Below are 59592 nucleotides of genomic sequence, written 5' to 3'. Positions count from 1 at the left end.
TGTCCGAGGAATGGGCTAACAGGGGGAGAGGCAGGGGGAAAGGGGGGTTGCTACCATCTAGCCAGTTCGCATGGGTTTATGCTTTTGGCCTTTTATGCATGCAATCACACACGCACACACGCACACACGACACACATACTTGTATGCATAAGTATCTGAAAGATACACACACTGTACAGTTAGCTAGAACAGTTATCCGCCCGACTGGGCCATTCGTAGCCTGGCTAAGTAGCCTGTCAACTTTGGCCTGTGTTCGCAACTCATGCAATAGTTCTGTGTATCTATCGAATGGCTTTTGACTTGGCTTTCGGATTTAGGCGGGCTTTACGCACTAATTACTGCTGGTTTTTCCATTTGCCATCTGCACATTGGGTCACACAAATGTCAAATTCTGTGCAATTAAAGGCTTTCATAAGCAGCCTAGAGAAAGTCAAAATGTTGCCACAAAATCTTCCTACATGTATGCCATATCTATTACAGTCCTAGAATAACCCAAATTACGGGCAACTCTTAACTCGATTCTTGATAATTCCTTGATGATAGTTTGTCAAGGTGTCAACCCAAAAGAAAACCCAAGCAGGCCAATCGACACGTGGGAAAATTCTTTCTCTGTAGTTGAATAAAGCACAAATAACTTGTGCTCGACTTTTTCTTTCACTTTCTATTTTGCAATGAATCGAAAATGTTGAAATAAATTTCGATTTTCTATGTGTGCGTGTTTTGGGTGCAAAGAAAAAAAACAACGTATAAACGCTATCGGATACCCTGTAAAATAACAATAGCTTGGCTTAAGATTAGCGTTGGGAAGGTTCTGCTTTAAAGTTATATTTTTATTATAAAAGAAAGGTTTAAGTAGACCTGAATTTAAGATCTTTGATCAATTGAAAATAATGTAAATTCTTTTAAAATTCTAGTTACCTTTTTCTTCGCGTAAATACATATGTCCCTGCATTTATCTAGATACCGTATATCCCCACACCCATTAAACCCTTTTGCAATGCTGGATATAGAATTGGAGCGGAAACCCGTGCCAAAGGCAAACAACCAAAAAGGGCAACAACAAAAGGCAACTTTATTAGTTTTATTTTCTGTTAGTTCCAGCATAGATCCCAACATCAGGCCCAGGTACCCTCCCTTCAGTCCCCCTCAACACGTCGTCCCCCTGACGGACAGCGCCGCCAGCTTGTCTTGGCTCCGCTTTCAAGCACTTGGCTACATTTTCATTACATGTCCGCGCTCTCCCCTCTCCCCCTCCTCTTCTCTCTCAGCTGCTGCCAAAAGAAAAGTAATTTTCAGCTTGAAAAACTGGAGCGCAATATTTGCAAAGGTTTGAAAATTGGGCACCCGTTTTGGCAGGTGCGATACTTCAGATTCAGATTCCATACATATAGACATTGCAAATTGTCGGTCGATCGATTTAAGCCCAAGAAAACGCACGCGAAACGCGTGCGTTTAAAGCAGCGCGCGTTCACAACTTGCCCCAAATGGGAAGGGCGTGGAACGAAACGGAATGGAATAACGCCTTGCTTCGATTTTAACATGAAGCCCATTAAATGACGAATCGACAAAATGCACAAAGAGCAGAAGTAGAAGAGCGCAGAAAAAATGGAGTGCGCGAATGGAGAGCGGAAAAGCGAGATAATTTAAGGTGAATGCCATTGATTGAAGCTGATTGGCATGATTGAACGCCAATCAGCGCTTTAACGGCAAAGAGAAGGGGAAAATCAAGAGTACATACATTATAATAATTAAATATGTATGTACATTTATTTTTAATACAGATTTAAATTTGCATTGATACTCTTTAAATGCATTAAATGCAAAATGACAACGTTCGATGGCGCCCCTCTCTCTCTCTCTCTCTCTCTATCTCTAACAAGACCATAGATAGAACAGCGTATGCGAAGGGTTGCCACCTGACAAAAAATATCTATTGTACCAAATAAAATGTTAAAAATTGCATTTACATTTTATGAATACTTTCGAAAATACGTATAAACTGTTTCAAGAATCAAAAGCAAAATCTTATAAAAATGTTACTCCTTTTTACGAATTATACAACATTTGTCCCTGTCGTCCTAGATATTGTGATTGATATGTGTAACAGATTATAACTATGAGATGGTAGCTCATTTAACTACAATGTGGAACTATTTAACATGATTGTTGATCAAAATGAAATTTAGTAGACATGGTCTACAACTTTTCTATTTATTGCATCTAATGCTACCTAAACTCAGGCACAAATTTGCATTCGCGTTTAACTGTACAATTGTAAATGTCTGGCAACTTTCCGTAAACTTCATTTGATGTCTGGTCGCTGCTATCTTCTCTTTCCTTCCCCAACCCCGCCCCCCACCCCTTCCCCATCCGCAGTTACTATTTTGTTTCTTTTTTCTGTCTTCCTTTTACATTTTTGAGCTTGCAGCTACTATCGCTCTCGCTCTCTTGACCTCTCGCTTACTCTCTCTTTCTCTCTCTCGAGCTGCTTATTTTTAACGGCATTTTTTTTTGCTTTGCTTTCATTTATTTCTTTATAACAATAATACAACAACAATACGTTTCAGACTTGTTGATGTTGTTGTTGTTTTTGTTTTTGCTGCGAGTTCATTCAACTGTCAAAATAAAGCAATACAAACAATTAAAAAGAGCCACACACACACACACACACACACACTCAATGTGCATAGAAAATGAAATAAAATGAAAAGTAGCTGCTGCAACAACAATCATAAATATATATATGTGTGTGTATTTACACACACACACACACACACACACATGTATTTATATCAGTGAGCTTTGCCTTTTGAATGGCTTTGCTATTGTTTCTCGCATTCCCTCTGCTTTTGGTCTCTTCTCTTTTCGTTTCGTTTTCGACTTTTTCGTTTGGTCTTCTCACGCTCGCCCGCCCGCCCGCCCGCTGTCAACCATGCTTTATGCATTGCATCTAAATTTAACTTTAAATTCTAAACAGTCAACAACATTTTGCAGCAGGCAGAGATTTGACCTGCCCCCCGCCCTCCCTCTATTCGGCATATGCAGCTTTCGTTGTTTTTTGGTCTTTTACATTTTGCTTTCTATTTTCGTTGCATATATATGGTATATATATGTATATATTACGGCATTGTTGCCTGCTTTTGAGTTCACGTTAGACCTCCAAAATGCTTAAGAGATACAGCAAAACTATTTTTGTATCCCATAGATACTTTAATGGCCAGATAGTATCTCGAAAGCAACAAAAGATACTCGCACATGGCGCAGTATTTTATATTTTTGGGGCGTGTAAACATTGATATAAATGAATACATTTTGGAAAGGAATAAGATAATCTAAGAATGAAATGCATTTAAACTTTTACTAAACGAAATTCGCTTTGAGTATTTTTCTTTTAATGTTAATATTTCCGTTGACCAACACTGCACACGCCCTTTGAGTATGATGGCAACGCTGTGGGAAAAATCAGCTGTTTTTGTTTACGTTTTAATTTGAATTGATATTTAAAGGGTGTGAGGCCTCTGATTTTTATATTTATAGAATTCTATTTAATAAAATTCGACCTTATTCTTCTTGAACCAAACTATAAACTGAGCAACGATCCAAATACTATGAAATACAAATAAATATATATATTTTTTACACAGTTTTACACTGTTCAACAAATTTTAGTAGGCGAACATCTCCATCCAAAGTTTAGTTAAAGTTCTCTAGGTTTTTATGGTTTACAGGGTATCGGCAAAACGGTACTTTGCACATGTGCGTTTCTAGCTAATGTCTAGCGTATGCTCGTTGCTGCTGATGAGTCGCTGAAGCAAATGCAGCGAAGCGCGCAGAGACCGCGCTGCATCACAAAAGCAAAGCAACATAACAACAAACAACAACCACAAGAGGAGCATGCAACAAAGACAACGATTGCCGCAAGCGCAAGCACACAAACACACCCACAAGCACAAGCACAAGCGCAAGCACAAACACAAACGCAAGCACACAAAGAAGGAGACAGAATGGAGGCAGCGAGCGCAACTGAAGTCGCTGTCGCTGCCGCTGCTTCTGCTGCTGACGCTGACTGAGGCCGTTGTCTGTTTTTGGTATGTATCCAACGCTGCATCGACAGCAGCAGCGGCAGCAGCGGTGGCAGCAGCAGCGGCAGCAGCAGCAGTAACAACAACAAAACAGAGCAACTTATTTTTGTTTAGCTGCCACGTTTTTTACGCTCTCTTTTGTTGTTTTTCGTATTTTTTCTTTTTCATATATGTATATATATATATTTTTTTTGTTTGCCTGCTTCTTTGGAGTTTGCTTTTGTGCTTTGTACGCTTTTTTTTTGTGGATTTCTCTTTCGGCATGGAATTTTGCAGCCGCAGCAACAAAGCAAAAGCCACCTAAAACGGAAAGAGAAATGAATTAAGCTGAAGGCTTTTTAGAAGCAATCGCCGCCAACTGCTGCTGCGTGGGCCGCATAAGCAGAGCGAAGAGACAAACCAAGAAAATACAAAGCAAACAAAAAAAGTCATAGATACAAAAATCAACGAATTGCAAGCGCAGTTTAATTGGCAGGCGGCGACTGCAGACGGCGGCGGTCAAGCAGCATAAATGGAATGGCCAATTGCCACGCATGTGTGTGTGTGTGTGTGTGCGTGTGTGTGTGTGTGCTGTGAGCAAGTCTAACTAGTTGGCATAATTGTTTTGTTTTGTTTGTTTTTTGTTTTGTTACTTGTTTTGTGCTTTAATTGGATTTCTTGTATGATTGACAGCATAACAGAACTTTTTTGATGTTGCAATCTTACTTTTGCCTTTTTTGCATCAAATCAAATGCGGTCACATTGCAGCGAAATATATATATATATATATATACAGTGTTGAGCAATTACACCTCGTCAAGGTCTGATCCGCTTCCGCCTATTATCCCCCGTTGCTCTTATATCAATCACAACCACAACAAAGTGAGAAGAAAAAAAAAAACAACTACAAAAAGAACAAGTAGGCTTATTTCCGCTCCACTGTGATCGACAGTTAGCAACTACACACATACATACATACATATGTATATACATGTAATGCATAGGCAATGCAGAAAAAAAAAAGCCGCTCGCTGATACGTCGCATACGAAAAAAATAAACATACATATGTAAAACAGAGAGAGAGAGCGAGAGCACATACGCTCTTCGCTGGGTGGTGGTACTCACATTTCACGCCGCCCTCGACCGATCACCGTTAACTGCCTATCTACTGGGCGCTCTCTTCGTCTCCAATATGTTTGTTACTTGATCAAAGTCTTTAGTGCTTCTTCCATTCGTTGTTACTGTTATGTGACATTTTAGGCGCGCTAAATACGCCGTGTTGTTGTTGTTGTTGTAGTTAAGGAAGACAAAAATACAAATCGGCGAAACCTCAGTTTGTTTTGGTGTTTGTGGCCCACTGTTTGGGTCTTAAATTATATTTGCTTCGTTGTTGTCGTTGTGTTTGATATTTAGCATGCGCTGCAAAAAATACACATTATTGAACAACTTTGTATTTGAGAAACGAATAATTACAGATATTCTTCGCGATAAAACACTTTTCAGCTGCTGCTTTTGTAAATACATATATACGCACTCACACATGCATGTATACGCACACAAGACCCGCGCACTCACGTACACAACGAGGACGGCGGCAACCGCTTCTTCTTCTTCTTCTACTTCTTGCTCTTTATTTCATGCACTTATTGAACAACAGACGTAGCAGCCTCTTATTTATTTTCTAGCTGCATATATTTGATAAACTTTTTGTGTAATTTCTATTTTAATTTGTTGTAAATTTCATTTTGAACTCGAAACACACAGCCACATAACAGACAAACACACACATAACACACACACACACACACACACACACGCGTGCCGACTCCGAATATTTTTCTTTCTTTAAGCCATTTTCGTCGTCACATTTACAGCAAGAAGCACAAGCAATTTAGATGCTCCGCTTCTCTTTCACACGGCTACGCGGCTATATGGGCACTGATTTGCCGACTCGCTCTATCGCGTGCACTGCATACAAACACTCACGTAATTAAACTTATGTATTTTGCTTATTAAAGCATTCGCCTGCCATTCCGCACGTTGTGTATGTATGTCAAACCCACTGCACTTGTGTATTGAATGCAATTTGTTGCATAATTCAGAACAAAATACATGTGTAATGTATAATTAGGTATTTTTTTCTTAAGCCAAGTTAAATACACACACGCGCAGCGGCAGTACACGTCCGTACCGTTCAAGCGAGAGCGAGAAACAATACACAAAAGAAAATGTGAAAAAGAGACACGGCTTGCAGTGTGACCGTGCATGTCAAGACTTATATTGGCAAAATATGCACACATAAATACCAGTTTGTTATTGAACTAAACAAGTACGAAATTCTAATTCTGAGGTTATTGAAAATATAAATTCAAAAAAAAACTTCATTAGAATCGCCTAGATTTTTTAAACATTCTGTAATTTTTCTAAATTTGTTTTTATAAATATCTGTTTCATAGCAGCCAGGTTTTGTTGTGGTTACTCTAAAGATTTTACAACACTGACACTGTTTTGCACTAACAGCGTTGTATGTCGATTACTCATTTAACAACATCGATAGATTAACATAGTAATTAGTGTGTGTTGATTTTTAGTAGTGAGAGGAGCTCGCGTTGCGGACTGCATTGTTTAAATGCATAACTAATTTTGGCACTCAGTTAAAGTGCACCAACTAAACATAAAATAAAGATTAATAACCGACGCGCAGTGCCGCCAAGACTGTAGCGACCTGTAATTCAAAATTGTATGTGCCACTTACAATGGGAATCGTGCGGCAGATTTTGTGATGCGCACAGAGCGCAACTTGGAGCGCAAAGAAAACGGCCAAAAAAGGTTGCAAATGAAATTAAAGACGAAAATCTAATACACAAGTGAAAATTGAAAAAGGTGGCAATATATAATTGAGTGCATGTACAATATATGCATATATATTGTTCATATGTATACATATATAGCTGTACATGCGTGTATACACATACATGCATATGGATAATTTAGTTCTGTGCGTTTGAGTCTGTGTGTGTGTGTGTGCGTGTTCATGTGCCAAACAAAAAAGGGCGTCACAAAAGAAATTTGTTGCAACCAAAGCCAATTCAACACTAAAATCGAGACCCTAACGGACCGAAGGTGAGTGAGTGCCGAATATTGTTTATTGTCGCTTATTTTCGTGTTGTAGCTTAAATATACACACCTACACACGCACACGCAGCCAAACATGTTTTGTACCTTGCACGCAACGGTCTTATTCAAGTGCGTGTCTGTGTGTGTGTGTGTATTGGTTTATTTTTTATGTTCAGTGCATTTTTTATCGCTACCAGATCTCTGCTCTCGCGTCAAAAGTCTCGCTCTCCCTCTCTTTCATACACTCTGCAACGCTCGTACAATGGCTCGCAATTACAGTTAATAACAACTTCAATTTAATTCATTACAATAGAGAAATGCAACAGTCCGCGCTCTCAGTTTGGACAATCGGCTTCGTTGAGTGGCTCTCAGACCATCGTCAAATTCAATTAGCTGCACTTGCCACTCTCCATGTGAGTGAAACCGGTGCAGACATATGTGAAGCTGTTAGAGTAAATAGTGCACAGATATGTGAAGCTGACCGCCTGCTGTTCATCTCAAGTCGGTATTCTTTTGATTTCTCTTTCGCCGTTGTCGTCGTTGTGTTGTTGTTGTTGCTGCTGTTTTTGGAGCCAGGCACCGTTTGATCTACAACAATAACAACATCAACAATCGCAGGCTATGTCTGCAATTGAATTAAATTAAAAAAAAAAAAAAATAAGTGACAAGTGACGAGAATTATTTACTGTTTTGTATATTGTTGTAGCTGTCGCTATTTGCGGCTGCTATTTCTGTTCAATTTTCGTATACTTTTTTTAAATTAATTTATACATACATAGTACACACACACACACATGCATATGCTGCTTATCTCTTCATCTCAACTAATCCCATGCATTCATTTGTCGCTTCTCGCCTGACAACTGATGAAATTATTTATGATGCTCTACCTTCTCTCTCTCCTTAGCATTAAACATGATTCGTATGTTGTGCGTGTGGGTGTTGGTTTTTTTTTTTTTTATTGAACAAAATATGGTTTATTTTATATACATATGCGCTCCTCTGACATTTATTCGATTTGAATAATTTCGTTGCTAAGAGCTCTGCAGCTGATGTAGACTTGAATGTGGTATACACAGACACATACATGTATATGTGTATACATACATATGCGTCAGATTTTTAAGTACGTGACGTCACAAATGCGTATGAAGTAACTGAAATGAATATTCAATCCGCAGCCGTAAATACTCTTATAGAATATTTTTATGGCTTTTCCGAAAATCTACGCATTTTCAGGAAAAGTTTGACTAAATCTAGACCGACTGGCTGTTTCCCTATAAAAAGTTAATTTTCTCTTAAAACAACAACTTTAAAAAGGCACATTTTAAATCAAATTAAAAAAAAACTAGTACAGTTTAAAATTAGAAGCATAAACAGTTAATTAGCCGCTTTCTAAGCGATTAGTTCCTTATCCAATTTGGCTTGAATTTTCGACATGGTCAATAGCCATGTGAAGTGAATAACCCGCTTCGTGCAAATCTAATCGTTAGAGCTTATCTCTCGATGTGACCAGCTTAGTAACAACTATAAAATACCCTTTTCCTTTTTAGACTGTGGTGTGAACATGTTTAGCTTAAGAACCGAATGTGGCCAAAATCAATAAATGCAAATATTCCAATAAAAGTGCTCGACTAAAATTATAGATTTTGGTATTTTAATATGTTCTTTTTTTATCAAAGCCAATAATTTGTTAATAAAAAATCCAAAAAATAATACTTCTATGTTATCGACTACTGATACCCTCTACCATTCCAGAAAGAACAAGTTTGACAAATTTTAAATTTAATTTTATCAAAGGCAATTATTTGTTTTAAAAATTGCAAAAATAATACTTAAGTGTGCTCGACTAGCTGAAACTTTTTAAGTTTCCAACTATTTAAATATACAAATATTAATTAAAAATACTTGAATAAATACGTAACACTTAACTTGAACCGGCGCCTGGTTGCCAGGTCGCGTTTTAGTTGATATGTTTTTATTATGTTTTATTTGTTAGGTTGGGGCAGCTCTCTCTCTCGCTCTCTCTCTCTCTTTTGCTCTCTGTCTTTAAGTACCCCCCCATTCTGTTTTTGTTTTGGGCACACGCCCAACAACGTTGCGGAAAACATGGCCAATATGTGTGCGCTATAAAAATAAACAACCAAAAACAAACACAACAACAAAATCAACAACAACAACAACAACAACCAAATACAAATGCTAAAGACAAAACCAATTTAATGGTTCGAAAAGTTCAAGAACAAAAGCAGCAGAAAAAACATCGTCGCTTTATTTCATTTTTGGCAAACACAAAAGTTGCGCAAAAACACACAAAAAGAAAAAAGAGCAGAAAAAAAGTGAAGTTTAATTAATTAGGTATGCAAATATTTGCGTGATATTTGGTGCTTTGTTTGGTTTTATGCTCTGATTATATTGCATATTGCATGATATAATATGGTTAGCACGAGGCTTACAAATTAAATATGTGCCTATAAACTCAATCTGAGGGCGTAGCCCATATATAATTCGGCAAAATTTTTGTTTAAAGCCCAACTGAGTTTTCTAATAAGTTGACAATATCTTCAGTAAAGTTAAACATTTCAAATTAATATATATTATATATTCATGTACTTGCCCAATCGGTAGTCGAAATCAAACTGGAAAAAGTTATATGTAAAGGGCAAAATCTGGATCGATTATTTAAGCGTTTATGATTCAAGTGTAAATAATATGCGGGTACATTATTGTGTGCCTGCATATTTTTGTAAATTGAAAAAAGAAACATTACGTATGACTGAGTACAAATAATAAATTGTAATTAGTTGCTCTTTTGTAAAGTTGGTGAAGGAAATTTGAAGAAATTTGTATGGAAAAAGTCGCCTCATAATAGAAATAAGGAATCCAAGAGGAAATCCAAGATTTGGGCTAGCGAAATAAACATTGAAATAAGTATAACTTTACTATACTTAGATAAAGTTAAGGATTCCTAATATATTAATATATTATATATTATATATTAATAACAAGTAAGAGGCTCTAGTCGCAAGTTCCCGACAAATTTGATGACTCTAGCTAAGAGATTTGCTCCAAGAACTTATCGATTGGAAACGGATCATGTTATCGATTATCGATCTCTAGACTCTAGGACAAACTGACTGACGGACATGGCTAGAAATACTGGTTGATCAATAGTTACATACATTTGCAAAAATACATTATACAGGGTATAAATATATATAAATATATATATATATAGTTTTTAAGACTTCAAATTTCGTCCATAAGTCCATAAATGTTAATTGAATGTGCAAGTTAAAAAAAAATTGATGACTAATGCATATTATAATAAAAATCTTAATATATAGCAAAAATGTATATTATACATAAAATATTGAGCTCGGTTCTATATTTTGTTCCTGGAGACTTTTTAATGACTCCAATAGGTGTTTCCAGTTCCTGATATATATGATATGTATATGCATATATGTACGCGTAGTGTCTATAGTTGTTTCATGTTCCTGCTGTAAATATATTTATATTATCTACTGTCTTTGTGACTCATCAACGCACAAAATTCTCACATAGCTGGCGAGTAGAAAACGCGCAAATTGTACAAACGACGTTTGGCCGTCAACGTGTGGATGACCAAATCTGACACTGACCTTATAAGTAACAGCAACAACAAAAGCAACAACAACAACAACATAAACAACAACAGCAACAACAACGCGAACTGACAGCTGCTGTTCCACTCAACTTAAACAACTTCCGTTGCTTATTTGTGCACTCAAACAAATTGCAAAAATATTGTAAAAAATTGTAAAATTGTTTGAAGTAAAACACACACACACACACACACGAGCAACAACAGCTGCAATTACAACAACAACAGCAACAATAACAATTTTTCACTTTCACCCATCTGCAATAGACAAAGGGGTCGCCGCTGTTGGCAACTAAATTTGTTTTGAAGGGGAAGCGGCACACTCTGTCCGTCTGTCAGTTTGTCAATCAACAATTCAATCTTTTGATATTCGCACACAACACGCATTAGCATTAATTAAAAGCCAAATTAAAAGTAAAATGTATAAAATCAAACTTTAAATTCACCTTTGCTGTTATAACTAATGAAAATTGTCAATAAAATGCAAAATTAATAACAAGTGTAAATGTTTTTTGCAACATTATCGCTTTAATATCGCATTCGTATCTTCCACTGAATTGAACCGGCTCACTTTTTCAATATATCAGGCGGCGAGTAAGACTTTCGCCTGGGGGATACATTGACGATAAACATCTTGACTTATCTCTGGGCTGTCTGATTTTAAATAATATAATATATATGCCACAGTTTTTGTTAACATCTTTCATTTCATTTACAATTTGTAGCTTAATTTTAAGCATTTTGTTGTTCAAGATTAATTATTAAATTTTGCAAATTGCAATTCATACAGACGCAGGCACTTGAGATTAATGAATACACACAGTAATAAAATATGAAAAAATAAATTGGTTAAATGATATTCGCATTTAGATATGTAACTTTTTAGCATATAACTTTCACTGCGATCTTCGTAGATATTCGCCAAATCTTATCAACATGGGAATACACTTTATCTAATAGCATAAGAGCTTACGAGCTTAGCTCTTCTCACATATCTGCAAATGGAAAATATCTAATAGGGTATTAAATATTCGGTATGCCGAAGATATTGCAACTTACTCACGCTTTAAATTAAAGTAAAGGCAGCAGAAATGAATGCAAGAATATGAGAACAAAAAGGAGAACAGCAAGCAGAAATATTTAACCGCGGCGCCTTATTCACATGATTCGTCATAATTCAACAGCTTCCAATTTTTTTTTTTGGGGTCCAATGTTCACAAAGCGATTTTTGGTTTCGCTTTCGGAGCCCCCCATTGGAGGAGGCAGGCGAGATACGGCAATTGGCAGCAGCTCCAGCGTGTTGCTTTGCATTTGCTTTGTTTACGAATTGGTTTTGCCAAAACGAGCATAATAGCCATAATATGCATGCATGTTTATATAAATATAAATATTGATAAAAAGAATAAAGATTAACAGCAATGCGAAAAAGCCGCAAAACTTCGTCGTGTTGTTATTTTTTTTTTTTTTTTGATTTTCCGGTTTGTTTTTTATTATTTGTTTTTGTTTGTATTTCATGCACGTTGTCGTCAAAGTAGCTGAAAATATCGCTTTGCATTTATTTGTTTAGTTATTTATGTATATTTACATTTTAGTCATGCGACGGGGCGTCGCTGCGGCGTCACTCATTGAGCACATTGAGCATTCGTTGTAAATATGTAAAACAGGTTGATATTTGTGCGATGAATGCGCCTTTATATTTCTATATAGCATGCATATATAGATTGGTTGAATCAGCAAAAACGAAGCTGACACCGCGAATGGGGCGTCTTGTTTTCGGGGGAAATTTGATGATAATTTGCGAGATATTTATAAAATTATGCTTCAATTGTGTGCACAAATGACAAAATATTAACATGCCTACCAGATATACCGATATTTGTTGAACAGTTTTTCGCCGGAATTATGCATATGCAAAATATTTAAGCACTTTCCGAGAATATTTTAATGACTGTCTGTGATTAAAACTAATCACAATCTAATCTGTCCGCGCTATATATATGTTATTGTTTTTTTCGACTTTTATACAAATTAATAAACGCTATATCGAGCTTTGCGGAGTAACGTTTATTCATAAATATTTATTATATGTAAACAACATTTAAAACATTTTTAAAGAAAGTGATTACAAATATGTAAAAATTTGTATAACATTTTTGGGATTATCATAATTTAGTTACTTCGTGATATGTATATATTCTTGTTTATATATTTTTTTTTTCGATTTTTTTTTTTTTAGATATTTTTGCCAATGCCGGCATTTATTAGCATTATTCTGCTCTCTCTCTATATATGTATATATGAAAAAAGTGTTATTTATATGGAATGAATTGTTTATCAAGATATTTGAAACAAACTAAAATGTCACATCTACATTAAACACGAACACATCTATATAGTCAAAAATATTAAGGTATTTCAATATAAGTTTCTCAAAAACTGTGCAATTACAATACTAAAACTCTTTTTAAATATATGCAAGAGTCAAATAGCCTAATTCCACTGTCAACATTTCTTAAATTTGTTGCTAATGTGAAATAGGTTGCCTTTACGTTTTCCCACAAGAAACCACATTTTTTACATATGTAAAAAATGTTGGTATTCGCCTTGAGTAGTTCGTTATTTTTGCGAAAATTTGTCAATTTGTGAAAGTATCTTATTCACAAATATTTCAGATAACGAAGAAAATAAGCCTTAATTCTAAGTTGAAAATTTTAAATTATACTCTATTACCAAAGTTTTCAATATTTAAAGATTGCCAAAACTCGCAATTATGTTAGACATATTTTTGATTAAAAATGTGTCATTCAAAATGAAAGAGTAAAATAATAAACAATAGTTTTTTTTTTTTGCCACTTTGCGGTCTAATTGAATGTGTGTCAACAAGATGAATCATCATTTTTAGAAATGGTTCCTCAAACAGCCCAAGCCACGACCGGAGCTCGACTTGAGCTCAAAGTTCAGATTGAATTTCAATTGGTTGTTGTTGTTGTCGTGGACGTGGTCGTGTCAGTTGACAAATGTCGTGACACACAAAGTGTTTCAAAAAGTTATTGACCCGCCTGCCAAATGTCAATTAGGTGATCCGACAGTTGATGATGATGCAATGCGCCTCTTCCTCTTCCATTTAAGGGCGTTGCCGCCGTAATGTCTTATTATTATTATTATTATTATTATTATTATTATTATTATTATTATTATTATTATTATTGTTATTATTATTATTATTATTATTATTATATTATTATTATTATATTATTATTATTATTATTATTATTATTATTATTATTATTATTATTATTATTATTATTATTATTATTATTATTATTATTATTATTATTATTATTATTATTATGATTATTATTATTATTATTATTATTATTATTATTATTATGATTATTATTTTTATTATTATTATTATTATTATTATTGTTATTATTATTATTATTATGATTATTATTATTATTATTATTATTATTATTTATTCAGCTAGTCTGAAAATTGTGTAATTTATTGTGCATACAAACATCCAAAAATGCGACTCTTTGAGCATTGAAATAAACAAAGACAGGCAACGGACTTGACTTGTTGTTGGCCCGACTTTCAAGTGTCGCAAAAATTGTCATTGAGCGTGCTTTAAATCGCCAACAATTGTTTACATACTGGGCTCGGCATGCTTTCAAAACAATTAGCCATAAACGCTAAGCAAATGGGCAATTGGAGGCACCGTGCAGGATGTATCGGGCATAATTGGCACAGTCAAGGTAGCGAAAATCTAAGAGATGAGATGGAGAACAGAAACAGATAATATTAAGGAATGCAGGCTGGCTAAATATTTTTCCAATTTATTGTTTATATACAATTTGTTTACGCACTGAAAATGTGTATCTATGTTTTTTAAATTAATATTCAGCAGGCTTTTTGTTGCCCCTGTTTTCTGTGTTAGCGTTGCGAAGATTAAAATGATTCGCGACATTGAATATGCTTACATTTGTCTTAACGAGTTAGTTTATTATGTATCTAGGAGCCATCGATCTAAACGTAAATTCTAGTGAAAGCAACCTTTTTGTTCGTCTGCTATTTGTTTTATTTATCTCAGCAGATTCTAGCTGTACTTTGCTTGAACACAACATCAAAATCTTATTAGCTTACGGCAACTAAATGTATATGTTTTTTTACGAAGCAACTATCAGAAATAGATTAATAGAAACTAGCCGTACATCTGATATATGTCTGCATGGTTATTGAAATTCTCGAAAGAAAACAATACGCAATTTTAGAAGCTTGTCTTTGTCAGTCATGAGAGTTTGCCAGAATTGAATTCTATTTGTGTGGGTCTTTTGTATAAAAGCGGTTTATGACCATGTTTAGGGCCTGGCCCACACAATTTTGTGTATACACGCTCAATCAAATTATCTGAGAATTTAACCAGATGAGAGTTTCAGTTAGGTTCTGTGTGGGCGTATCAATGCCTGTTCGAACAGTTTCTCTCGCGCAAAACTTTTACAATAAAGCAGAGTACACAGCTATTATGGATATGTGCACGTATATGTATATGTTTATATAGAATCACATATATACCGGAGGTCAAGGTTTAGGAGAGCACGTTCACAAACAAGCATATACCACTGATTTATAGGCAGGCAAGCAAATGACAAGCAAAACACCCACATGGCCAAATGTTTGGCCAGTGGCCGGCACTCATAAACAGCCAAAACGTGCCAACAGTTATGTCCAATGGCCAATTGGAGAGGTTGAAAAACTGCAACATCATCTCGCAGAGCAGCAGCAGCTGGCGCTTTTCTTTTTGTTTTTTTTTTTAGTTTGTGGCACAAACCAATTGTGCTAATAGACCAACAGGGCGAACCGGTTGCCAGCAAAGCAATTGCATTGGATAACTCTCATAGAGGTAATTCTCTAGCTGCTGGTTTGGTCCGGTTTTTGGGCATAGAAAACAAATGCTGCAGAACGCGAGTTCGTTTCTAGTCAATTCTTTTGATGTGTGTTTAACTTTAGTAAGCCTGAATAGTGTGGAAATTAGTAATTTGATTTAAGGAACAATTGAGATCGAAGTTTGCTAATTATGTTTTAACTTGTTTCGATACATTTGAATTTACTACATTCTAAACGTTTCATTGAGCAGCGATGTTAGCATTAAAATGAACAAAATAACTTTTGCTAGTTTATTTAAATTATTGAGGAATTATATTTTAAGAAGTCTGTGTCTTCTGGACGGGAGCACAAGAAGTGCTCAACTATGCTACTGTCTGGTAGTCCCCCCTTCAACATCGGCAAGAAGTGGAGATAGGTATCCCTAGGGGGTTGTCTCTGCTGACGAACCTGTTGAGAGTTTAAGAACCAAGTGCCGATGTTACAGAACTGCATGAGAGCAACTGGTTGATCAGTCCCTCTAGACGGTCATTGACCCTTTTGGTGTTTTAGGTTGGATTGGATCTCAGACGGAATCTTATGAGACGAGCAAAGGTCTTAAATCTGCAGAAAGACAAGCTGATCACTCTGAACTCCTTTCGAGATGTGTGCGAGGTCTTGCTGGATCCTGATTTTAGACATGCATTTGGTATCTCGTTCTCATGGTTCTCAACCAGTTTGCACCTATTCGGTTCTTCGCGAGTGATACTTTTAGACCCTGGGTGCTTAAAGTTTTGAATTTGTTCTTGACCGAGTTGGTATAAGTTTTATGCGATATATCCAATCTTCCGTTGCGTAGAGTTGTGATCAATTTTATGCTGGCTCAAAGTACTTAAGCTTAAGCTCAAATTCAATGTATCTATGGTCCTATATATATTTGCGCGCGAATCCCGATGCAATGTACTGCATCCCACCTCCCGCCCAACCGACCGAGGGGCGCAGTCGTGTAACGTACGACTCGAATCGCGAATAACAAAAATAAAATATACAAACTAAGACTATCGATCTATCTATTTACAAAAACGTATATAATGTAAGAGAAGGTTGTGAGACTATCGCTCGATGAAACCTTATTCACCACATTCGTAACAATAAATAAGAATAACTCTTAGATCAGAAATTACTTGAATACATAAAAAAAAAAAACCCTTTGAATAATAGATAAATGCTGTTGCTACGATTTACTCAATCTACGAGACGTCTTCTTGTATCCTTAGGATTGTTTAAGCTACTGTAGGCATACGGGAATTTGTAGTTACTTCTATTTCAAAGCAGGATTTATGCCATGCTGTTTCTTAAATGTTTTATCTTAAGGTTGTGATAAATGTTGAGCAGTCAGTTATTCTCTGGTTGATGAACTAAGCTTGCTCAGAGTTTTCGAGTTCTTTTCGGTATTTTTTTTACGAATGTCGGATCAGATGCCCTCTTGCATGTAACTAATTTACTTACCTTGTACATTAGTATGGTGCTCCGTCTTCTAGTTCTCCTCAGATGAAAGTTTCCTGGTGTCGTGGATCATGCAAGATGGCAATTGCCTAATCAGAGCTCCAGGCTGCGCTGTTGTTTCGGAACAAAAACAAATACTATGAGTTGTTGTTGCAAAAATGCATATTCGAATGTTACCTTGTGATTTCCTGAACAACAAGAGCTTGTGATATTCTTCCCTTAAGATAACGTCAACTCCGCCTTCGGCCAGGGGATGCAGAAGGGGAGCGAAATATTCTTTATAGGTGTGAAGGCATATCTGCACTGGGCGTGCAAACATCTCCCTCCATCGCTGTCCTATCCGTTACTTCGTCGTCAGATACATCCTCCAATATGTAGTCTGTGCCCACCAAGCGACAAAGCGGCTTTATGTCCTGCGCAATGTTGCCAAACATATAGTTATCCAGCTCTGATCTGTCGGCGGCCACTCGCTTCGAGGTGAGATCCAGAGCAAGCAGCTTACTATCTGCTTCTACATCGGCCGTTGCATCAGCCTTATAAACTTTGATGGTAACCGAACTAACTCCTAAATTAAGCGCACTACAAGCGGCAACGATCGGTGCGAGTGATTCCTTATTTAGAATGATCACCTGATTGGTGGCACCGTGCACCTCTTCTACATTCAGAACTTTCCAGTCTTTGGTATGTAGAATTGGGTTGCGTCGCATTGTCATTATGTGCTCTGGCTCTATTATGGACGAAGGTGACCACAACCGGGGGCAGGGTTTGACTGGAACCTTGATCCAATCTACCGCAACCAAATTGGCGCCAGGGTAGATCTCTCCGATATTTTCGATCGCTGTTTTATATAGCTCGGCTGATCTCCTATCTTCGCAGGCGATAACCTTAACGGACCCCCAATACCAGCCGACGGCATTGCAGACAGGAGGTGGACCCGGGTCCGTCTCCAGTAGCTCAATACAGCGTATGGCCAATGCCGCTTCCACCCACTTCCATTGATGCCTGGGCACTCTTTGTTCCCGATTGCCGTAGTCTAGAACTCCGATTAGGATCATCTCCGTGGCAATCTGTGCGATTTCTGGTTTAACGCGCGATCTTTTTCCGTAGCGCCCGTAAGTTTCACTGGAACGCTTCCTCTTTAATTGCCTCTGCGTGCTTGATGGTTTTTCGCTGAAGCTTTGGTGCACACTCCGGGCCCATTTAATTTTTTTCAGCCAGTCTGCTGATTGATTGGCCGTTCTGCACGCGTTCTGCCAAAGAAGGATATGCTCTGCGCTCTTTTTCTCCCAATATGTACATATCTTTGCCGCAGTCTCGTTCCTTAGCGCCCCAGTATCATACGGTGGCACAGCAGTACATGTATTGCTCTGTCGGTTTTCCCAAATGAGAGGAGGCGTTTGGGTAGCCCTATCGACCCCGATGCCCAACTGCGGTGTGCATTGACAAGACTGGTTTTGTTGAGTGAGTGGGATTCAGAATTTCCATAAATATTTCGGAAATCTTTTCGTTTTCATTTTTAATTGTAAGATTTTGTGTCATTTTCGTCCCACGAGTCGCGGAGAATTGTAGGTCCGCCTGCACAGAGATCCGCTATATGCAGGTAAGGCTAAAACAGACCGGAGGGCGCCAGGTATCCGGACGCTCCGTTCGAGACTGGGCTAGTTATTTAAAAGGGCCCCCAGCCAGGCTGACTTTCGGCACGGGTCGCATAACACCTTAGCCCAGCCCTTTACCTCAAACCATGACTAGAGCCCTCTGATACGCATTAAAACTGTAAAGGCGCTTTACTGCATGCCAGAGAACTCCATCTTAGCTGACACCGGCTCTAAACTAGAACCTCTGCGGTGTCATTACCAGTCGGCACCCTCGTGGAGGGTTCAGTCGAGGATTTTTGCCAACCTTTGACAAAGGAGAAAAGAATAACATTTTATCATATCAATAAGTGGTTCGAGTGTGTAGTCGCAGGGTCGCTCACAACAATACTGGGCTATGGGCTATTCAATGTAATTTTTCTTTTTTTTTTTTAGATAGTATAAACTACAAAGAAGGCTACACATAATTACGAGACATCTGTAGAATTGTTATTGCCGATTGCATTTGAGCTATTTACAAAAAATGACTGTCTCTGGGCTCGGGGTATTGAATCATACTGAAACACCAGAGGCACAATATCACGTAGCAGAGTCACAGAGCAACAAATTCGTCATAAAACGAGTTTTGTGTGATTAAAATTCGTTATCAAAATGTATGAGTTGTGGTTGTAATCAGTTTCAGAAACGACTGTGCTCAATTAATCGGGCAATCGGTTGGGTATTTTTTTTTTTTTTATGTGTATCGTTTCTGTGCTTACAGGAGGGTGGCTAACCCACCTGTGCGATTATGTTTCAGGTGTTCATGTTTAAGCAGATAAGGAGCTTCAATAATAAGTTGGGTCAGGTGGTGGTGTCCAGGTGTTAAAAAAAAAAAATTTATATATATATATCTTGATACCTTAAAAGCAGTTTCAGCTGCAAATATTCACAAAACTCGAACAGCGGCTCACAATGGAATACGGGGCGGGGCGTAAAATGTTTACGAGTCCTGAAATAAATAATGTCGCTTATTTATTAAACGGTTGATTTCTATTCAACGAATTTCACCTAAAAGTAAGAAACACTAGAAAGTAAAAGACTTTGCAACCTATCATTAATTTGCGGACCTATCAACAAACTAGCATATCATATCTCGATAGCATATCTCTCGCATATCTCTTTCGCGCTTTTACTGTCTGTGTCCCAAGTCATTAGACATTTTATGATGCTGTTGACCATTTATCTTGCCTGTTGAAAATGTTTCCGTTTGCAAACTTTTCTCGTATTTCACTTTTTTTTCTTTCTACCTGTCACGGCTGAGGGGCTGCCGTTAATGACTTGTCCAAAAAAAAAAAAAAAAACGCAAATTCATTGCAGTTTCATTTTGATGCTCTGCACTTTGTAAATAGTTAAAATGGGTATATTGGTTTTGTGGCAGGCAGAAGTAAGTTTCTGCAAAACCATAAAGTAAACATATTCCTGGACAGCATGAAGAGTGGCATCGATTTAACCATATCTCTGTCTGTCTGTTTGATTGTGTATAAACACTTTAACCATATCTCTGTCTGTCTGTTTGATCGTATTTATAAATGCTTCAACTGCAGATTCTATAACACTTGGCGAATTGAAACTTTATCGTAGGTCTTGTGTCGGAATATCACAATAAATTACAATGAAATCAACAAAAATCGATATTGAAATCCTGTTCAATAAGAACATATTTCGGAGCTGATATCAAATTTCGTACGTTTATCTCTCGCCTAGTATATACAGATGCATAATATTTTAATTTTTGGATACATGTTCAAGATTAAAAAAAGAACACTTATTTTTAGAAGTATTCATCGAGTTAGTTCATTAAGATCCGACAATAAGCACCGAGGAAATGCGTAATATTTTTGTCCAGACTGAGAATGTTTCTGACGCTCGACACTGGGTTCAGGGAATCTTCTAGTCGAACACTCTCCGCTAAAGCACTCTTGCTTGTTTTTATATATTTAATTTTTTTTTTTTTTTTTTTGAAATTAGACACTAATTATGATATTATTCACTTATCTGCTAGACACTCTACCCTAATGTTTTATGATGCTGATTCATACAAACTGCGTGCCAGGGCAGCTGCGCCTTTTATCTTTCGCATTGCAGGCGTCTTTCGACCTACCATATCACCCAAGATATCTACAGCATTTAAATATTTAAGTACATGTTAAAAAGTAAATGCCACTTGACAGTCAGTTTAAATTATTCTCTATCTAGATTGGTTTTAGACACTGTGCATCAGCCGAACCAATATGCTTAGTGTAATTGATAAGCGGGGGCTTGTAATTAAAAAGCAATTGCAAACTCATCAACGAAATACACGGAAAGCATTTCATAACAGCAATAAATGCACAGATTGTCATATCTTTTAGATTTGAGTTATCAGTGCGATATTACAATTAAATTCTGTGTGTGTTGGCAGGGAATTTCGTCGAATAGGACACCTTATCTTAACCAACAGAAACAAAAGTATTGCGAAATTTTTTTGTGGGCCCCCCGGGCTGAATCACAGATACGTTAGATACCCTTAACTTTAACCTCGTCTATTTGACTTGCCGAAGAAAAAGAGTTGAACAATCAATATATTTTGTAACGTCAGTTTGTATGAGTAAGATATACACAGGGACAAACGGACATGGATAGATCGAGTCGGCTTTTAAGTTGAATAGGTCATAGAAGCTTATTTCTGCCTGCGACATACACTTGCACCCATTTGCTATGGGTACGGAGATAAACCTGTTCTGAGTATATCATTCCAGAATATATATTTCAAAAATATATTTTTCTCTTTAAGCCGATTTCCACGTCTTAATAGAGATGCTAGATAGATGCGTCCCAATCATTTTTCCTAACCTTCTGGTTCTATCTATTAGATCGGATTGCCTCTTTGGCAGCTAAATGGTTTTTGTTCACACTACACCTATGCTTAAAAAAATGCATAAAAAATGCTAATTTAACTTATCTTAAAGTTGAACTGTCATTTGCGAGGCTCCGGTTTTGGTAGGTCTTGGCTGCAGATGTCCTTCTCCACGTTTGTCGGTGCGTCTTTAGGTGATTAATCAATTAAGATTTAGTTAGCGTTTTTTACTTTTCGATGTTTTGGCCTCGAAAACGCCACACTAATTAATGTAGATTATAACGATAATTATGCACAATTGGCATTTGTATTGTTTTAAATAAATTGTTTGTTATACTTTGTCTCTTACCACTGGTGGGGGAAAACGAAAGTAATTTAATTTGTTATTATTTGGTTTATCTCTGTGTCTCTTACCACTGGTGGGGGAAAAGGACAGAGTACCAATCTCTTTTGTTGAATTCAAAATATGAACTGATTTAATTTCTTCAAATCGACGTCTTATATAGCAGACAATTATGCGTTATTCTCGACTCCCTGCTGTGTTTTGCGTAAGCAACTCAAAGGACTTTCTTTACACAACTGTTTTCATTTTTTTTTTTTTTGGGATAGCTGGCAAGTTATCTTATGTTTAATAATTTCGCGTGGTTTCCTTATGCATGTTGCCGATTGATTAAAAAGTTGTTAAATTTTTAAAAATTCGTTACATTTTCTTTCAAATTTGTTAAAAGTTATAAAATTAGTTTTAGTTATGCATTTCCTTAAATGTCTATGCACAATATTTCATCGAAAGCATAGATGCGAACCTTGTTTCAATATACTGTGCACACATTTCGGCTTATAGGGTATATTGACGAAGCGCAATAGAATTTGACGTAGTTGCATTTATTTTTGTGGCTCTCTCGAGCTGTCAAAGCCAGCCGCTCTCCCTTATCACTCTTAACAGCATTGACGTTAGCTAATTCCGCGAAAACCAAATTCAATATTTGGCTTGAGGCCTGACCTAGCTAACAGTTAACATTTTATGAAGTTAGGATAAATATCCTAGCCAAAGGCCTGTTTTACATAGCGTGTTATAGAGATGTTATTATTCCTATAGTCCGAAAATGTTTAAAAAGTGTAAAAATTATATATATATATTCTTGCTTAGCCTCTTTGCTGTTGCCAGACACATTTATGTATGTCCAGGGTAGCTACATGTTGGACACTCCCGACTAGAGCACTCTGCCTTTTTTTGTTGGTTTTTTTTTTTGCTACAATGCATTTACGTAATTTACCTTTCGTTTGAACTAGTAGCAGCTCATACCCAAGGTTCCTTGCTGATATCCCTGGCTTGACGACCGTTGCCTTTATTTTTGTGCTTATTTTGACCAGATTCACATGCGCTCTCTTACCAAACCAGCCTACTATTCTCCTTTGACGTCTTTTCGTGGCTGTTTTGTTAACGCTTTAACATTGCAGCCAACGCTTTGTTGCTATTTTAAACACCTGCAACAATTAACACAACTAAAAAAAGGTCGTTTACTGCTTGAACTACAACAAATTGAGTAACAGCTTGAACTTTTCTTGCGCAAACTTTGCAGTTCTTGCATAAACAACATCGAGCTATGTATTAAATTATCTTGGCCAAATCTGCTGACCAAACAAGGTACAGCTAAGAGCTACGTGCTAGCCAAGTTCAATGTTTGGCTTTAGGCCTGACCTAGCTAACTTTTGGCTTGCCTGTTTATTGCGATTATATTAAAGCAAGCAAAGTATAAAAATAATGATGTATATTTAACTGCATGTTATGACAAATCGAATTACAAAAGAAAAACTTTATTAACTTTAATCGCGCAACTCGTGTTGCCATGCATAATACCCAAAAAAAAAAAAACGGGTAATAAAAGTTATAAGACTAGTTTATTTGCTTTCAAACGCATTTATACGCTGTATAAATTTTAGATTTTTCAAATAACAATGACAGAGTCTTATAATCAATGTTAAAGAAAATGTAAAGGCTTACATTTTACCTTGTTTTATATATATTAAAACTAAGAAGAAATATCTTATATAAATTTGGAACTTTATAGTTGCTTCACATTGTTTGCGAGAGTTAAAAGCTATTTTCGTGGAGTTTTTTTGAAATCTTGTACAAATTCATCCAGAATAGTTATTATTATTCCTGATAATATAAAATTATATTATCGCAGCTACAATTAATCTTCTTTTGAAAAAATCGAGTACGATGTTTAATATTTATAGAAATAAAAAAAAATATAAAAATAGTTGAGATATCTTAATGTGACCTCTAGTATAACCTATACTGGTCAGTCGATAATACTGACTCGTCGTCGCCGTCTACGGCGCATTAGTTCATTGTAATTCTAATGATAGACATTTTATGCATTACTTATAATCTACTGCGGTTCTTTGTATTTGAGAACGCGCCACAGTCAGAGCGTCGCCAGCGCCGCGCCGTGACCTTCACAGATGATTGTTGCGGTAACTAAAAGTGGGTGTACAGGGGGCGGCTGATAGTTGGACATACACATACTAATAATACGTACAGTAAATATGTAAATATTCATTGACATCAAACCTGATGTGGCCAACAAGCTAGCTACCCGAGATGATGACGCTCATTAGCAAATGGCTGCGACAGCGCATAATTGAATCTAACAAATGCAAATCAAAAAGTCCCACATATATCTTCTCTATGTGCACTAATAAATGATGCCAACTACTTCTCTCTCTCTCTCTCTCTCTCTCTCTCTCTCTCTCTCTCTCTCTCTCTCTCTCTAAAAAACCCTTATACCCATTTTTAATGGGTTCAGGGTATAAAACCTGTGTCGCATCGTTGTGATATAAGCATATACCCAACAGATTTTGTTCCAAAGAAGAGAAGAAATAAAGAATAGCGTGTATATGATATATTTTTGAACAGGCATTGTTTGAAATTTTTCCGGCTGTCAGCTTGGAAAAGAACCGATCTATCCGGAAGAAGCCTGAGTTGATAGCACTATGTACATACGAATATGTACATATACATATACAATTGTCATCTGCGGCTGTAGTGAGGCTGAACTTTGGCTCAGTGTAATGATAAACAAGGAATTTATGTTCGCCCTGCAATTCATGCGGAAGTCGCATTGTGGCTGTTGTCGCTTTTCTCTATTGATAACTGAACCGAGTTCGAGTGCACTTTATAAACTGATCGAGCGCTGACTAAACAATTAAGCCAGACGAGGCTCTGCTTATCATGCGCCTTTGTCTAATTGGCCCGTGATAAGTAGTACACCTCAACAGACCCCGTATGTGGCCACAGCGCTCGTGCGTCGTCTCCAAGTGCAATAACCCTGAAAGCAATTTCATACACATTGTGATACATTATAACATTTTTGTTATAATTTTAATGCGCAGCTCTTGTTATTTACTTTTATTTGTATACCCTTGCGTAGAGAGAGTAGTATAATTATGTCTCGACTTGTGTAACGCATCAGATTGTCGTCATATCTCGGCCGAGTCGAGCTTCTTTATCAGAAATGTATTTTCGATCAAAATTAACTTTTTGTGACTTAATTCTTTAAAATATCTTGATAAAACGCTTATTTACCAGCTACTTTATGTTTTCCTTTAACATTTTCAAGAGTATTTAAACTTCGGCGTGTCGGATATTTGTTTGTTATTATTTTTTTTTTTTTTTTGTTTGTTTAAACAAGACAACGTAGAAAGCGAATGGGGCGAGAGGTGAATAACAGCAACATAAAGCAGAAGAAAAGGTTACAAAATGCGATGATTAAAAATGTACACAAAGACAATGTGGGGCTCCGAAGGGGAACAGCTAAAGTAGCCCCTGGAAAATGGTTATGGCCATGGCAAAACATGATAACGACGGCCGGGTTAGGGGAATGTGTTTGAGAGAGTTTCTCTTGCAGCTAGAGCGCAGTCAACTGCAGATGAGCATTTGGGTTGGAAACGCAGCCAAAGCAAAATTAGCAAAACTTTGGACTGTGAAAAGTGCCCTAAGTCAAAGCGCCTTATGGAAATGAAAAAAAAAATGCCCCTAAAGCCGTTGGCGCGATGTGAAATAATTTTAATAGAAATTAAGCTAAATTTTGATCTAACTAAAAATCATCACAAATTGTTGTAAAGTGTCTTATTCAGATTCTCAAATAGTTTCTTCGAAATGCCAAATAAATTTGCAATATTTTTATTTTTATCAAATATCATGCAAATAGGCAAAAAACTTTAATCACAACTTAGCTTTTGGATTTACACATTTAGTTAATGTTTACATACGAATATTTGTATCTGGACTTCTTTCACTTTTATACTAAAGAATTCTTCTTTTGAAATTTTGCCTAATCGAAAGCTTTAATTAATAATAACATTATAGTTATAGAAATCATTTAATTTGAGCCTATTTATAGAAATAAAAAAAAATATAAAAATAGTTGAGATATCTTAATGTGACCTCTAGTATAACCTATACTGGTCAGTCGATAATACTGACTCGTCGTCGCCGTCTACGGCGCATTAGTTCATTGTAATTCTAATGATAGACATTTTATGCATTACTTATAATCTACTGCGGTTCTTTGTATTTGAGAACGCGCCACAGTCAGAGCGTCGCCAGCGCCGCGCCGTGACCTTCACAGATGATTGTTGCGGTAACTAAAAGTGGGTGTACAGGGGGCGGCTGATAGTTGGACATACACATACTAATAATACGTACAGTAAATATGTAAATATTCATTGACATCAAACCTGATGTGGCCAACAAGCTAGCTACCCGAGATGATGACGCTCATTAGCAAATGGCTGCGACAGCGCATAATTGAATCTAACAATGCAAATCAAAAAGTCCCACATATATCTTCTCTATGTGCACTAATAAATGATGCCAACTACTTCTCTCTCTCTCTCTCTCTCTCTCTCTCTCTCTCTCTCTCTCTCTCTCTCTAAAAAACCCTTATACCCATTTTTAATGGGTTCAGGGTATAAAACCTGTGTCGCATCGTTGTGATATAAGCATATACCCAACAGATTTTGTTCCAAAGAAGAGAAGAAATAAAGAATAGCGTGTATATGATATATTTTTGAACAGGCATTGTTTGAAATTTTTCCGGCTGTCAGCTTGGAAAAGAACCGATCTATCCGGAAGAAGCCTGAGTTGATAGCACTATGTACATACGAATATGTACATATACATATACAATTGTCATCTGCGGCTGTAGTGAGGCTGAACTTTGGCTCAGTGTAATGATAAACAAGGAATTTATGTTCGCCCTGCAATTCATGCGGAAGTCGCATTGTGGCTGTTGTCGCTTTTCTCTATTGATAACTGAACCGAGTTCGAGTGCACTTTATAAACTGATCGAGCGCTGACTAAACAATTAAGCCAGACGAGGCTCTGCTTATCATGCGCCTTTGTCTAATTGGCCCGTGATAAGTAGTACACCTCAACAGACCCCGTATGTGGCCACAGCGCTCGTGCGTCGTCTCCAAGTGCAATAACCCTGAAAGCAATTTCATACACATTGTGATACATTATAACATTTTTGTTATAATTTTAATGCGCAGCTCTTGTTATTTACTTTTATTTGTATACCCTTGCGTAGAGAGAGTAGTATAATTATGTCTCGACTTGTGTAACGCATCAGATTGTCGTCATATCTCGGCCGAGTCGAGCTTCTTTATCAGAAATGTATTTTCGATCAAAATTAACTTTTTGTGACTTAATTCTTTAAAATATCTTGATAAAACGCTTATTTACCAGCTACTTTATGTTTTCCTTTAACATTTTCAAGAGTATTTAAACTTCGGCGTGTCGGATATTTGTTTGTTATTATTTTTTTTTTTTTTTTGTTTGTTTAAACAAGACAACGTAGAAAGCGAATGGGGCGAGAGGTGAATAACAGCAACATAAAGCAGAAGAAAAGGTTACAAAATGCGATGATTAAAAATGTACACAAAGACAATGTGGGGCTCCGAAGGGGAACAGCTAAAGTAGCCCCTGGAAAATGGTTATGGCCATGGCAAAACATGATAACGACGGCCGGGTTAGGGGAATGTGTTTGAGAGAGTTTCTCTTGCAGCTAGAGCGCAGTCAACTGCAGATGAGCATTTGGGTTGGAAACGCAGCCAAAGCAAAATTAGCAAAACTTTGGACTGTGAAAAGTGCCCTAAGTCAAAGCGCCTTATGGAAATGAAAAAAAAAATGCCCCTAAAGCCGTTGGCGCGATGTGAAATAATTTTAATAGAAATTAAGCTAAATTTTGATCTAACTAAAAATCATCACAAATTGTTGTAAAGTGTCTTATTCAGATTCTCAAATAGTTTCTTCGAAATGCCAAATAAATTTGCAATATTTTTATTTTTATCAAATATCATGCAAATAGGCAAAAAACTTTAATCACAACTTAGCTTTTGGATTTACACATTTAGTTAATGTTTACATACGAATATTTGTATCTGGACTTCTTTCACTTTTATACTAAAGAATTCTTCTTTTGAAATTTTGCCTAATCGAAAGCTTTAATTAATAATAACATTATAGTTATAGAAATCATTTAATTTGAGCCTACGAAAATACTTATCCCAAATCGTAAAATATTCTAGCGAGTTTTTAAATTCAAAGTTGTCAAATGAAAATATTTTCTTGTTAATTTTTAAATATCTTTCAATTATAAAAGTGTTGCGCACAAAGGAGACGTAACTAGCCTGCAGTTAAATTGAAAACAAAAACTGTTTGCTTTAAAAATAAAAATATATATATATATATATAGAGTATATTTCCAACAGCTGCTACGAATTCGGAATTATTTATGATGTTTCAAGGTACATTGGATTTCTCTGAAGTCGTTCGTGTGCCAGAGTAAAACCACATTTTCAGCTTCATTTAAAATGAAAATTGAGCACCCTTTTGTGGTATATTATATAAGGTACGTTCACTCAGCCCACACAATTGTTGACTGTTTCAAGTTTTGGGAACCGGCGCATGTGTATACCCTATGTGTATACATAGTCAAGGAATGTAAAGGGAAATAGCAAAAGTGTTTCTATATAAATATTTATAGTAAATTATAAACAATTGTTATCTTTGTATGCCATCAACGCAGCGCAGTCATCAGCATGCGATGCACAGCACTTGAATTGTATTCGAGCCTCGATCTAAATACGGTTCAGCACCGGAGCAAGTACATCAAAATATGCAATCACATTATCGTGAACATAATAAACATCCTTATCAGGTGCATATGTACGCACACTCGCCCCGCGCACATATCTATATATGTATATATAGATTGTATTTATATCTGGCAGCAGGCACTTGTGCGCCAACAAAACGCCGAACGTCACTTAACGACAGGCAATTGTTTAAATATTGATCGAGCCGCCAGTATATATGTACATATAAATATATATATGTATATATGTATGTATGTACAAAATAATACTATATATTTGGTATGAATAATAGCGCTTCCAACTGCGACGAGGTAGGTTCTGCGTTTAGTTCTTAGTTACTTGCAGTTAATTTTTGTGTGAGACATATATATTGGCTTTAGCTAGGTATTTATGCAGTTACTTTAAATAGTTAATGGTTAGTAAAAAATGGACTTTATGGGAAGCATCTTTCTGAACAATGTTTAATAGGTTTAGTTTCGGATACAATATTAATATTTATAATTTTGTTTGTGAATTTCACACATTTCTTGACAATTGCATGAAGTTGCTCAAAAGGTTATTTAATATCAGGCCGTCGTATTAGCTGTTTTTGATTCCATTCCAGCTTATTTAAAGCTGCCAAAAAATCAATAAATATGCCTTAATTTGTGGCTATTCTTTTGTTACCACCCTCACAATTCGCTTGGAATGTGCTTTCAATCTGCCGACAAGCCCATAGAACGCGCACAAAAATGCGAAGAATTTATAAATCGTTTAATTATTTTTCTGTTAAATATTATGAAATGCCACGTTTGTGTTTCTCTGGAGATCGGACGTGAAAATTGCAGTCTCGTGTGTGTGTGCGCGTTAGTGCACCGCTGGCAGCAGGCATAAACCAAGAAAGTGACAGTGACACTGTATAAAGCCCGCCCCAGGGCAATCCATACAAATCCCGCTTATAGTGGGTAAACTATACGCAACTGCTGCCTCTGGCAGCCGGAGTGTTATACAAATTAACAATATTTTAACAAAAAAATTACCGCGTGCAGTGCGTGAGAACAAGTTCTTGCAAAACTTAAGCTGCGCTCAGCTGATCGCAACTCAAGTGCGTGTGTGTGTGCGCGAGTGCAGCAAAGCTTTCGCGAGAGAGCTTTCAGCTTGCAGCTGCACTGATAGTGCTGGCAAAACAGTCACTGCAGTGACAGTGCTGACACTAAAGTCACAATTTGTGATCAATCACTTGTTACAAAAATACGGGTTATTTTTGTAATTAAGTGTAAAAAACTTGTTTTGTTTTTATTTTTTATTCTTTTTTCTCCCTGTGGGGAAAAAATTATAACAAAGTAAAGAACAATGGCTACAAACAACCGACCCCAAAACAACGAAGAAATTCATTCGCCAATCTACCCGCTGCCGAACAGCTCAATTATATCCCCTACAAATATAGCCGCTAATGTCGATCGCCTCGACGGAAGCAGGCCACTGGAAGATTTTTACCAATATTACAACAACGTGCTCGCCAGTAGTGCAAACCGGAACGGCGCCTCCACCTCGCTGTCAGCCGGTACCCAGCAATGCTCGACTTGGCAACCGCAACAGCACGGCACTGTCAGCACAACGACAGCAACAACCACCACAACCACAGCGTCATCCAGCAGCGGCTGCAGGACATCTGCCTCAACAGGCACAAGCCGCGCCGCTTTAGAGCCCATCGGGACCCGCCCCAAAGCCGCCAATCCGACCTTGCAGTCCACCCCTTATGGCACCCAGGCAGCTGGTTCTTGTGTCACAAACCCCCCTCTGCCTCCCATAAAGAACGCAGGTGCTACGCCAGCCTTCGAAGAGCCACTGGTAGATTGGCAAACGGTTTCCGCAAAAAAACGGCGTGGGACTACATTATTATCCGAAGGCGTAAAAAAAGGGAAGCAACTAAATAACCGCAACACCAGCCGCGCTGGAGCTAAGCCCGCAACTCCCAGTACCGCTTCGGCAATTAGCAACAGATATGCCTCCCTTGAGCCTCAGGAAGACGCCTCTGTAATCGATGACGGCGAGATGGACACTGCCGACGAAGCGCCTCCAGTCACAGACCAACAACAATCAGCGAAAAAGATCTCCAAACCCAGGCCGATAACAGTCCCTGGAGTCAGCGATATTGTCGCAATGGAGCGAACCATAGATCAGGCAGTGGGCGCAGACGCCTATGAATTCAAGGTCTCTCCCTCTGGCTATCTAAGAATTTACGCCAAAGATGCCGACACCCACAGAGCAATTGTCCGCAAGCTCACTGAAGTGAGAGTGCAATTTACCCACTTCTGCCTAAAGGAAGACAGACCATACCGCGTTGTGGTTAAAAATCTGGCCGCTTCCACTCCCAGAAGCCAGATTGAAGCTGCCTTTACATCGCACGGCCATATTGTGACGAACCTTTACAACCCGGGCGCCAGACAGCCAACAAGTGATGCAGACTCCACCAACGACTTTCCAAGTCGCAACTTCTGGTTTGTCGATCTCAAGCAGTCTCTTAACAACAGGGAAGCGCTGCGGCTCAACAAGGTTGGCCGCCAACGGGTCACTATTGAGCTTCCGAGGAAGAACAATAGTATAAGGCAGTGTTTCCGCTGCTTCGAGTTCGACCACACCAAAAACTACTGTCTCAAACAGCCCAAGTGTGGTAGGTGCGGTCAGTCCCATTGGACAAACTCCGAGCAGTGCCAGGCCAAAACAGTGGCAGACCTGCGATGCTCCAACTGCGAGGGAAACCATGCTGCTTCCTATAAAGGATGCAAAAGCTATCAGGTGAGACTAAATGCCAGGCAGCCGGCCATCAATGTCTCCCCTCCTACACGATATAGCCATCCTCAAAATACACGAAGAACCACTCAGCAGTTCGTACCTTCCCGAATTGTGCAACAGGGCCTGTCGTATGCTGATGCGCTACGGCCAGGCCATCATGTACAAGTCCGCCAACCCCCAGCGCGCACTCTTCAGCCCACCGTCAATCCAATGCAGCTCCAACAACCACTGCAAGGGCCTCAGGAGCAAGACGCTTCCCTTGGAGGCATCCTTCAAAACCTCCAGCAGTCCATTGCAGCACTGAATGCCGCAGTTGCAACCATTCTGGTTAGCATTAAAGAGCTAAAGGATGCGCAAGGTTCCCCGCAGCTTAGATTCCCAAAAAGCCGCAAATAATGGCTACCCAGTTACGTCTCGGATCGTGGAACGCTCGTGGCATCCTCCAAAATGCTAACGAGCTCAAGCTTTTTCTGAAAAAGCATGATGTAGACATCATGCTCATCTCAGAAACACATCTGCACACAAACTTGTACCTAACAATGGAGGGGTACGTCTGCTACCGTGCGGATCACCCTACAGGACGAGCCAGAGGTGGTGCTGTAGTGCTGGCAAAGCAGGATTTAGCACACTACCATCTACACACAGTGACCTCCAGCGACACACAGCTGGCTGCTATCATGGTGGAGACTCCCTTGGGCGAAATCCTCGTTGCGGCAGCATACCTACCACCAAACATCCCCTGGAACCGAGCGGAATTTGATTCCCTGTTTGGCCAGCTTGGCCCCAAATTCATCGTTGGAGGCGACTTCAACGCTAAGCACAGACTGTGGGGAAACTACAGAGCTGACAGCAGAGGCACTGCGCTCCATGAGGCGCTCACTCCCTGCTCAGCCCAGGTACTGGCCACCGGTAGACCTACCCACTTTCCGTACAACCGGCAAAGTACGCCTTCCTGTATCGACTTTTTTATATTCAAGGGCATCCCCAACAGCGTACTATCGGTTCGCGAAGAGTATGATCTATCTTCCGACCATCTGCCACTCCTCACAACGATCAACACGGCTGCACAAAGGATCCCAAAAAAGCGCAGGCTTGTCCTCCCTGGGTCGAACATCCAACGATTTAAGGCCGAACTAAATAGCTTGATCAACCTAAACACGCAGATTCTGTCAGTTGAGGACGTCGACGCTGCAGTACAAACCCTGTTGGACCAAGTACATGCCGCAGCCGCCAACGCTGCGCCCGCACATATCTACTCAGCCCCTACAAGCCAGCGGCCAAGGACGTTTTCCCCCATATTGGAAGGTCTTCTCGCCCTAAAAAAGCGACTGAGGAGGGAGTATGTCCGTACCCAGGACCCCACGATTGACAGGATCTATCGTCGTATTGCTAACAGGGTCAGGAAGGAGCTGATTATCTCGAAAAGAAATGCCACAGACACCATGCTGGAGGAAGCAACGGCAGACGAGAGCTCCAAATTCGCGCTGTGGAAACTTAGCAGTCGATACAAGCGGCAAGCTGCGCCAAAGTTCCCCGTTCGACTTCCCGATGACACCTGGGCCAGATCACCAATGGACAGAGCCGAAGCCTTTGCCTGCAACTTGGAGGAGCGCTTCAAGCCGTTTGAGACCGCATCGCATGCAAGGATACAGCGAGTCGCGCAAATCCTGGAGGCGCCACTCCAAATGTCACTCCCTGTATCGCCAATCACCTTCCAAGAAGTAGAGCAGGAGATGAAGAGATTAAAAAGCAGCAAAGCCCCTGGGGAAGATCGGTTGGACAACCAGACAATCAAGCTACTGCCATACAAGGCGGTGCTTTTTCTCGTCGCCATTTTTAATGCAGCTCTTCGGCTAGGTTACTTTCCAGTGGCTTGGAAGAAGGCACATATAATCATGTTGCACAAGAGCGGAAAGCCCCCTAATCAACTGGGATCCTATCGCCCCATCAGCCTCCTGCCTGCCTTTGGTAAGATTCTGGAAAGGTGCATCCTCAGAAGGGTCCTGGATACCCCGGAAATAAAACGCTTGATCCCGAAGTTCCAGTTTGGGTTTCGACTCAAACACGGTACCCCTGAGCAACTACATCGGGTCACAAATTATATTTTGGACGGCTTTCACAGGAAAGAGTATGTGGTGGCAGCATACCTTGACATCCAAGAAGCCTTCGACCGGGTGTGGCACGCAGGACTCCTCTCTAAGATAAAGGACAAATTGAATCCGCAGCTATTTAGCACCATTGCGAGCTTCCTAACTGAGAGAACCTTTCAAGTGGTGCAGGATGGAGTAGCCTCTCAAACCAAACGCATAAAAGCGGGCGTTCCACAAGGCAGCGTCTTGGGTCCCACGCTATATAGCCTGTTTACACATGACATGCCCACAGCAAATGCAAGCAGACGGAATGATCGGCAGGACCTTCTGGTGGCCACGTTTGCTGACGACACGGCAATCCTTGCAAAAAACAAATGTGTGTACGTGGCAACTGACCTCTTGCAGGAATACCTCAAGCGATTTGAAAACTGGGCTTGTAGATGGAACATCGCAGTGAACCCTGGAAAGTGCGCCACGGTTACCCACACTCTACGCAAGGACTCATGCCCCGGACTTTTTCTTCATGGTGAGCTTCTAGAGCAATATCGTCAACACAAGTACCTAGGTGTCACTCTCGACAGACGACTTACATTTAGTAAGCACGTCTCTGCAGTAACGAGCAACATCAAATCTAAGATAAGGCGAATGAGCTGGCTCCTCAACTCCAAAAACAAACTCTCGCTCCGAAACAAGGTCCTAATCTACAAGGTAATCCTTGCCCCAGTGTGGCGTTACGGGCTTCAAGTTTACGGTATAGCTGCAAAAACACACCTGAACAAAATTCGCATCATTCAGGCCAAAACCCTGCGCAAAATAACTGGAGCCGAATGGTATATTCGCACACGCGACATCGCCAAGGACCTCAAGGTTCCAATGGTGGGCGACATAGTCAACAGGCAAGCAGCGAGCTACTCAACAAAGCTCCACAACCATCCAAACATCCTGGCGAGGAGCCTGCTAAGGAGGCGAAGAAGAAGGCGACTGAAGAGGACCTACCCAACCGACCTAATCGATCGTTATGTATAGGTGACAAGCTTCGTTAATTACACCAAAATATGTTTCTGTAATCTGTTAACCTAATTGTATAACTAATTGTAAAACCACAATCATCGCTAAGCTAAGTAATTATGTCACTCTGATAAAAGTTGCTAACATAGAGTAACAGGATACCAGATTTCTTAATAAACAAAATATAAAAAATAAAAAAAAAAAAAAAAAACACGATCTGCCAAATTGGCAGCTGGGCATTATTATATGCTCCAGTTTTGAATGACTGTGATTCGGATTATCAGCAGCCCAAGTTGATTCACCTTTTGACTTTGGACTCGCCGAGCAATTCTGTTTGCACTGGCCGCTATCTCAGTCTCAATGACAATATTTTCAATAATTAACATATTTGCCGTTTTTTTTTGTATTTGCAGCATTTGGAGGCAACTGCTCGAGATTCTTGCCAAGCAATATGCAATAATGGATTCATTGCCATCAGTTAGCGGTAGCCGGGATCATCTAACGCTGCAGTCGTTGCAGCCACTGCGCTCCTCTCGCGGTTCCAGCTCCAATTTACGGGCCAGTCGTTCTCCCTCAGCCACCAGAAGCAGCGAGCGAAGTAAATATAATTATAATTATAACTATTATAATCCTCAAACTGATAAGTTGCCCGTCAAGCACCAGCACCTGCAGTTCGGTTGTAGCCCAATAGCTTAATCACCTGGCCCATAATTGAACTCATGCGACACGCTCATCAACAGTCCTATCAGTGTGTGGGTTGATACGGATTTAATGCGGCTAGAAATGATAACCAATCTCTGCCACTTATTCACTTAGCACTTCCGCTCATGCGGCTTAGCAGTCGGTGCTAATTATGCTGCGAGATTTTATAGTCGTGCAAAGAGCAATAAACCTAAATAGATTAAACAGGCTTAATTTAATGAAAATCGTCTGCTAACATGTGTAGATAACAATTTTGTTCCACAAGAATCTTTATTAAATTTCTCAACTCACAGATGTAGACACCTTTTTATATATCATGCAAAGCCCAGAATATTCTCACTTTAATATTTTAACAAAATATGTTTAAATAGCTTTCATTCTGTCGCAGACCTAATCTAGTGATATCTTGAAATCAACCAGTAAATATTTCGAATCTTCACTTCCCAATCGCTCACTTGACGATGAGCTATTCAATTCTTAGGCATATTTCCGTATATTTTTACTACATATAAATACTTATACCCTACTATATAAATACACAGTTAAGGTTTGAAGAAGAGCAAATCGTTTATGTTTGAATAGATTACAGCAAATGTTACACTTGTTGAAAAGGACTAAAACAAAAGTCATAAACAATGTCAAACTTAGATACACTTATCATTCGCATCAAATCTCTAGTCTCTAAATTATGTGTGTACACACTGTTTTAAGTTGCTTTTAAATCATATTTATTTTGTTGCTCTTTTTTTGATTTTCGTAATACTTTGAGATTTTGTAGTCAAACATTTGCATGCAAATGGCTTAAAAGCGCACAAGTGACAACATGTGTTGTGTGCTTTTAAGCGCTGCATATGTGTGCGTGTGTGTGAGTGTGTGCGTGTGTGTGAGTATGTGCGTGTGTGTGTGTGAATGCATTTGTTGTCTTTGATTATTGTTGCTGAAATTTATTTTAACACATACATACATATGTGACGTTTGTGTGCGTTCATATCGTTCTTTCGCATTGTATTTAACTTGTGTGTTGATTATCCTTTTGTTCTCGTTTCTCTTTTATTTCTTTTGTGTATTTAAACAGCTTTGTAACCGTTGACCGCTACAGCACCCATACATACGTACACACATATATCTATATATATATATTAATATATATATACAACGTAGGTATAAAAATAGAAAATATTTCTAGCTAAACTTGCAATCGCACACATACACACATGCACATTTACAGTTATGTGAAAAATAATACGAACCTTGGCACACTAACAGAAAAGTTGGAGCTCATTTTTGTTTATTAATTACATTCTTATAAATATAGCATATATGGATTTATAAGTGGAAAGTAAACTAAATTGCCTTTTATATATCAAATTTGTGCATTGATAACAAATTCAAGATATTTCCTTCTTTGGAAAAATATATGTTAATTTGTACTTTTGCCATATAGTAGAATTGTTTTTCACGCATAACTGTACATACACAAATACCCATTTTCACACATTTCGTGCAATTTCAACGATTTTCTTTCCACAGCAATGCAGACGCGATTTTAAACGCTTTTTAATCGCTAACATTTGCTGCTGCTGCTGCTTTCTCACTGTCTGTCTCTATCTCTTTCTCTCACTGTCTCTTTTGACGCACAGCTGTCATTAACACACACACATGTACACTCTTGCTTACAAACGCAGCCGCAACAACAACAACAACAACAAAAACAACAAGAACAGCAGCTAATTGAATTTTTTTCTTTGTGGTATTTCGAGAGTTGCTTTGTGTTATTGCTTTATCATTGTGTTTGTTGTTATCGTTTGCTGCGACTGCACCTGTGATTCGCCTCGCCCTCATCCATCTGACTATTTGAAGTTTGAGCCGAGGCACAGCCATAAACTACATATATACGTACCATAAATACTTTCTATGCGCCACAACTCGGCAGTGTCCAGGGAGCGCACCGGCGACTCAGCGACAGCATCCGCGACCGGAACAGCAGCGACGTTGGCAGCCATTCAAGCGGCTGGAACGGCAACTGCAACGACGCCGACGGCAACGACGGCGGCAGCAGCAGCAGCAGCAGCAGCTGGAGGAGGTGGAGGAGGAGCGTCGGGTACGGCGGCCAGTTCAACGACAGCCAACAGCAATTCGTCGGCCTCGTCCGCCACAGTGGCAGCTGCACAGGCGGCTGTCTATAGCGGCGGCAACACGGTGACCGGCAGCCTGAGTAGCAGCGGGGGCGTGGCAGTGCGAGGTTTTCGCAGCCACAGCCCCACGCACCGGCGACGCAGTCGTGAACGCCAACGACGCACACATGGCTCCGATCAGGGCGGCCTGCTTGCCTATAGCGGGATTGTCGGTGTAGGCATTGGAGGCGATATGGCCGACTTTGGCGGTGGCGGCGGCGGCGGCAGCGCCGGCACTGGCAGCGGACTCGAGGATTCACGTTTGTCCGGCAACGAGGACTACTACGTATCGGTTGTCTCCGATGAATTCGATGGCAGCAAGAAGCTGCATCATCGGCGCACTCACGAACGCAGCTCCAGTGTGCAGGCCATCGATCGTCTCAACACGAAGATACAGTGCACCAAGGAGTCCATCAGACAGGAGCAAACGGCCCGGGATGGTGAGTACAGCGAATAGCACTTGTTTTCCATCGATTCGTTAGCATGTGTCCGAGAATTCTCTTTTTCCATAGCATACTTTTGCGAGCTTTGGCATTCGATTTAGTGAAAGTCGTCAACAAACGATTGCTCCGAACAGTTATTGTAGACAGTAGGCAATATCATGCAAAGTAATGAGGAATAGTTTAGTTAAATATATATAAATCTTCCGATTTGCAATGGCAAGGTTTTCGATCGATTTCCAGAGAAGCTTTCAGTAGTCCGTTGTCACTCTGGCTCCAAAAATTTGTTTAATATTATCAGTTTATCTGACACGGATATACACAAGTATATACTGCAAAGCTTGCTATTACGAGCATCCTGACAAAACCAATATACTCTCTTCACTTTCTCCAAAAAGTTAAAAAAAACGTGATTTTTTGATGAAATCTATATCCATCTAAATAACCAATAAAGTATGGAATAAGTTAGGCTTATCCGCTTGTTACATTGACGCGTGAACTAATTTAAAAGTTGATGTAATAACATTTTTAAAAAAATCAACTCAATTTTTATTATCTCCGAGGGAAAGAGAAAAAAATGCCCTTTTTTTAACATTTATTATTCTTCTTGTAGATAATGTGAACGAGTATCTGAAGCTCGCAGCCAGCGCCGACAAACAGCAACTGCAGCGCATCAAGGTAAGAGCTAAAATAGCAAATGCAAACCAATTGGTTATTAATTAAAATATATGTTGCTCATGTGCAGGCGGTGTTCGAGAAGAAGAATCAGAAGAGCGCACACAGCATATCACAGCTGCAAAAGAAACTGGACAACTATACGAAACGCGCCAAGGATCTGCAGAATCATCAATATCAGGCAAAGAGCCAGCACAGACAGCCGCGCGAGGTGCTGCGCGATGTCGGCCAGGGGCTGCGCAATGTGGGCGGCAATATACGCGACGGCATTACTGGCTTCTCCGGCTCGGTGATGTCCAAGCCGCGCGAATTTGCGCATCTCATTAAGAACAAATTTGGCAGTGCGGACAACATCAATCAGATTGGCGATGGCGAGCTTCAAGCCATTCAGTCGGCCAATCCCGACGGCCTGTCAGCGGGCGGTGAGCGATTGCTGCAGCAGCCCGGCGTTGGCACCTCAACGGGCTCTGGCGGTGGCAACAACATGAACAACAACAACACGGGCACTGGCAGCGGCACCGGCAAATTCAACAGCGACAACGGCAGTGAGTGCAGCAGCGTCACCAGCGAAAGCATACCAGCGGGGTAAGCAAAAGCATACAAGCGAAAGCATACCAGCGGGGCAGGGGATATTAACCAAAAGTTGCTGGTTGGATGATAATTGAACTCATTTCTGATTCCACAGATCTGGCAAGAGTCAGTCGGGCGCCAGCCAATATCACATTGTGCTCAAGTCCCTATTGACTGAACTGGCCGAGCGCAAGGCTGAGAACGAGAAGCTTAAGGAGCGTATCGAGCGCCTCGAGGTGGGTTGAAAACGAATTGACTACTTTAATGTTTTTCTCAGAGGAATATGCTTTGTGTTTGGAGATTTAAAATTAGAATTTAATAAATATTTTATTATTTTAATGAATCAATTAATTTTAACATTTCATTACATTTTAGACAAGCCAAAAGGAGTTCAACAGCTTAACCGCCACTCTCGAGAGCGAACGCTTTCGCGCCGAGGGATTGGAGGAGCAAATCAATGACTTGACGGAATTGCATCAGGTTCGTTCCATCAACATCAAGTGCAATATTTGTACTAATTTATGTGCGTGTCTCTGTTGCAGAATGAAATTGAGAATCTGAAGCAAACAATTGCTGACATGGAGGAAAAAGTACAATACCAAAGCGATGAAAGACTACGTGACGTCAACGAAGTGCTCGAGAATTGTCAAACAAGGGTAAGTCCAGACAGACAAACAGGCATTCCATTACAAATGTTAAATACTAAAACGCACCCCATACCAAACAGATATCGAAAATGGAGCATATGTCGCAGCAGCAATATGTAACCGTCGAGGGCATTGATAATTCGAATGCTCGCGCCCTGGTTGTGAAACTCATCAATGTGGTATTAACGATATTGCAAGTGGTGCTCCTGTTGGTAGCCACCGCTGCTGGCATTATAATGCCCTTTCTCAAAACGAGGTAAGTACACGCTATACGGACTTATGTTAGATACATATATACTCATCAACTGTCTTGTATTTGCAGGGTTCGCGTGTTGACCACATTTCTAACGATTTGCTTTATAATCTTTGTGATACGCCAATGGCCGGATGTTCAGGATATAGGCGGTGGCCTTGTGCGGCATCTCAAACAGTCGCTGGTGGTCAAGTGAAACGACTCTCTGTTCGATTAGTAGCGTCTTAATGTTAATAGTATTAAGTTGAAAACGTGCATACTTTGTATATAGCTTATAAATACACAAAACGTAATAGTTTAAAGTTAAATTAGTTACCATACAAAACGCGCATCACATGAACGACTCATATACACATATACGTACTATATACATTGTACAAACAAAATGGAAAACTCGCACACATCTGCACACTCACACACACATATACATATAAATACATATACATAAATGTATACACTTAGCGAAATTCGATTAAAACAAACTCTGCTAAAAGTTTAGTCCAATAACTGCTGCATTGCTGACAAGTTTCTGTGCATTACTCAATACTATAAATTAATAAATATATTTAAATAACATATACATATAGTTATCGTATACATTAAAAAAGTTTGTATTTGTACAAAAGATTATTTTATTTTTCTTGTTTCTTATTTTACAACTTCAACCCTGCTCGCCATGTTTGGAGCAATAATTAACGTGGCCTATACAATTCAACCAATATTATCAAAAGCCTATTTAAATTATAATGCAAGAGAGTACGCACGTATCTAGAAAATAAGATGCAAGTGAACTTGGTTTTTTAACAGCTGTTGTAATTTGCTGTCGGCGACAGTAAAAAATTTACTTTGACTACCATTAAAGGTAAAAATAATATAATTAAATAAATAATAATATATTCAAATACCTCTTCTATGAGTGTGGACCCTAGACTAGAGCATTTTTAATAATATTTAACAATGTTAAGAGAATTTTTTAAATAATTCAATAAAAAATTCTGTAGCATTCAGCTTCTGTCCGCACTCAACGAATCGCAGCATACTTTTAGGCGGCGCATTCAATAGAACTCGAAGCCATTATTTTTAACTAACTAATTTAATTATAAAATATCAACTTATCTCGGTGATAAATTGAATTTGGTAAGACAACACCACATCCGTATACTCATCTGCTATTCAACACCAAAATCTCGATGCTCAGACGTTGTCGGAGCCCTTACATCAAAAACGGATTATATTTATTGATACATCCATATTATTTAAATTATAGCAACTTTATAAATTAGACGCTTCGCCTGATAGCACCAACTGCTAAGCATGATTCTAATCGCTTAACAGACCCTCTCTCATTATGCTTCCCTGGCGTTTTGGCGCTTATATACAAAGTTATACGGGAAATAAGCCAAAGCAGATGCCATTTAAGTGGCTTAGTTTATTTCAATTACGTTTAATTTATTGTAAATTAATTTTAGATTACACTTTGAAACACACAATTTATTATGTCTTTAGGTTTAATTGATTTCGTCTTACAATATTTATATTTATAGTTGTGATCAGTTTTCATCAGTTGCAGTTGCTTCTTTTTTATTTAATTATCTTTGAGAAAATAATCACAAGCTAGCACTTTTATTTTTGATAATGCATTTTGAAAACCGTCATCCCTACAAAATTTTAACGTTTTTTTTTGTTTCATTATTCGTATTGCCTTTTACATTAAAAAATCGAATTGGAGAATTTAAATATATTACACAGCAAAACTTAAAATTAGTTAAATCGAGCATAATTATAGAGTAACAATCATACAAAATATAATAAATGGATTACATGTGGTGGATCATAACTTTGAGTTTCTGACTTGAAAACAAATTTTACATGCATATTAAAACTAGTGTTCAATCAATTGGTATAATTACACATGTTTGATTAATTTTCCTTTTTGACTTATTTGTATGAAAGTTTAATATTCTTTCGGAGTGTTGAGTGGATAAAAAACAAAAAAAAATCGAATATTGTATCCGAATCAGGTAAACATTTTACATTTTTGTTTTGTGTGTGGTTCGACTTTAGTTACGCAAGCCAATAATGTTAATAATATATAAGGTATATAAAATAAATCACAATTTGCATACGCATATTTATGTTTGTATGTAGTATGTATGAATGTAATATGTTTTTGGGTGCAAATCATAATCATGCATGATCGACGCGGCATGACGATGATGATTACAAATACAATTACAATTACATATTTATATTAAGGGTAAACATTTGTTAATTGTTTAAAACAAAGCAGCTGGCAGCCACAGCTTCGCCGCGTCCAAGCGACCTACACTTTACTACTTTTGCCTGCTTGGTGTGAACTATGCCTTAGAAAACTAAACTCTCTTATTCGCGTCTACCTCATATTAGAAACTGGCGATCTGCGGCGCTATGTGGTAGCGCGGCAACTCCTATGCCGCCCTGTGTGGGCGTCTGTAGAAACACCGAATCAGCCACTGCGGCTGCACCTGATGGCGTTTCTTGCTCTGTGGCGGGGGTACTAATTGCAATCGGTTCATAAATGGAACGATGCGGTGGCATATCGTCATCCTTGAAGGAGCCGCTTAAATTCGGATTTAGTATGTTGTTCGATGTGGGCGTGGACATAGCATCAGTCGCGGCGGTCGCCACAGTACCGCGGATCACAACATCACTTGTGCCAGACTCAAGATGATCGAGATATGGCGGTGCTGCCACGCTGATGCTTCTGGGCTCATCACGAAATAGGAAGCTGCGATTAAAATAAAACAAAAACAAGTGTAAAATATGTGGCACAAAATGGTATGATAATCTGCTAAACTTACCTGAAGTTTAACCGCGACCAAAGTGAGCGCCTTGGAGGGCTTAGCTGATCCACCAAATGAGCCGGTAAATTTGGTGACCGATCAAAGGGATTGACACGTCGTTGTACAGATGCCGATGTATTAGCCTGGGGTATAGCGGAATCCAAAAGCGCTGTGTTGGGTATATAAAAGGAACATATAATAAAATGTAATTTTAACATTTTAACACAAACTAATCTATTCATTCAGAGCTTAAGGGGGCTCACTAGAAATACTTAACACGCACCATTTTCGTCATCAGAGCTGTGATATTCCTGCGCTGCGGTGGGAGTATGCGCTGCATCCCCACGTCGAAATGTGCCATGTCTAGTGGTACCGGTTGCTGATGATGCAGAATTGATGCTGGCGCTGTTGCTGCCACTTGCCTCAGCAGCTGCAGTTGTCGCTTGGGGCTGCTGTTGCAACAGCGGCGTGGTATCATCATCTGTGTCAGTGACGCTATCTAAAGAAGGCTGTCGATTCCGACTCGCACGTGCTTCGCCTTTCGTAAAAACCTTCCGCTTGCATATGGGGCAGACGCGTCGATTTTCAGTTAGCCAGGGATCGATGCAGTGGCTGTGATAAGCTAGAATGCAAAAATTACGCGTTTTCAAATCAAATATTATTAAGTTAGCTCCATTTACTTACGATGCGAACATGGCAGCACCCGGAGCTTGTCGTCCTCAACAAAGTCCTCAAGACAGATTACGCATGTCTCATACTTGATGGTGGTATTGTTTTTTGTATAGCGCAGCACTGGAATCTTTTTGAGCATGCTTTTCGGCAATCGATAACGACGCAGTCGTCGCTGTTCCCGTATGCATTTGTATATCATGTAGACGATCTAGACAAAAAAAACAAGCAGATTAAGTTAAGCAAAAACTCAATTTAAGTTAAGCATACGATATACCATAATAAGAAAACATAATGCAATCAGTATGGAAAATGGCAATATCAGCTGTGTGTTGATATTGAAGGGCAGCTCGTCGTTTATGATTAGCACCACCTCTGGTGTAAAGAAAGATAACAATGTCTTGCCGGTCGTAAGACCCACAAAAACGGAGGCTATGTGTATCCCTGATGCATTGTTGGCGGTCATTTGTTCTGAAATAAGATAACGAATTTTTGCTTAAGTTACTCGTTTTGAGCTATAGAACTACGGAATGAGTGTAGACGGGTGACAATCGTGTCTGTCTCCTGGCATGGCTTATCAGAGCCCGTTAGCTAATTTAAGCACATTTTAACACACATACATGTTAATAGTCCGACTTAAAGTCTGTAAAGCAGCTTGTCATACCTAGTTCATCGCCTTCATTGTTGTAGATGATCACAGCGTAATAGGTTGCATTCTGAGCCACGCGCACTTTGCGCTCGAATGTGCAATCGCCACCGCTGTGTAAGCAGAAAAATATATCTTCACATTTTGGTATAGCTTTCAACAAGTGTAATTCTGCTTACCGCGACACAATCGCTACGAATTTGGCGCCAATTGGATAGCCGGTGCGAGGTGGTGGTTTTAGATTATCACAACCATACGCATTATTGGTCTCATGTGGCACCACAAACACACGAAGATTATTGCCCACGATGAGAGGTCCAAATGTGGCGGGCAAATCGTTAAATTCCTCAATTAGCTGTGTACAAGTATATTGAATTTTATTAGAGATTAGACAGAGAAGCTGGATTTACTTATGTACCTGTGTGGTGGTGCGCCTGTAAACGAGCACATGAGCATCGACGACGGCTTGATGGCATATCAAGCAGAGACCAAGTATTGCCAGTTTCAGTATGAGACAATGCTTCCAAGCCATGATGGTGTTAACCGTCTGCTGCTGGTGCTGTTTAGTACTAATCAACCTCAAGCTAGAAAAGCTGCTGTTGCGCGCAGTTGTTAAACTGTTGTTTTGCTGCTATTGCTTTATTTTGTTGATGTTGCTGCGTCTGCTGCTGCTGCTTATGATTGTTATCATTTGCACTATTCGCATGTCTCATCTGTGCGTATGTGTGCCTGGGCGTTTGTTTTTTTGGTGGCCTGCAAAACAAGTGCATAAATGAAAATCCATGAAAGACAAGCTCAGCGCAATGCAAACAAATGGCGTCGGCCAGAGCACCGCCATTGCCCGCTGATAAGATAAACGTTCTTTAATGCATACGTATATTATATACATATATATATTTTGTGTGTGTGTGTGTGTGTGTGTGTGTGTGTGTGTGTGTGTGTGTGTGTGTGTGTGTGTATGGGTGCATGAGTGTGTGCGTATCATCATTTTGTTTTCATTTTCTATGCTTGCTTCCTTCGGTCAGGCAATCAGCTGTTCGATTTTTGTTGACAAAAGTCCCTAGTGATGGCACTTTTACCGATTGTTATAAAATTGCATATTTACGCGGAGCAGATTCTTATGTAACAATTAGGACCATAACAAAGTGCCGCCTCGTTCCAGATTGTTGTTATGATTGAGCTTAATTTACATCAATTGAAATCTTGCAATATTTTGCAATGATATCTGCATAATCAATTGCTTTGCAAATAACAGCAGCTGCTACAGAAGTTAAAACAAACTTAAGTGAAAAGCTATCTGGCCAGCCGGTAGAATGAAACACAATGAATCATCGCTGGCCAGACGATAACATTCGGAAAGAACTTTGAAAGTAGAATTGCATTTTTGCCGATTTAGTTGAACCTGCGAAACAAACGTGGAGAATTTATGTGAATTATAGTGTGAGCTGATAATACATTTGGTATACATGCGGCAGGGGCAAAAATGTCACTAATTTTTGTATTAAATGCATAATTAAATAAAGAACGTCACATGTAATTAACACATCGTGCCCATACGAGCCAATACAACTGTGACATTAATGAGAACGTGACTTTGTTTTTATTGTATGCGCAAATAGAGAAATATAATCTGTACATAAACAAATAAACAAACACAAAGCCATCTGACATATGTGTGTACGCAATTGTGGGTTACTTTTAAATCATTGGCTGGAGCAGCGTGTGCCTTGTGATAAATATTTTGTGATATGTATAAGGCTTACCCTGATGCGATTCTTTTATCGCTACTTCAACGATCGTTGCCACAAAATACAAAATAAGTTATTCTTTTGCTAATTATTAACATATATCACATGTTTCAATCGACTGTTAATCTGCTTGAATATGCAAACAATAATTACACACACACACACACAAACATACACCACGCACGAAGGTATCCGCAGCACCACCCACCCACCACCAGTTTATACACAAACACTACGCCTTGAACTTTACGCACGCACAACTTTACCGTCAAGGTTTTTACTACAGTAAATAAAGAGAAAGACGCAGCAAATGGACTTGCTCCAACAGGTGAAATCCACAGGACAGCGCACGGCAAATCAATTAATATTTAAAATGATTGAAAAAAAGCTTGATTTACAACTGCGTTTGCTTTTGTTATGCCTTCAGTCTGTTGTTTGTGTGCGTGTCTGTGTGTGTGTGTGTGTGTTTGCACTGGTATGCAAAATAATTTACTTAAGAAAGCAGCTGGTGCTGAAGCATAACAATCGATATAACACGCAATGCTACTACTCACTTGTTTCTTATTGTTTATTATTGTATTTTTCTATTTAATTCGCCAAAGGCAACTTTTTGGTGTTTGCTGCACTGTTTTTTCTTCTTTTTAACACTCGCTCATTCTCATTCGTTTTTGTTCGTACTCGTCGCCATTGCAATTGCGTTGCAGTTAATTATGATTTAATGGCACAATACACGCACCGCCACTTGTGAGACTCAGCAAATGGGTCGGGAATTATTGTAATTTTGCTGATTACACATTTTACAGGATCTTAACTTTGCTTATTTAAGATGTTTTGTGGTCTAGAACTCAGCGCAGGGCTCGGACTGTCCAGTGTGACCATTGTCATATCGATGATTTCTTGCGAAAACCAATCGATGGATCGTTTATATTTTCCTATAGGGCTCTTCCTTTTTTCCGTATACAAACGTGATGAACTACATTATTATACTATTAACAAAAAATATATAGAAAGTATGTTTTCTTGCGAAGGTCGACATTGTTATATTTTTTTTTAAATATATTTTCAAGCTAAAAGTAATTCAGGATTGTTAAATTTTTTAATTTTACCGGATTACCTAAGATATTCCTCATTCATTGAGCGTAAAAATATGTGATTAAAATACATTATATATCATATGTTTTTTTTTTGTAGAAAGTTGATTGTTTTTTTTTCTGAAAAAGACCACTTTGTATTGTTACATAAGGATAAAAAGTATTTTTTTCATTGCCATAGCAAAATATATCGATAAGTTTCCGAGACCGTATCTAACACTATTTCTGACCCTATAAGATGGCGCCAAAATTAGAATTTGAACGACCCGTGCCAGTTTGTTGGCAAATATACGAGACGTAAATATAAATCAGTTTACGCGACACATTTTTGTAAAAATGAACAATTTCAGTTACAAAAATTCTCAATTTTTAATAAACCAGTTGTCGAACATGCACTGGCAATTAAAACATACAATGCATGCAGATAATAGTGTGGCGACATAATTATTTAATCCATAAATACATTTTCCCCTGTATGGTATGCTTCACAGGATTGATCTTCTTTAGAATCTTGGTCATGGTCTCGACCAAGCGATCGCTAGAAACGCCTGTCTTTTTGTTTTTGAATTTAGTCAGCAGCTCTGTAGCTGTCAAGGGCTTTCGCTTAAGATATCGACGCACTGCTTCCTCGGTGATACCATAGTCTCTGTGCAAACAAATCAAATATGAGCAATTAAATGACAAACACTGCAATTATATACTCACTCCACTTTGTTGCTGACTACGCCTGCGAATGATGATGGCAATGAGTTGCTCAGTTCGCTCTTGGGTCGTTTAGCGGGCGTGCTGCTAGGACTGTTGCTGGTGTCAGATCCGGTGAGATCGCTGGGCAAGCTGTTCATTTTGCGTTTGTTGGCGTCATTCGTGAGAGTGGGCGTGGCGGAGCGTGATTTATTTGCATTGCTGCCACTGGGGATGACCTTGTTGGCAGTGTCCTTCTCCTTGTCTTTATCTTTATTGGTTGCAGACTTCTTTTTAGACGGTCCATTGCTAAGGTCATCTTCGGTATCTGTGCTATCTGAACTGAGATCCGTTGATGAATCACTACCATTTGTCTTTGATTTCTTGTCGTCTTTTGATTGTTTCTTTTTCTTCTTATCCTTGGCGGTTTCTTCTTTGTTTTTCTCCTTTTTCTTTTTCTCTTCGCCTTCCTCCTTATCTGATTCATCTGATTTCTTTTCTTCATCCTCTTCTTCATCAGAAGTGAGCAACTTGCGCAGTGCATCCTCTTCAGCCACGCCTTTCATGTCCTTCACCATCTTAGACTCTGGATCTGGTTCACTGTAAATGGATTAATAATTAGATTAATAATGGTACAGGAAAATTACGGATTTTAACATACTCTTCACTAGAGCTGGTATCGTAGTCCATTTCGCGTCCCTCCTCGTCGCCGTCATCAGACTCCTCAAAAGCTTCATCGTCCACATCACGTTTCTTCTTCTTTTTATCCATGCCCTTTTTTCCCTTTCCTTTCTTCGCGGCGCCATCATCGCTGTCCTCCTGCTCCTTCTTCTTCTTTTCCTCCTCATCTTCAGAGTCGGACTCATCCTCAGAATCAATCCACTCATCCATATCGGTAATTTTAAGTTCCTTAGACTTTTTAGTGGCGGCCTTTAGCAATTTGACCTCCTCAGGATCTTGTTCTTCCTCCTCGTCGCCGCGCAAGCGCTTGCGCAACATAAGAGAAAAATAATTCATGACCTTTTTGCGACGTCCAAACTCCTGTTCGGCCTCCTCCGCCGACAGTGACTTGTAGCGCTGTATGGGCTGAAAGTTGTACCACTCATTCAAGGGATAGGCTTCGATAGCACCGTCTGGGGCGTGCGTGAATACGTAGAAAGCGGCATTTTCGCCCACTCCACCTTCTCGTATGCCCTTGAATTTTTTTCCCATTTTGCCACCCACTTTTAGAATCCAGGGTTGAGCCTCTGGTCTATATTTGCGTGCTATGATGCCAAATTTTTTACGACGCGCTTCTTCTCGCTGGTCACGATTGTACTCCGAGCCAGCGCCAAATTTAGGTTGTTCCTCGTCGATACCCCGAAATTCTTTCATATTGTTCTCCCGCTCCAGCTTGACGTTGCGCCACTGCGCGAAATCAACATTGAGCGTGGCATTAAAACGCATGACATGGTGTTTCTTGCGCATCTTAGGCACGCGAATCTTAAACTCCTGAACATTGCCACTCGACGAGGTCGAACTGGACGCCACTGCAGCTGCGGACGTGGTACCTCCACCACTACTGCTAGTCTGGAATTCGTATGGCATTGGATTCATCATTAAAAGTTGTCAAATGTAATCGGTACTTTACTTACTGTCGATTTTGCTGCAATCGACATGCTCGAATTGTGAAATGAATATAAATTTATTTTCCTAATTCCTTTCTATGAACGAAGTTACTGACCGGCCGATTATTTTGTATTTATGTATCGATTATAAAACATTTTCGATTATAAAATTTTAGTTCACGTTTTAAAAATATAGGTGACCATTTTTAGACAATTAGTATTTAGAAAGTTTAAGAGAATATTTTAATTTATCTATACTTATGAGTCAATCAAACTAAACAAATAACAATGTTTACTGCAATATTGCTTATTACATAAACGGTTGATTAAGAAATATTCAATAATTTGATAGGTGATTAAGGCGACCATGTTGCGAGCACTCATCGATAAATCGATATTTTACGGTTTCATACATGCTCTCATCTCTAGCCGCATTCTGCCAATGTTGTGTTTTTAATTCAATAAATTTGGATTTTTGGTTCTTTTGACCTGCATTTATACTTAAAATGTCACGAAACAGCGTGCTGACCGATGAGCAAAGCAAACTTAATGCTCGCCTGGAAGCACATATGGTCTATATATGCCCTGAATGCGGCAAGGCGTTTCGCACACAAGCCGAGTGGCGACAGCACTTAAATACGGTATGAATGTGTAAAGCAATAGTTTATCTTCCTTATTTTCTTATTTGGTAATTCTAATGCAGAAGCACGACTACCTCAAAAAGACTTATTCGGATTTCAATTTTATTCAAATCGATGAGAATTTCCACGAGTGCCAACTTTGCTTAAAGTGGGTGGAGAATGCCCACAAAACAATTGCCCTCCTACAATACCATTACTTTATGCATCTGGACCATCGCGAAACTTACCGGTGTGTACATTGTCGCCTGGCGTATACACGGCGACGAGCATTAAATGAACATCTGTTATCCACGCATATAAAAGAGATTGAAAAGTATGAGGCCAAGTTGAAGCAAGTGAAACGTAGCCAGGAAGAAAAAAAAGCACCAAAAGGTAAAGGTGCAAGACAGCCGCGCCGGCGCAATGATCTGTTGCAAAAGGCATTAATGGACATTGATCTGCAGACGGAAGATCAGGATGTAGCAACGCCATCAACTAATCCTTCAGTGAAGGCTAAGCCCAATGCTAGCGAACAGGCGCTAGATCGCAGCTTAAATGCCTACGAGGACATCGTGCGTAAGGAAATGGAGCAAAAACAGTCGCAGGATGTGCAAAACGAAGCTGATTTGGATGCACTGTGCCAAGAGTTCTTTGAGGAGCGCCTTGAGGAAACTGATAAAGCAGCAAAGCCGGCTGAAGCACGTCCCCAGCAAAATAAGGAAGTTGTGATTATTGAAATCGATGCACTGGGCAAGGATGAAGTGGATAAATTAAAGAAGAAAATGAAGACAGAACCAAAAACAGATACAGAAATAACACCGTCGCCCAAACGTCGGCGTTTAACAACAACACCCGAACGGGATGGCGATGCAGATGTCAGCATCAGCGGCCTGGCGAAACTCATTTCGTACTTGTGTCCCACGTGCGGTAAGGAAATTGAATCGATGGATGACTGGCGTAGTCATGTATTTAAGAAGCATAACTTCGAGCATTATATTGAGAATAGCTTCAAGATCAAGGATCGACAAAGCATTTGCCTGCAATGCAATGAGGTGCAGCATACCACCAAACGCACTGAGCTGCAGAAGCATTGCTTTAAGCATTTGCCCTTTCGCTCGTATTTGAAGTGCACTTTATGCGACCGGACCAAGACTAGCATGTCAAAGATGTACAATCATATACGTTACAATCATCAGGAGGAGCTTCAGCGCAAGAACAAAACCCAATTGCTTATCAAGCCGGAGCCCAAATGGACGATTCCGCAACGTTCAGTAAACCATCGTGAAAGTTCTGAGCCTGATCGTCGTAACAACGAACCGGAAGAGGAACGCATATGCAAATATTGCAATAAAGTTTTTAAAACATTTTGGCGTTTCGAGCGCCATGCGACACTGTGCAAGGCGCAATCCGCGTCCAAATCTACGCCAGATATAACGGCCGATTCATTGCTTAAGCATTTGCGCGAGGGGCGATCACGCATGAATACCATATGGAAGAAAATGCAAATGGAGGTGTGCTAGTATCTAGTTAGTCTTATATGTCAGTGGTAGTAGTAGTAGTATTAGTTTTGTTGAGATAAATAAAATGCAGACAAAGCATTTCTAATCTAGTCGAAGCATTTAAACATTATAACGTGAAATATTCTATTTTGGGTCATTCTTCTCGGCTCATCTATCTCGGGAATATTTCATGTTACCATGTTACCAGAAAGTATGAAATTTTATGGAAGAAAGATGGTAGAGACGTGACTCAACGGGTTACAGGGTTGGTTAACTAAATAATATAAAAGGTTAAAAAAGTTAGGTCCTCATTCTGTTAGGGTATCAAAGCATATTATATAACTATTTATGCTGAGCCAACACTCACTATCTACGACCTTTATTATGCCTATAATTATTATAGATCTTGGTTTCATCATAAATTTAATAACATCTGCAACCAACTGCACATACATGAGGTTTTTGAAATTAAAGTGAATATTAATCAAAATGTTGCTAGTGAAATGTCGTACAAATCAGAATTGAAGGAATACAAACCTTATAAAATTTTTACCAAATTTTGGAGAATTCAAATAACGCTGTTAGCGTCAAAGTGTGCGCCATTTAGCCACACCTCTGCTGTGGTGCTTTGCTTTTTGGGTTCTTAACATGACTTTGGGTCCTGCAGCATGTGTTCTAGATGAAATGCCACGTTGGCGAATTGGCAGTACGCGATTCTCGATAGTATTCTGAATATGCAATTCGCGCGTGCGCACCAGTGCATCTTGGAAATCCATTTTTGGTATCTTGTCAGTGTCGACTTCATGGTTCATGGTTAACATCACAACGTTGCGATCTTTGCCCTTTTTCAACGATTTTTTTACATTTTCCGTAAATCTGAGGAACTTGTTACGCCAATAGTCATTATTAGCGATTTCTTCGTTTTGTAAGTCATCATCATGTTGGGTATTATTTTGAACACCCTGTGTAGCAATTTGGACGTCCTTGGTGGCATTTTGAGCGCCCTGTGTAGCATTTTGAACGTCATTAACAGTTGTATTTGTCGCTTCTCCAGGATTCAGCATGTTCTCATTTTTTTGCTCTCCGTCAGGAATTGTATTATTTTTACCTGCCTCATCTGGTTTAGTTCTACGACTCGCTACACCTCGCTGGGTCTTAGTACCTTTGCCTTTCTTAGTTGACTGACTTGCTGCTACCCTGTGCTTGGTCACACTTACCGAGCAGAGATTTACGAATGATGGATTTTTACCAGATTTGCAGGATTCAGCAGGATGGAGACCTCTGAACGTAGACCGGCTGGCCCACAACGGGCGCCTGATCAAAGTTGCAGGTTAAAAATGTTTGCAGCCATCCATTATTTGACTGTTGCAGAGCTGCGCAGCCCACACTGTGTACGTTGTCATGCACAAGTTGCATGAAGTTCAACCTTGGATTACTATAAATAACAATTTTTGTTAATTTCGAAAGATGCATTTGATTATCTGTATCTTACCCATATGGGTTCTTGTATTTGGCGATGTCGTGCATCGTCACATTTTGCTCCTCGTTAAACCATAATTGAAGTTGCGTGTATAAAATATCATCCAAGTCGGGTATTGTGCCTCTGTAACCACGATAGGCAACCGTCTGTCCGACATTCTTAAAGCTATCCGTATTGCGGCAAGCATCATAGTGCAAATAACAATTGCGCACATTCATCTCTGCCAGAAAGGCCAGTTCCTTGTCCCACTCAACGGTGCTCATATTGGCAGCTGAACTAAAGCCGTGAATCCACCTCGTGCTACCATGTTGCGCACCGTATTTATACGTTTTATTAAAAAGGCACGCAGCTTACTAGTCATGGAGATGACCTCAGCATCGATGCTACATGTTTCGTCGAAAGACTTGCGAATATGGCATATTGAAAGGCGTATCAATACGGAAATAGTTGCCCCCCAAATCGGGTTTACTTACGTCTGGATTCATTCCGCAGGCGACATGCTTATTGTTAGGACATAAACTGACTGCGCAGTAATTCTTGGTCGGATGCCCAGCATTTACCATGAAAATCATGCAACTCAAATACGCTATGGAACTTGACCACAACATTTTACGATGAGATATCATAGCGTTTTGAGCCAAATACAGTTTTCTGGTTGCCAATTAGTTCATGGTATATAATCTGTGTAATTCCGATTTTCAACTACAGTGAATTGTTTAATTTTTATAAATGTTTGTTACGCTGCTCTTAAATACAAGCCTCTCGTCGGAGTATCATTTATAATTTAATTTAATACACTTCGCTTTGCAAGCCACATAAAAAATAAGGTCACATTAAAACGTGTACTTCCCGGCGTTACCCGGTCGAAGTTTTTGCTTCAACCTTAAGATTGAAAAATTTAAATCTACCCGCTAATCGATATTTGCAAATTAAATTTGGGTATATTAAAGATTACAAATTATATGATATATGTTTATATATTTAAAAAAATGCGACTAAATTATATTAACATAAGGTAAAGAAGATTTGTCCTATCAGAATCACGCTCAATTATACCATTAAGTCATATTTATATGGCGGTAAATGTGAAACCCCTTTAGATTCAAAACATCGTTGATTAAAACTTATCTATCGAAAACGTAATCGACGTAATCGTAATCGAAAAAGCTTGCCATGAACCAATTAAATGTTTTTAGAAATGAGTTTCAATTAAAAAACAAATGTATTATTTTATTAAGATTTCTTTTAATTTCCGATGTAAATGAGCTCTTTTAATAATGGTAAGTTATAACATTATATTGCTCATTAAAATACAACTTAAACTTTTAGTATTTGTTGGTATTTTTAGTTATATCCGATGGAACCATAATATTTACACTTATCGATATTAATGGTTGTCACTTTTCATGGCGAACCGATAACAACAAGAGACAGACAGTCAATACTTATCGATAGCGGTAAAAAAAGTTTGTAGAAAATTTCTTCATTTCTAAATGCTAATTGAATAGAGTATTATTGAGTGATAATTGTGCAATGGAAACCAGTTTGGATGAAAGCATGGATGCCGATAGAGCAAGTCCAAGTCCGCAAGACACTCAATCGCAAACTTCACCAGCAATCAACGGCAAACCCGCTGGTGTTGGTGTTGGTAGTCAAGACGGCCTAAAAGGGGTGGCAATTACTAATGAAAAAACAAACGCGAGCGACTTGCAAAGGTAAGTGCCTGGCACCGGTGGTCTCTATTTATCGTGAACATGTGCAACGATGCGTCAACTTTAACTTCTTGTAGGAGCAAGCCGTTCAATGCGTTTAGCGGTCGCCCAATGGGCGAGCACACCCAGATGCAGCAACGCACCAGCAGGCTGCTCAGCATATGGCCAATAGTCAACCAGCTCAGGCGGTCAATGGAGTTTCACAGGCGCCAGAAATTTGGGTCGAAACGAAAGCCGAGGACGGACGTTCGTATTATTATCATGCAGTGACTCGTGAGACAACCTGGACGCGACCGGATGGTCCAAATATAAAATTATGACACAAAACTGAGGTCGAGGAACTGGCCAAACGTCAAACGAATACGGTTGCTAAGCCTGAAACGAGCTTAACGGATCATGCTGAAGTGCCACCTGGAGCATCTGCTTTGCCTGGCCATTCACATTTGACCTCGCAACCACCGCCGCATCTATTGAACCAACCACCGCCCAATGCTGCGGCGCCGCTGCTTAGCCAGCCGCCTCCGAATGTGCGACAGCAACCGCCACCGATGTTCCAACAGCCAACCGCATGCAGCCCCACCAGGCTTTGGTCAGCCGCCGCCGTTTTGCATGCCACCACCCGCTTATGGATTTCCCGGTGCTGCACCAGCAGGTCCCTGGGGCGTTGGAGTGCCACCATGGCAACAGCAGCAGCATATGCATGCACCGCCTGGAGCAGCACAAGAACAAGCCCGCTAAGAATCTGATTATCAAGCCGGGTGTTATTGATCCGGCGGTCATTGCCCGCGCAGCCGAATGGTCGGAGCATCGTGCACCTGATGGCCGACCCTACTATTTTCATGCAGCACGTGGCGAGAGCGTGTGGGAGAAACCACAAGCGCTTCGCGACATGGAAGCGGCACGCATGGCAGCCACTCGGGCGCTGCACCACAAACAGCAGCAGTTGGCCCGCCGAGCGGCATGCCGCCTCATTTGCTTCCCAATCCGCTAATGCATATGCCGCCGGGTGCTGCACCTGGCTTTGATCCGCAAATGGCATTCGCAGCCGCTGCGGCAGCCATGAAGGCTAACAGTGAAACAAACAAGGCTGCACAGGCCGCAGTGCTGGAGAAGGAGGCTAAAAAGGCGGCCGAGGAGAAACGCAAAAAGGAGGAAGAACAAAAGAAACTCGCGGCAGCTGTAGCGAGTGCCAAGCAAACCGACAAATCGCGTCCTGTGACCAGCACGCCCATTGCGGGTACACCATGGTGTGTTTGTATGGACCGGTGATGCGCGTGTCTTTTATAATCCGTCAACTCGCACTTCAGTTTGGGATCGACCAGAAGATTTAATGAATCGCGAGGATGTCGACAAGGCGGTTAATGAACGGCCAGAGCAACTGAAATGCAGAAGAAAATCTGCTGAGCCAGATCATAAACTAGGCGAGAATGCCAGTGTGCTGGAGAAGCTGGCACAAGCTCAGCAGCAACCACAACAGGTTCAGCGCGTGGAACCGGATGATGACGAAGATGATGAGATCATTAAAATACGCACCGAATCCGAATCGAGCGTGGAGGAGGTACCCACAAAGCGGGTGCGCACGTGTAAGTTCAACAAACATTTTATCCAACATTTTTAATATCTAATATACGAAGTATCATCGACATATAATAACAAACCCTAATTGTGTTTGTTTTCTACGTAACCTAGTTACTAAACCCAAGAAAAATGAGGATGCAGTACTGGAGGCTGAACAGCGTGCGGCCAAGGAGCGTGCTTTGGTGCCACTCGAGACGCGCGTCACTCAGTTCAAGGAGATGTTGCGCGAAAAGGATGTTTCAGCATTCACACCTGGGAAAAGGAGCTACACAAGATTGTGTTCGATCCACGCTATTTGCTGCTCACATCAAAGGAACGCAAACAGGTATTGAAAAGTATGTGAAGGATCGCGCAGAGGAGGAGCGCAAAGAGAAACGCAATAAGATGCGACAGAAGCGCGACGATTTCCGCAAACTCATGGAGGAAGCCAAGCTGCATGGCAAGTAAGTATTTAACTGAAACGAATAATTTGAATTATAGAAATAATTCGCAATACCTTTTATTTTAGATCATCCTTTCGGAGTTTAGTCAGCGCAATGCCAAGGAGGAGCGATATCGAGCCCATAGAGAAGGTGCGCGAGCGCGAGAGTTTGTTCAATGAATTTATCGTTGAGGTGCGTCGGCGGGAGAAAGAGGATAAACAGCTGAGAAAAGAGCAGGTATGTGTTGGCGTTGTGCGACTAACTGCCCACTTACGTATCCATATCCATATATGCATATCTATTCTTATATATGTTATTGACTTACCATATTTTGTATACAACGTATTTATATAATGTTATTGATTTTTGTTAATTAATACAACATGAACCGATCGATCCCCTGATCTGAACGATTGCCCCTGACCGACCGGTTCGGTTACAATTTCATGTTGCAAATTGTGTGTTCGGTACGACCAAATTTGTAGATAAGAGCTAACAGATTACAGCACAAAGCACCCACCAAATGCAAACACCAAATTCACATACAGCCGTTGTTCCTGTCGTCATCGTTGTCGTCGTCATCTCGTTGTCTTCATGGTCCCAGTTCCAGGCCAAAGTTGATAGCTCAAGTTCACCACGCACACGCTTGCAAAATCTGTGTGTGGTGAGTTCAAAATAAAAAAAAAAAAAAATTTACAAAAAAAAAATTTGTTTTTCTGCAAATAAGAAACAAATTTGGAATCAAACAAAAACAATACAAAACAAAAAAAATCAATAAAACAATCACTAAAAATCAAAAGGTATGCAAAAATTGAAAATTACCTGATAATCGTTGGTGTGATTTCCACTTCCCGCCCCGCCCTGCGTCGCACATGTCGCCTAGGAATGATGTTGTGCCAATGATGATGATGATCGATGATCAATGATGGTGATGATGTTATTTGGCTTATTTTTTCGTAAAAGATGTGATGTTGATGTTGGAAGTCAATGTTTGGTTATTGGAAGCGGAAGGAAGCCACTCATCACTGAACAGCAACAACAACCATTACAGAACGGGCAACAGCAACAACAACAAAACGTGTACAGGTGGCTTCGAGGCTGAGCAAACAGTATGAATTATACATAATTTAATTAAACCAATAATTTTTTTGTTTTACCAAAACTTGTAAATGGCAGCGCCCACAACAGGAGAATTAATTTACCCAATCCAAGCCTGTGCAGAGCAAAGTGAGAACTGCCTAAGAGAACAACACTTGCTCTCTCCTCTCACATTGCTCTCACAAGCTTCAGGCAACGGCGCAGCACGTTGATAGACTCTCTGTCTCTCACTCAGACACTATTTTATTTATATCTTATGTATTTGGTACGTTTACTTTAGTTTTATATACTGTGCACTTCGGCCCAGCTGAAGTCCCTGACCCCGGCCGCGTAAAATCATAGAGAAAATGCATCATACATTACCGATTCCTTATTACCGATTCAAGATACACGCATATCTAAAACAATTTCTTAATTAATTCAAAATAAATGTCGTATTTATAAGCTAGGATGGCACCGTATACTTTGAAACTCACAATGTTTAAGTTGTGTATTGCAACATTTTACCTAGAAAACATTTAATTGTTGCTTTTATATATTTAAAGATTGATAACAAGTGTCTAAATATTAGAACGTTTTTATTATTTAGATAAAAATTAGCCTAGCTTGGGATTGAAACCCAGATGCCGATTATCAACTTCCCTTAGTGCAGAGCTCACTGGAAGTCTTTCTTACCGCGATAAAATGATTTAGCAGTTTAATTGCTTTTGACTAGCTTTTTTAGTTTATATTTTAGTTTTATTATCCGTTATAGTCTGTATCAGACCCTGTCTTACACTGCATTTCTCTAAGGGTATCACGGCCACAACTAATCACAAAGTTTTCTTTCAGTTATGTCTCTTTCAAAGCTAATCGAAACATTCTTTTACAGGAAAACAAAGCGTGTAACTATGTTTATAAGTTTAAAATGATTATATATTAAGGCAAGTTAAGTTAGTGCCCTACGTAATAGATCCTTAAGTGAAATATGCATCAGTGTCAGAGGCGTAACTAATTCATTTTTTTAATACATTTCTCTTCTCTTCCGCATGGCTGTCATGTTGAATTACTTTTTGAATCTTTAGATACGCAAGGATGGATATGCTGCGGGAGCGTCATGATATTGACCGGCACACGCGCTGGTATGACATCAAAAAGAAGTTCGAATCGGATTCGCGGTATCGAGCAGTAGATTCCATGTACCGAGAACAATACTTCGAGGACTACATGCACATTATGAAGGACGAGAAGCGTAGAGAGCGTGAGCTTCGTGATCAGCGTGATAGGGAACGCAGCGTGAACGCAAATCAGATCGCCGAGATAGGGATAAGGAAAAAGAGAAAAGCCGCAAGGAAAGTCGCAGGGATCGCAGTCGCTCAAGAGATCGAGAGCGTAAATCGTCGCGGGACAAGGAGGAGAAGAACAAGGATCGCAAGAAACAAGATACGCCGGTGAATATCAAAATATACATAAGCCCGGTTATGCTTGGAATATATGATCATACTGATGCTTTTAAATCTATTCGTAGGAGGAGGGTGAACACTGCGACGACTCGGATCGCGAAGAGCGTGCCGGTAGCGAGGATAGCGAACTCGCGCGTCAGCGCGAAACCGAAGCCGAACAAAAGCAAAAAGACCGCGAGCGCAAGTTGCGAGCGAGCAGAGCATTAGGGAGCGCGAAAAGGAGGTGCATCGCACTCTAGCTGGTCATCTGCGCGATCGTGACAAGGAGCGTGAGCATCACAAGCGTGACGAATGCATTGGACACTTTAC

The 59592-nt window shown here is 39.5% G+C and overlaps 5 protein-coding genes and 2 pseudogenes across 7 annotated transcripts; 3 read left to right on the top strand and 4 right to left on the bottom strand.

The window, feature by feature from the left end:
* Window positions 1-6633: 6633 nt before the first annotated feature.
* LOC6630052 (transmembrane and coiled-coil domain protein 3-like) lies at window positions 6634-40744 on the top strand. 2 transcript variants are annotated; one of them, XM_002054684.4, is made up of 10 exons: window positions 6634-7185; window positions 35121-35305; window positions 37343-38023; window positions 38637-38701; window positions 38769-39283; window positions 39384-39504; window positions 39644-39748; window positions 39811-39924; window positions 39996-40171; window positions 40238-40744. In XM_002054684.4, exons 1-10 carry the CDS (start codon window positions 7097-7099, stop codon window positions 40362-40364), a joined length of 2178 nt encoding a protein of 725 aa, XP_002054720.2. In that variant the 5' UTR covers window positions 6634-7096; the 3' UTR covers window positions 40365-40744. The 2 variants fall into 2 exon arrangements, with proteins under 2 accessions (XP_002054720.2, XP_070066872.1); XM_070210771.1 differs by lacking the exon at window positions 6634-7185 and having other exon boundaries at window positions 35163-35305; window positions 36940-38023.
* Window positions 14242-19084, bottom strand: LOC116651792 (uncharacterized). The gene is made up of 3 exons (XM_070210770.1): window positions 17375-19084; window positions 17201-17308; window positions 14242-14597 (listed from the first exon to the last, which is right to left on the bottom strand). The coding sequence occupies exon 1, from the start codon at window positions 18250-18252 to the stop codon at window positions 17476-17478; it is 777 nt and encodes a 258-aa protein (XP_070066871.1). The 5' UTR covers window positions 18253-19084; the 3' UTR covers window positions 14242-14597; window positions 17201-17308; window positions 17375-17475.
* A 1147-nt stretch (window positions 40745-41891) lies between the features above and the next one.
* LOC116651790 (E3 ubiquitin-protein ligase Godzilla-like) lies at window positions 41892-46937 on the bottom strand. 2 transcript variants are annotated; one of them, XM_032438817.2, is made up of 9 exons: window positions 46608-46937; window positions 44724-45058; window positions 44485-44660; window positions 44324-44418; window positions 43937-44130; window positions 43675-43870; window positions 43274-43612; window positions 43009-43159; window positions 41892-42935 (listed from the first exon to the last, which is right to left on the bottom strand). In XM_032438817.2, the coding sequence occupies exons 2-9, from the start codon at window positions 44835-44837 to the stop codon at window positions 42566-42568; spliced, it is 1635 nt and encodes a 544-aa protein (XP_032294708.1). In that variant the 5' UTR covers window positions 44838-45058; window positions 46608-46937; the 3' UTR covers window positions 41892-42565. The 2 variants fall into 2 exon arrangements, with proteins under 2 accessions (XP_032294708.1, XP_070066873.1); XM_070210772.1 differs by lacking the exon at window positions 46608-46937 and adding an exon at window positions 46069-46085.
* Window positions 46938-47494: 557 nt separating this feature from the next.
* On the bottom strand, window positions 47495-49590 carry LOC116651789 (general transcription factor IIF subunit 1). Its single transcript, XM_032438814.2, has 4 exons — window positions 49460-49590; window positions 48487-49394; window positions 47850-48425; window positions 47495-47790 (listed from the first exon to the last, which is right to left on the bottom strand). The coding sequence occupies exons 1-4, from the start codon at window positions 49481-49483 to the stop codon at window positions 47589-47591; spliced, it is 1710 nt and encodes a 569-aa protein (XP_032294705.1). The 5' UTR covers window positions 49484-49590; the 3' UTR covers window positions 47495-47588.
* A 253-nt stretch (window positions 49591-49843) lies between these two features.
* LOC116651784 (zinc finger protein 532-like) lies at window positions 49844-51661 on the top strand. The gene is made up of 2 exons (XM_032438796.2): window positions 49844-50073; window positions 50136-51661. Exons 1-2 carry the CDS (start codon window positions 49939-49941, stop codon window positions 51570-51572), a joined length of 1572 nt encoding a protein of 523 aa, XP_032294687.1. The 5' UTR covers window positions 49844-49938; the 3' UTR covers window positions 51573-51661.
* Window positions 51662-51899: 238 nt separating this feature from the next.
* LOC116651786 (antigen 5 like allergen Cul n 1-like) lies at window positions 51900-53668 on the bottom strand (annotated as a pseudogene).
* Window positions 53669-54502: 834 nt separating this feature from the next.
* Window positions 54503-59587, top strand: LOC116651782 (transcription elongation regulator 1-like; annotated as a pseudogene).
* Window positions 59588-59592: the final 5 nt, after the last annotated feature.

Source organism: Drosophila virilis, unplaced genomic scaffold (assembly GCF_030788295.1).
Source record: "Drosophila virilis strain 15010-1051.87 unplaced genomic scaffold, Dvir_AGI_RSII-ME tig00000208, whole genome shotgun sequence".
NCBI classification, from domain to species: Eukaryota; Metazoa; Arthropoda; class Insecta; order Diptera; family Drosophilidae; genus Drosophila; species Drosophila virilis.
Note: the sequence above shows the minus strand (reverse complement) of the source record. Positions and strands in the feature narration are given on the sequence as shown.

Coding starts and splice junctions, on each gene's coding strand:
- LOC6630052 (XM_002054684.4), top strand. CDS start 7,097: ATGTGCCAAACAAAAAAGGGCGTCACAAAAGAAATTTGTTGCAACCAA. Junction 38,024..38,636: donor GGAGCAAACGGCCCGGGATG/GTGAGTACAGCG, acceptor TTCTTCTTGTAG/ATAATGTGAACGAGTATCTG. Junction 39,749..39,810: donor ACTTGACGGAATTGCATCAG/GTTCGTTCCATC, acceptor TCTCTGTTGCAG/AATGAAATTGAGAATCTGAA.
- LOC116651792 (XM_070210770.1), bottom strand. CDS start 18,252: ATGATCCTAATCGGAGTTCTAGACTACGGCAATCGGGAACAAAGAGTG.
- LOC116651790 (XM_032438817.2), bottom strand. CDS start 44,837: ATGGCTTGGAAGCATTGTCTCATACTGAAACTGGCAATACTTGGTCTC. Junction 44,661..44,723: donor ACAGGCGCACCACCACACAG/GTACATAAGTAA, acceptor ACTTGTACACAG/CTAATTGAGGAATTTAACGA. Junction 43,613..43,674: donor GGTGCTGCCATGTTCGCATC/GTAAGTAAATGG, acceptor TTTGCATTCTAG/CTTATCACAGCCACTGCATC.
- LOC116651789 (XM_032438814.2), bottom strand. CDS start 49,483: ATGTCGATTGCAGCAAAATCGACA. Junction 49,395..49,459: donor CGATTGCAGCAAAATCGACA/GTAAGTAAAGTA, acceptor TACGAATTCCAG/ACTAGCAGTAGTGGTGGAGG. Junction 47,791..47,849: donor GTAGTCAGCAACAAAGTGGA/GTGAGTATATAA, acceptor TTGTTTGCACAG/AGACTATGGTATCACCGAGG.
- LOC116651784 (XM_032438796.2), top strand. CDS start 49,939: ATGTCACGAAACAGCGTGCTGACCGATGAGCAAAGCAAACTTAATGCT. Junction 50,074..50,135: donor GGCGACAGCACTTAAATACG/GTATGAATGTGT, acceptor ATTCTAATGCAG/AAGCACGACTACCTCAAAAA.